This window comes from Cryptomeria japonica, chromosome 2 (genome assembly GCF_030272615.1).
Source record: "Cryptomeria japonica chromosome 2, Sugi_1.0, whole genome shotgun sequence".
NCBI classification, from domain to species: Eukaryota; Viridiplantae; Streptophyta; class Pinopsida; order Cupressales; family Cupressaceae; genus Cryptomeria; species Cryptomeria japonica.
Window position 1 is genome coordinate 520,210,523 of NC_081406.1, and position 72,089 is coordinate 520,282,611.

The following is a 72,089-nucleotide window of genomic DNA, read 5'->3' on the forward strand; positions in this document are numbered from 1 at the left end:
GTCAAAAAAAAAAACTAGATATGTTCCAATATTAAAAAATCATCTCTAAGTTTTAATATGGTCCAAAAATATATATATATATATATATATATATATATATCCGGTCCTAGTTGAAATTAAACATGAGTTCAAACTCTAGTTCAAATATAAAAGTATTCAAGCTACAAAAACAAGTTAGATAGCCTAAGTTAGCTCATGATACATATAGTCTGGATCCTCTCTATCTTTTATTATCTCCAAAAAAAAATTATGTTCTTCAAAAGGTAACCTCCACTTTTGGTTGCCATGTCCTTTTTTTGGCAATGTCTCAAATTGCAGCTTTGTCGCTATAACCAAGTAACTGTAATGTAGAACTATTTTTACAGGCATGTATTCAATAAATTGAACACCATTTTTGTCTATCTTAGTTTGCTGATAATATGTGCCTTCTATAACAACTGAACCAGTTGGATATGACTGTCCATCATCATCTACAGTTACTTCTAACAATTTGAATTTTTCTTTTGTGCATCTTAGTAGATAATAATCTACACCTTCTATATTGTCAAGGTCTGTAACCACAACAAAAATACCACCTACAAGTATGTACATCCAAATGACACCATATAAATTTAAAACAAAAGTAAGATGTATCTATAAAATTTGAACATGTCACTACCTGATCTAAATTAAAACTAAATAAAAGAACATGTATGCACACACACACCTGAAACGACTAAATCAGAAAAACGTTCATAATCAATTGAATATATATGATCATGAATGTCTATGTCATTTTCATTATCTTAATAAGAAGGGATTATGATTAACTCTTTCATATCCCATTGTGAGACATATCCATATGCAATATTCTTGCGTTGACTCATTGGATTGTCCTCAACACAGTTAGCACAAAAGTATGATTTTCCTCTTACTTTAATCAATCGAGGCTTGTGGTGTCCTGTAGTCATCACTTGATGTAAACTTCTAATACCAACAATTGTTTGACAATTGTAAGGATTAGATTGATCAATACATGTTACAAATATGAAATAAAATTTGCACATTTTAAGATCAACTACTTTAGGATAAAAGTGAAATGCAGAGCTGATGAAATTTTTTAAGAATTATTGAGAACAAAAATATTTTACCTTTCACTTCCCCAAAATAACGTTTGTTGTATGGTGTGTCCCGACTAGCAAAATGACTTTGACACCATTCAACAATTTTGTTTGCATTCTCTATGCTATTACCTACATAAAAGAACTTAGAGATGTTGCTATGTGCACTTCTTTTTAAATGAAGTTATATTAAGATATAAATACAAACAAATTGAAAACAAAATTAACAGTACTTGCAAGTTCATGTTGGCGAAGTGCACACTTCACATATTTTCCTGCTCCATCGTGCTCTCCTTTTCCATGTCCACTTTCAAAGAAGTTCCATAGAAACTTAACATTGTGTCTAGCATGTTGCATGGATATCCAAATAAAGGCTTTTGCAGATTTAAATTGTCCTGCTCCATAAAGTTGTATGTCATGTACATGTACAATTGAATATTTAAAATAAAATTTATTAAATTGAAATCAAATAAAAATTTACATATAAACGAAAATGAATTGAAACTTATGTACTCACCTGCACAACCATCCGACCAAATCTAGTGTTGTGAAACATTTATCCCGCGATTTACAAGATCTTTAGAAAGCATTGCAAAACAATGAGCTACATAGCTTCTATCATGAACCTTATCATCACTAATATAGAAATGAACCTCCTTGATGATAATGCATTCATTTGGATCAGTACATTTTTCTACCCCATCCACATCAAATTGTGCATGTCTATAGGTCACTTGTATAAATATTGCAACTTGATCAGAATGATAATACTGAGCTTGAATCTCTGATTAAGGGGCAAACGCATAGTTCTCGGAGAAATCTACAATTGAAAGAATACAACCAGGTGGAAAACAATTTTTGGAATCACAAAATTGTTTAGCTTGCCATCGTGCACCATGAAAATGTTGGATATGTGGATAAATCATAGTACAAAATTTGCTCATAAATGCAAGGTAGGGCAATTCACTCTCTTTCAATGCATTTTTTTGGATTCATCTCATGACTTAGTTTGATATGTCTCATATTGAAATCTCTTCCACAAAACTGGCATTGAAACATCAATATTGTTAATTTGAAATGGAAATTTCTGTAAATCTCCACAATCAATGCATGTACTTTTTATACACTGTACATTGAAGTCATCTAAATCTTCTGATTTATCACATAAAATTGATTTCATAAATTGTGTCGTACTTCCAAGGATGTCCATATCTAGATTAAGTACTTCCATAGCTTTTTTATATGACTCTAAGTATAGATGAAACTCAACATGATTTCGACAACAACAAGTTTCACGTACCTTATTTATGCGTACAAAGCAAGGGCACAACCTCTCAAACATTCTATGACATATTTTCACATCTGAAAATTCTTCCTTGAATGCTTCAAATAGTTCACTTTGTGTTGTATCTACAAAATGTTTAGGATGTGAAATCTTCATACTAGTCTCTTCATCTTTCATTTGTAGAGTGTCCCTTCTATTGGAAGAAACACAGGAGTGGCTGGTCCAATATTCGATGACCAGTCTTCTTACATCTTGAACAAAAAAATTGTCTTTTCGAGGAAGTCTACAAATATTTACCCAATTCATTTTAATTTTTTCATCTAACATATTTCTCCTCCTAATATATCTTTGAACATTTTTTCTAGATATATGCAGTTATTCAGAAATTGATGTAACTTGTCTTTTATGTGACAACCTCTTACTAGAAATCATAGTCATCAACGCTCTACGTGCAACATGTGAATCAACTCCTCAACTTGTGGTATCAATAAGGTTCAATGCATCTTGAAAATTTTCAACTATTGTTTCTTTACATGACCTCTTGAGCTTTTTCTATTATCAATACCCAACAACTCCAAAACAGGAGTCATTTCTCTTTTCCTGAATAACTTTACAATTAATTGTGCTCTCCGGACCATAGATTTATTTTTAAAATATTCCTCCCACATGTTTTTTCAATGCAATTTAATTGTGCTCTCAGGTACCATGTGTTCAGATAAAATTTGACTATAAAGAGAATCTTCATTCATCTCCATCAAATTTCTCATGATAGAAGAAAAATTCTTACCTTGACTAGTACTAATTTATTCCACTACTTCAGTTGCATCATCTTCAACATCAATAGGATCTTCCTCAACATCAAAAAGTTGCTCTTGATTATGTTTTGTATGACCTTTCTTTGAATCATCCCTTATACGATCATATTTTTTTGCTCTATTTCTTTTATTCCCCATTACACAAAGTATTGAAATTTGCTTTCCTAAAATCGCAAGTGAATACTCCTTAAGAAAAAAATCAACTACTTTGCAAAAAATCACCTCCTTGATAAAAAATAACCTCCTTCAAAAAATTGTCTCCTTCCTTGAAAAAAATCAACTTCCTAGAAATAAATTTGAAGATTTTATGAATTGTTTTTTGTTTTTAAAAAATTAAAAAATCACCTCAATAATATATGAGGGAAAGAGTGGGGAAGCAAGCGGTTGCTTCCCCATGCGATCGCTTGCGAAGGGTCCCACCGCTTGGGGGACTCGGTCGAGCCCTACTCGGTCGAGGCCCACTCAGCTGAGGCTGCCTATGTGGCATCCCACATGGTAGCCTACTCAACAAAACCCCCCCAATTTGTAGAACTTTCAAGTTCTGCTAAGAATTTGACCATCAAATTTTATTTAAAAAAAACAACTAAAAATACCCTTTTCAAGAGCTCGAAGTAAGGAACGTTGACATATAATTTTATATATTTCAATTAGAATTAGTATATTAAAATTACAAAATACTACAGGTAGGTATATTAACATTTGAGAAGACTCTGATTTGGAAAAACAAAAAAAATAGTAAATCATATCAGAAAAAATTTTAAATTATATATAACACTAGAGGAGAGAGTCCTCTTCAAGAATATATATAAGTTTTTTGGGGATTGCTATAGTTTTGATAGGGGAAATTTGGTGGGAGATGAAAACTGTCGATTTTGGGAAACTTCGACTTTGAATTGTTATAACGGTGAAAATATACATCGAAATTAGATTTTATTTTTTTTGTATTGGCTATGGATGTCATCTAAAACATATTTCAAAATCAGAGGAAAACAAGATTATTTACATATAATTTTGTGGTGGGAGGTGAAACCCTTGATTTGCAAGATTTTTCAATAATTGAAAAATGACTTTAATAATTAAAAAAAATATCAATTCTTGTTCCAAATTTTTTTAAAAAATAATAGGCATAAACTTCATCCAATTTTAAACATTTCATCAGTTTACATCATCTTCAAATACCAAATAGAAATATCACTTTTGTGCCATTGAAGTTGAACTGTTTTGTTGTTGTTAGCCTTTTCCTTTATAAAAGTGAGACACAAGTTTGTACTCTTACCCATAAGTTGTGCGTGGAATTTTCTAACAATATGGAGAAATAATTTGAGATGTCTATGATTGGGGAAATGAAATTTTTCTTAGGTTTGCAGATTACTCAAATTGATAAAGGTATTTTCATTTGTCAAACTAAGTATGCTAGGGAGATGTTGAAGAAATTTGGTATGGAAAATTCTAAACCGGTTAGTAATCCTATGGTTGCAAGTGAGAAATTGACAAGGAAAGATAAATCTGCACCGGTAAATCCTACAAGATACAAGTCTATGATTGGAGGTCTGCTATATTCGACTCAAACTAAACCGGATATAATGAATGTTGTTTGCATTGCATCAAGATATCAAAGTGATCCTAGAGAAAATCATGAGCGTGAGGTGAAAAGGATTTTTAGATACTTACAAGGAACATCTAAATATGGTTTGTGGTACCCTAAAGATGATGACTTTACTTTATGTGCATATATAGATGTAGATTGGGCAAGTGATGTTGATGACCAAAAAAGTACTTTCGGTGGAGCTTTCTTTCTTGGAAAGAAACTTATTTCATGGAGCAGTACGAAACAATCATGTACTTCTCTATCTACTACTGAAGCTGAGTATGTTGTTGCTGCTACTAACTATACACAAGTTCTATGGATGAAGCAAATGTTGAAGGACATAAAAGTGCATTGCAATGGACCGGTAGTTATTCACTGTGATAACTTTGTTGCTATAGACATATCAAAGAATCCGATATCTCAATCTAAGACAAAACACATATATATCAAGTATAACTTTTTGAAGGAGAAGGTGGAAGAAAATGAAGTTAGATTGGTTTATGTGAACACTAAAGAGCAAATTGCAGAAATCTTCACTAAACCTTTGCCTAAAGAATCATTTGAGTACCTCAAAGACAAATTAGGGGTTTCTGCCCCTCCAGAACAAAACTAATTGATGCTATTTGGCATCAGTCTGGTATGCATTATCAGAGATATTATTCATTCTGGATTTTTGTGGTGATGCTACTACTCAGGGGGAGTAGTTAGTCTTGTGATTCATTGGTTTATGATTTTGATTTGATATTTATGTCAAATTTATGGCATTGATGTCAAAGGGGGAGAGATATTCATTTGAAAAACTTAAGAAAATATATACATTAGGAGGAGAAATTTGTAGAACTTAACTGTGATATCATCTATAGGGAGAGTATGGATCAGAACTTTATTTCTATATTCTCGTGTGGGAGATTTGTTTGGCATTTCTTGGCACTTGGATGTTTTTCACTTCTAGTGTTGCCATCAATGCCAAAGGGGGAGATTGTTGGCCATTTGGAGGAATTGATTATGTGTTGCATTGATTTTTTGTCATTGATGTCAACAATAGCTATTTTGGTTGTTTACTAGTATCCTTTTGGTCCTGGTAGATTGTTTAGTTTCTGGTTGGATTAGATCATGATGATCTGGTATACTCCGGTATGCTTTGGCTTTTTGGAATTGGCTTAGATCTGCTATTCATGCTACTCAAATTCATGTTCAGTCAGTTGGTTTTGATTTGGTGATCAAATGCTATCTTATATGCTGGTAAGCCCAGTTTGTTGATCTGGTGAGGGTTTCACCGATAGAGCTTTGTTGAAGATATTTTGATGTTATGCATAAGTGGTGTTGGTGTGGCTTCTAGTAGAAATTCAAGATGCTGATGGTGATCATGTTCGAGACTTGGCTGATTGGGATCATTGCTTTAGCATGTGTGGACCTAAATTGGGTCTGGTTCTATATAGGTTATTGGGTATTATTTATTTGGTCTCAGGCCGACATGTTTTGTAATTATATAATTACTTTATTGTCTGGTGGTCGACCTTATTGTTTATGGTTGAGGGTTTGTATATATATGATGTAATATCTCACTATAGGTCATGCAAGGGATAATGTAAGGATGTATCAGAGCGAATAATGTAATAATCATTCATGCAGAGGATTTGGTCGATCATTAGTGATCGAGTTGGGTTTATGCAAGAGGATTAAGTCCTCCGGTATTGAGCTTAACCAGAACTGTATTTAGGCATAGGAGATGCTATCATTGCAGTTCATTCTTCCTTCCAGATTGTAGTCTGAATTTTTATGTAGTCAATGAGACTCCTTTTGTAATGAGCAATGTGCTCTAGGCTGTTGACCTTCCTGCAAGTGCAAACCCCTCAATTTGTAATCACATACTTACTGCAGAAGTATTATCTGACTGTGGGTAGGCTTCCCACCGTGGTATTTCCTTTTATCGGATTTTCCATGTACAAATTTTGGTGTCATGTGGATGGTATCTATTCTCTAATTGTTGTTTGTGCTTAATTGGTATATTTTCTATTTCGGTAATTGGTTTATGCATTCCGATATTGATCTTATGTGTTTCGGTATTAAAGTTTTAATTGCTTAAGGTTCCAGTGATTTGGTGACAACTGATTCACCCCCCCTCTCAGTTGTCTTTCAGTTATTTGAACTGTCTAACAATACTAAGTTCTCCTAAGTGTCTTAAGAGGTCCTAGTATGTGCTAAGGGGTCATAAGATAACATTTTATCATCTAATTGTATATGTGTACAACATTTATAAATATTTAAGCATTAAAAGATTTTAACCATTAAATAATTTTAAAACTAATATATTATTAAGCATTAAATTTTTTTAAAATCAATGTATTATTGAGCATTAAAAAACTAAAAAAATAATAAACTATACAAAATTATGAAAAAAAACTAAAACATTAATATATTAACACTAATTTCTTTGCCCTCTTCTTCTCCTCGATCGCTAAACTCTAAGCCGATTAGTGCAAAATGAGGCAAAAAGCCTTTTTTGTAGCTTATATAGCAAAGGGGTTCCATCTGGAACACCTTTGCCATGTTGGCGCCACGTGACTGCCACATTGGTCCAGCTGGAACACTTTCGGCCAGATCGCACAGATTAGCTCTAGGTGTGACACAAATCCATACTTTTACCTGTATACCCGACTTATAATCTACAATCTAATTACAACATCCAGCTGTGGTGTTGAGGGAGTGTAGCGTCCTAAAATTGCGACACTTGCAATTTCGACTGCATTTCGGTCTTCACGATGGTGACGCAACACACAACCTGAATGGAGACCCCGAAACCTGATTATGACACCAAAAACTGCATTTTCTTGCACCCTGGCCTGAACCTCCTTTGCACCCTGTTGTCCCGGGAGGTGGGACCAGAGCGCCCAGCGCCCTGGTCCTCCAGGACCATGGCGCCCAGCGCCCTGGTCCCTGGGTCCTATTTTGGGCCCGGTCTCTTTTAGACTTCGGGTCTTTATGTTTGCAAATTGGAAAATTATCTTTCTTGGTCGGCCTAAGGTCGGGAAAATCAGTCTATCAGCCCTAAATGACAAGTATATAAACTACATTTTCCTCTCTCATTTAGAGAGAGATACATACATGAGGGAAAAAGCATGGAAACTATATTCAAGCATTCAAGCATTCAAGCATTCAAGCATTCTTTCAAGCAATTGATCATTCTAAGTCTCCATTCAAGGCTAAGTGTTGCATTCAAGACAAGGATTCAACCATTGAAGAGGAGATCACATACTACATGCTACATACAACATACAACAATACAACAAACAACAACATCTATACCTTCGCACATAAGGATACAAACATCCTTACAACAAGGTATTAGTACTTGTTTTACATTACATTTACAGCAATTTCTCATTTCTTGGTTAATTCCAAAACTGGGGTTTGACCTAAAGGCAAACCCCTAATCCCTAACCCCCCAATCGTCTTCGCTTTTCTGTGTGTAGGTTGCAGGTACGCGGCTGAAATTGAAGATCTGGAATCCTTGTGCAGAGACGAACAGATCCCCCTTCGTTTCGCGGATTTTTCGGAGGACCGTGTGCACGCCGGGCGCCATCGTCCTGACAAATTTTGCTCAAATTTGCAGGACAGCACCGTATAGACATTTTACTACTAATTCCAGGTCCGCAGCTTCATCCTATATCCCTATCTCAGTTTATAAGCGAATCTTCGTCACTTTCTATGCATTCCTAGCTTAATTCTTCTATCAACATTCTTTACAAAAGAGGGTAGCCTTTCTTTCTTAACCCTTGAAACACATTTAGCATCCAATCTTGCATTGTGTGGGATTGGATCTTGTGGGTTTCAACCCCTCTTTTGAATGTAAAGTCTCTCCCCTAAGTGAAAACCATCAACCCTAGTGAACCTCCCTTCTCTCTCCTTGGAGTTGGAAGAGGGGAGAGCAACTAGGGTTCGATCGCGATTTTCCACTTTACATTTTGGTGAACCCGACGTGAACATCCTTTCTGATTATTCATAGTTAGATCTGAAAATTTGATTCCTTGATTACATTTCCATGTTTGATCTTTTGCAAAATTTTAGAGGTTAATTGCATAAAAACCCTAAATTTTCTTTTTAGTAATTAAGCTTGCGAAATGTTTAATTGTTGATGCTTGTTTCAGATCTGCCCTTCTATTACAAATTATCAATTCATATTTGTGCTTTAATTCTGAAAATTAAGTGGTTAAGTGTCAAAACCCTAATTTTTGAAACCCTCTTGATTCAACCTCTGTCTGACAATTTCACTGATCAAAACATCTCCAAATCGGCTGTAACTTTGGATTCCGCAATAAAATCACAATATCTTTCATCCCTGAAAATTTGGAAAAAAGTTGCGAGGACCGTGTGCACTCCGAGCGCCATCGTCCTCGACATTTTTTTCGAAATTTCGGGAGCTAGATCTTACTGTATTTTTCTGCTAAAATCCAGAATTTTGGCTGATTTTATCAATTTTAACACCTTCAAAATTACAGTCAAAGTTGGTCTAGTGATTGCTTGGATTGAGGCTTCTAATCATTCAAAAATTGTTGAAATTGAAATTTGTGTCAAAATTGTGTTTCTTACAGTCCTAAATCTGAAAAGTGTGTTATCATTCATTCGAAATTTCAGTAATTTATTCAAATTTTTGCAATTTGTAACTTTTGAAGTTAAGTGCTTAATTACAACAACTTTGATTTCCGCTTTCAAAATTGAATTTTGCGTGAAATTGAGTCAACTTTCAAATTTCAAAACTTACATTGCTTTTGGTATTCCCTCTAAAATCATAAAATTCAAAATCTCAGTTTCCCTCTCTTTTTTCAAAATTCAAATTTTGCATTTTTCGACAATCTGGGTAGGGTTCAATTTCGAGATTGCAACTTTAATTTGGCCTATCTACAGATCGTAAAATCACTCAATTTTTTCAGGTTAGCTGTAAAATCATCATAACTTTCATCCCTGCAAATTTGGAAAAAAGTTGCGAGGACTGTGTGCACTCCGAGCGCCATGGTCCCGGACATTTTTTTCGAAATTTCGGGAGATTGTCCTGATTGCATTTAACAGCTTAAATCTGGAAGATTGGCTGGTTTTACTGAAATTTGCTACCTCTAAAATTCAAAATCTTCTCTCTTTCTTCAGTGCATGAGTTTTACAACAATAAGTCCTACTTACACTATTCCCGTTAGGCGAAGCCTTAGAATTAAGTTTTTCCAAGGTTTAATTACTGAGGAGATGGAACCTAATTTGAATGGCCTTTTTAACGAGGACATGGGTAATTCCTCTAATCCTCTTAATGATGAAGAAGCTCTCCATGAGGTTTCTGTAGAACAACTTTCAAAATTGGATAACCAATTTGACGATTTTCGACAATGGATGTCTCAAGAATACCCTGATAGTCAAGCTCTTCCTTTAATTGAGGGTCTAAAACGTATGCTTCAAAGTGATAAGAATGGAATTGATATTTTGCATGGTATTGCATACATTGTGGATTCAAATGTGATGCCTATGAAAAGTTGTGCCGAAACCTTAGGTTATACACAACCTCCTACTCAAGACAATCATTCTATTCCTTTGACGACTTCTATTGCTAGCATACCTACCTTTACATCAAACATAATGACTACTTCTATACAAGACATTCCTCCTATGATCACCAGTCATGGGGGCAATCCCTCTTCTTCAATTAACCCTCTTCCTTCATTCAATCCGACTTCTTCATTCATTCCTACAGTGAGTGTTCCTTTTATATCTCCACAAATGAACATGACGCAAGGGGGCAACTCGTTTAATCATTCCATTCCTCCTTGTAGTATTCCTCCTTTCCAATAATCTCCTATGACTAACTATCATAGTGTCCCACCACCTTACTCTCTACCTTCTTTCAATAACATAACACCTCCATCACAATCTAACACGTCTAATATGAACTCTTCGACTGAAGCGACCATTAACAATCTTGCACAAACTGTCTCTTCTTTACAGCAACAAATTGCCTCTATGAATCAATCTAAGTTTAGTGTGCCCACATTTGATGTTGCGAGCCCACTTTCTCTTGATATTGTTCGAGCTATTCCCCCTAAACATGTTGAAATTCCACATTTGGAGCTTTATAATGGTAAGGGTGATCCTCTAACACATGTTAAGACCTTTCAAACAATATGTACCGATTTTGCTTATGACCAAAGGTTGCTTGCAAAACTGTTTACTAGAACATTAAGAGACAAAGCCCTACAATGGTATTGCTCGTTGCCTTCTTATTCTATTACTTCTTTCGAACAACTTGCAAATGCTTTCATTCAACAATTTCAAAACAATATAAGTCCTAAAGTTACTTTGATTGATTTAATGCATTGTAAACGAGGTGTTAAAGAAAAAGTGACTGATTTCATTGGTAGATATAAGCATTTGTATGCTCAAATTTCTTTTCTAGTGCCTAACAATGATATTCAAAGAATCTTCATTTCTAATTTACAAAAAGATATTCGAGACAAACTCCTGTTTTCTGAGTTTACTTCTTTCCAACAGTTGTGCGCAACTCTTCACAATTATCAACTGACTGTGAGTCAAATGGAACAATCACATCCTATGGCTCCGAGTGATAAGGGTGATAGTAGTCAACAACCATTTGGGAAGTTTAAACCGAACAGAGAGTCCATTAAATTCAATGAAAACATCATCAACAACAATGTGAATGCAGCATCAGGTGTGTCTCCTATTTCTAAGTTTTTCAAGAGAGAAAGAAAGTTTACTCCTTTGAATGAATCATTGCATAGTATTATGAATAAGTTATTGGAACAAAATGTGCTTACTCTTCCTCCTATAAGGCAAATTGATCCTGCAAAGATTAATTCACCTTATTTTGATAACAAATCTTTTTGTCAATTTCATCGTCAACTTGGGCATGATACTGAAAAATGTTTTTCTTTAAAGGGTAAAATTCAAGATTTGATTGATAATAATACTATCTCTGTTTCTGGTGTGAATGATAAAGGCAACAAATCTGTAGCTCCTCCTAACCAAAATCTTCAGATTTTCACTGATCCATTACCTTCTCATACCTCTAATGTGATTGATACTACTGATTCCTCTGTCTCACCTGATGATCTCGTGTCTATGACTCCGAATGTGATTAATTTTGTGGAACAACAGAAAATCCCTAAAGAACCTTCCATCACATTTGATTCCAGTGAAACTATCAGAGCACCTGATGGTCCTTTATATATAGTTGCAAAAGTCAAGAATACACCTTGCCTTGGAGTGCTTATTGACCCTTCTTGTATGGTTAATGTCATTACTGAAGAATTTCTTTTTACTTTGCAATTGAATCAAGTGATCTATGATGAAACAAATGTGGTTGTGAAATTATTTGATGCATTTTCTTCTCCTGCAATTGGTTCTATTACATTACCTATTGAGGTCCATAACAGGTCCCTTGATGTGAACTTTGCTATTATTCCTTCATCCAAACAATTTCGTGTGAAGCTTGGATATCCTTGGCTGTCTTCCATGAAAGCTATTGCTTCTCCTATTCACAAGTGTTTGAAATTTCCCCATAATGGTGAATTTGTTACTATCAATCATAGTCTCTTTAAACCAGCTGAAAGAACTTCTAGCGTTCCTATTGATTACTTTTGGCCTAAACAGTTTCAATCTCTTCCTCCGCGAAGTGATCATCTTTTCAAATCTTATCAAAAGTGGAAAAAAGATATGATCCTTTCTCTAAGTGAACCTAGAACACCCAAACTTGATATTCCTATCATTCTTGAGAAGGAGGTTCTTCCTTTGAAAGATAAAACTAATGTCTTTCCTCAAGAAGATTCCCAACCCATTCCTATGGATGTGACTATGTCTATGCCTAATAAACCTTCTAAAAGTAGACCTATACCTCCTCGTCATGATGGACTTGGTCTTCTTCCTAAACCAAAAATTCCTCCTTTATATGGAGCAGTTCCTCCTCCTTCCTTCTATAGAGAGAAGAGACCTTCTTCTTCTCCTATTATCCAGCCTAAGAGACCACAACCTAAACACCCAAGTGATAAGGATGAGAAAATTCCTCCTCCTCAATCTTCTCCACTTCCTACTAAGACTAGACGAAATCATTCTGCACGTGAACGCCGATGAAAGCGTCGTCTTAGAGCTCAGGCAGCTGCTTCTCAAACTTCGCAATCCCCAAAAACACCTTCAACAAGCATTATTCCATTTTCTCCTCAGCCGACGATTGAGCCGAAATCTCCTAAACATAAGATGCATGATGGTCTTGATCCTGTGCGAGTTAAAGACCCTATTTTTATAAATCTTGATGATGATATGGATGAAAATGTTATTCATGATGCAAATGTTACTTCTCTTGCTTCTGATAGTGAATATGAACTTGTTGATATTGATAACCATTTATCTAACAAATTTTCTAAAGCACTTATCCTAGCTCCTAGACAAGAACACCGTGGCTTGGGGTATGAACATAGCCCTTGTTTGGATCTTGTGATAGCTCCATCTGCTGTGTTGGATGTTCCTCCTCTAGCGTGTTCCCTGCCTTCCCGAAACATTGATCAGCAAGATCGGGGGGTAGATGACATGCTAGACTAGTTTAATTAGCATAGCAGATTCTCTCCCCCTCTCTTTTGTTACTTCCTCTATGTGTTATTCTCATTCTTCTATTTGTTGTCCTTAGTGTTGTCTACTTGAGGATGATGCAAAGCATTGAGATCTCTCGATCTCTCTCATGTTGACTCAAAAGACACATGTGTTCCCTTCTTCTAGGTGACCTTCCTTGATTGGGGAATGAAGAACAATTATGCATACATACATATGATATACATGAATTATCATACAGCATACTGACCCCGAGGAAAGCGAAGTCACCTTGTGCTTTGTGTTTTGTGTCTATTATCCTTGGGCTTATCTCACACTTGGGGGCTAAATCCTTGAGATAACATGCTCCTTTCTCATTTCTTATATGTATCACTACCTTAAAGCAATCACCCCCGGTGAGGCGTGTGCGATCGCTTTAACATAGGGGGGCATACATCCCGTTCATATCTTTTCAAGATACTTGAAAATTTCTTGGCAAATTTAACCTTGCCTTGAAAATTTTTGATATCTTTCTTGCATGACTCATAGTGAGGGAACCTTACTACTAACAGTCATGGTTCTCCCTCGTGATCTTCCCTTTTACTTTGTCAATCGAAGTCGTAAGATCCTTATTCCACTGGGGGCTTGGTGTATCTTGCCTCCTTGACGTGGTGAAAGTCTTTCAATGTTGTTTCCTTGTACTTTACCAGAAGTATGAGCGTACGCCTATACTCCCGCTAAAGTGGGGGCTAAATGTAGCGTCCTAAAATTGTGACACTTGCAATTTCGACTGCATTTCGATCTTCACGATGGCAACGCAACACGCAACCTGAATGGAGACCTCGAAACCTGATTATGACACCAAAAACTGCATTTTCTTGCACCCTGGCCTGAACCTCCTTTGCACCCTGCTGTCCCGGGAGGTGGGACCAGAGCGCCCAGCGCCCTGGTCCCTGGGTCCTATTTTGGGCCCGGTCTCTTTTGGACTTCGGGTCTTTATGTTTGCAAATTGGAAAATTATCTTTCCTGGTCGGCCTAAGGTCGGGAAAATCAGTCTATCAGCCCTAAATGACAAGTATATAAACTACATTTTCCTCTCTCATTTAGAGAGAGATACATACATGAGGGAAAAAGCGTGGAAACTATATTCAAGCATTCAAGCATTCAAGCATTCTTTCAAGCAATTGATCATTCGAAGTCTCCATTCAAGGCTAAGTGTTGCATTCAAGACAAGGATTCAACCATTGAAGAGGAGATCACATGCTACATGCTACATACAACATACAACAATACAACAAACAACAACATCTATACCTTCGCACATAAGGATACAAACATCCTTACAACAAGGTATTAGTACTTGTTTTACATTACATTTACAGCAATTTCTCATTTCTTGGTTAATTCCAAAATCGGGGTTTGACCTAAAGGCAAACCCCTAATCCCTAACCCCCCAATCGTCTTCGCTTTTCTGTGTGTAGGTTGTAGGTACGCGGCTGAAATTGAAGATCTGGAATCCTTGTGCAGAGACGAACAGATCCCCCTTTGTTTTGCGGATTTTTCGGAGGACCGTGTGCACGCTGGGCACCATCGTCTCGACAACTTTTGCTCAAATTTGCAGGACAGCGCCGTATCGACATTTTACTGCTAATTCCAGGTCCGCAGCTTCATCCTATATCCCTATCTCAGTTTATAAGTGAATCTTCGTCACTTTCTATGCATTCCTAGCTTAATTCTTCTATCAACATTCTTTACAAAAGAGGGTAGCCTTGCTTTCTTAACCCTTGAAACACATTTAGCATCCAATCTTGCATTGTGTGGGATTGGATCTTGTGGGTTTCAACCCCTCTTTTGAATGTAAAGTCTCTCCCCTAAGTGAAAACCATCAACCCTAGTGAACCTCCCTTCTCTCTCCTTGGAGTTGGAAGAGGGGAGAGCAACTAGGGTTCGATCGCGATTTTCCGCTTTACAGGGAGATATTTTCCAGAAGATATTTGGTTATTTTTATCTCTACCAGAATGTGAGCATATGTGGTATGCAAAATATTTAAAGAACCCTCATAACTCCCCAAAAATGTCCCCAAAGATTTTCTAATATCTTCAAAACACATTTCGAAATAAAACTAGAGTGTAAGATTTGGGAATCTTACCTATATTAGAATTACAAAGAAAGATTCGATAGTTTGGATAAAAGAGAGGTGCCAAGGTTTTAGCATAAGTAAATATTTCTTGCAACTTCACATGGAGTTGCTGAGAACAGTGTGGTAGTCCTGATGTCATCAAAGACCACCACAACAAACCTTTAGGCATAGGGATAAATTTGTAAATTTCTCTCCAAAATGGGGTGCCATGTATATGTAATCTAGTGCTGAAGTTTAGAGAGACTTAGCCAATAACCTCTAAAGTTGCCAATCAAAAATTGCTTCACAAAGAAAGCTTCATTTTTGTATACCTCATGCATGATATCCTCTCCAAACTCAACTTTGATAGGGGAATTGACAAACTAAAAAGGTTGTGTCACTAGAGGGGGCTCAAAACCTTATGAAGGGGGGTCATTATTCCATGCCCAATCTATCTTTGAATCCTTCCCAAATGGCTCAAAGCAAGCAAGAAAAACCCATTCCACATTCCTCTGCTTTGAATGAAGACAATCACACAACACCTTGATCCCCCAAAACCCCACTCCCACCATAATCACAATAAACCTTAGCCACATGGAATGCATACAGGGATTGTGCGGGTGAAGCACACAAAGCCTCAACATACAATTTCGTGTATTGTCTAGGGGAATATCAATCACCATTGAAAGGCACAACTAATTCTCTCCTTTTCTCCGAAGGAACTCACCCTTCACGTTGCCCAAAACTGAAGTTGTAGGAAGCCTTGAATCACGAAATCTCTAGCAAAGACAATATTGTTATGTATATGTATATGTATGTACACACATATGTATGTATATTTATGTATCTATGTGTACGAGTATTCTAATACCACTCTATTAACTATAATTTTATCCATTTATTAATTTAATTATAATTAAGCTTTGAACTTTATAATCTATAATGTTAAAAAGTAAGTTTATATGAAAATATTTTTAATATATTATTAATTTTTTATTAGTAACTTTTAGTTGATAATTTTAAGATTACGAAATCATATGCAATTTCACTTTATTTACTATATTTATATTTATGAAACATTTTTTTTTTATTGCTAATTACTAAACATTTATTAACTAGTATACTTATCTTTAGAAAAATCTATTAAACATTTATTTACTAGTATATTTTTGTTTAGAGAAATCTATGTAAAACAATATATTGTGGAGGAGTTATATTAATTGTATTTTTCTTTATTTACATTTCTTTTCTTTCTTTATTTTTTATTTTAAAGTTATTTTTATAATTACTTATTATGTAATTTGATAAATAAAATAGCAAATAATTATATAATTAAATAAATAAAAAACATAAATTAGTAAGTACAACATTTTTGAAATAATTATCATTTTAAATTTAAATAAATTTTTTTGTCACATTTATTTTATATTTTATTAAAGAGTTATTTATTTTCCAATAATAAAACAATAAATATAAAAAATATTGTATAAACAATAAAAACATTTTAATTTTTTTTTTGCTCGATAAAAGGCCTAAGCCATATTTTATTAATAAATAGTATTACAATCTCCGCTTAGTGCGGACGCCGGTAGGAAAGAGCGGAGAGGAGAAAACCTTCGGCCTTGCTCGGGACCATAGGTCCAATCAGTATCTAATATCATTTATTGAGTTACATATAAACTTTCACAAATTCTTCATTCCGGCTGGTCAAAAATCCCTTCATAGGTAGCATCTATAATTTCCATTAGATAATATGCTTCTGCTAGACTTCATAGTTCATTGTTGCCATTTTTGCCATCTTTTGATTTTCCTGCAAAATAGATTCTCAAAACAATCCTTCTGCAAACCACTTTATTAAGTGTTAGTGCCAAAAAGAAGAAGAAGAGCTAATATTATCTCTGCATACTTATCCCTGTTGTTATTATAGCCTAGGTTTCTTTCATATTAAGTGAAGCATAAAAAATTGTTAGCTATACTATGAAAGAATACCCAGTCTACAATAATATTAGGGGTATAAACATTGGTCAGCAAATGACTGATAATAACACAACCTATCTAGCCTGTAATTCATGCTCTTATCATGATATTAGAGACTTGTATATGTTTAAATATAAATGTTGAAGTAAACCAATATGCAAGAGTTACTAGAGTAATCCTTGTTACTGTATTTTAGTATATGCCTGATTTAAGAAACATCTACATTCTATACTTCACTTATTTAGTATATCTATATGTTTTAAAAATGTCATCAAGTGAGTATCTTACCCTTTGCTATTTATGCTATATCAAAGTATTTTGTAAATAGCTCAATATGAGCCTTGTACTAACTGTAGATCCTACATCCATGTGTATAAGATTAGTTATATTAGTAACTGCAAACAAAACTATGTTATGAAAACTTATTATTCCTCTTTATCATCTACGACTTCCATGCCAAAGGCCTGTGTTTCTTCAGCCTCCATATCACTAGGATTGTCAGCCTGGAACGAGGTCCACCCCTCCTCTACCATGTAACTTACCTACCATTCCCTTTTTGGCTCTTTTACCACTCCAAGCCATTGTTTGAGGAGTGCAATGCTCCTTGCTATCTCTGTTCGTCTTTGGTGGCATAGATTCTGGTCCTTGCTACTGAGAATAGGCCTCGTGAACTCTATATTGAGCACCTCTTCCTTATCTATGGCTTCCACAACTTTGGTGTAATCTTCTAGGTAAGGTATATGAAGCTTATCATTCACACATTTAATAGCCATTTCCAGGTTAACCAAGTACTCTTCTTTGAATATTAGCCTGCATAGTGTGATTATGACTACTTTTTCTCCTCCCATTGGGAGTAGTATTGCTGCAAACCCTACTGGGATGCTACTATTAACTCATTTTTTGTGTTCTGAGTGTATAATCTCATCACCCAGAATCCTTTTGGTCACATGTATGACCAGATCATCTTCTGATCTCAAAATAACGACCAACGTTTGTTAGAGATCTCTTTGAGGAAGGACATTTCACGCTTCTCAGGTCAAAGACAAATAGCGGAGTCCATTTTTTAACCGAGAAAAATGGTGGGTGCTTCTACTTAGATATACTGGTTATGTTAACCGGTATTATCAGTAATACAAGTTGTAACCCCGGTTATGCCAGGCTAATCTCATGATGGTTTCTTATCTGCCTCTTAGTATATATTAGGATTGTTTTCTGATAACTCTGACATATTTCCATCCCCATAATGCCCTGTTGTAACAATTGTGGGAGTGTTGATTACTTTTTCATGATTGTCGGTTCACCTTACTCCCTAGCCTTTCCAATACATGATTGCTCAAGCAGTTGAGCAATGTCTTCATGATTATTTCTAGCATATGATGTTTAATCATATTTATATACTATATAAATGTATATATATGTCTATATATATGTGTGTGTGTGTGTGTGTGGGCATATATATCTATATCTCTATGTAAGTATATATATGCTTAATTATATTTATGTCCATGTACGTGTGTGTATATATATGTGTGTGTGTGTGTGTGTGTGTGTGTGTGTGTGTGTGTGTGTGCCTATATGCATATATATCTATATACATATTTATACATCTATATATATATGCATGTATACGTATGTATATATAAATTTGAGACATTTATGTATATACATATATACATATATGTATATACCTATATGCATATATATATATATGTATATACATATATATGTATATATGTATGTACATACATATATACATATATACATATATTTGTATATACATATATATCTATATCCATATTTGTATATCTATATGCATATATATGTATGTATATATAGATTTGAGAATATATAATCCTGTTATATGTATACAGATGAGCATATGTTGAGCATATGTATCTCTGTCACATCTGTGAGAGTTCCATCCCTATTTTGTCCTGTCATATCGACTATAGGGTTGTTGATTGTTTTTTTCCTTTATTCTCTGTTTGTCTTACACCCTAGCATCTCCAGCTTGCTAAGGGTTTGAACCATGCCTAAATGATAATGTCTTGTGTGTGTGTGTGTGTGTGTGTGTGTGTGTTCGTGTGTGTGTGTGTGTGCATATATGTCTATATGTATATATACATATCTCTCTCTCTCTCTCTCTCTCTCTCTCTCTCTCTCTCTCTCTCTCTCTCTCTCTCTCTATATATATATATATATATATATATATATATATATCTAAAAAACATTTTAATTTTTACTTTATCAATTATTTTTAATTTTTAGATGAATATCATTTTTAATATTGATTTTTAATGTTTAAAAAAATCATTTTATTTATTTAAGAGTTATTTATAGTTAATATATCACTTTAAATTTATTTTTATTTAATTCACTCAATAACTATTTTATGATTTTAGTTTGAATTTTGAATTTTTTTAGTTTTATATGTGAACTATATAAAAAAAATAAAAATTATTAAGTTGTTTTATTTAATTTTATCCACTTAATAATTATTTTATGATTTTGGTTTTAATTTTTATTATTTCTGTTGACTTGTTGACCCATATTTTATGAGTAGCAATTTGGACACATCCATTTCCACTCACCATCCATTGCATGCAGATGACGTTAAGAGAATGAAACACATGGTAGTAAATAGATGTCATATGAAATATGAAATACTATAAATAAGTTTTCTAATGAGTTGAAACATAAATTATCAAAGTACTTTTTAGAAGCTCTATCAATTGAAGATTATTCACTGTTAACCCTAAACATGTGGTAAATAAATTAATATTGCCTTTATATGAAACATGGAATACTAGATATATAAGTTTTCTAATGAGTTAAAACAAAAATTATAGAAATACTTTTTGGAAGCTCTATCAATTGAAGATTCTTCATTGTTAACCCTAATGATGTTAAGAGAATGAAACAAGTGGTAGTAAATAAATGTAATAATATCTTTATATGAAACATGAAATACTATATATATAAGTTTTCTAATGAGTTAAAACATAAATTATCAATTACTTTTTAGAAGCTCTATCAATTGAAGATTCTTCAATATTAACCCTAAATACATGGTAAATAAATGTAATAATGTCTTTACATGAAACATAAAATACTATATGTATAAGTTTTCTAATGAGTCAAAACAAAAATTATGGAAGTACTTTTTAGAAGTTCTATCAATTGAAGATTCTTAATGTTAACCCTAAACACATGGTAGTAAATAAATGTAATACTGTCTTTATATGAAACATGAAACACTATATATCTATGTTTTCTAACGAGTTAAAACAAAAAAATATCGAATTATTTTTTAGAAGCTCTATCAATTGAAGGTTCTTCACTGTTAACCCTATTTACAAAAAAGTTCTGAAGGTATGTCTGATGTGGTTTTTTTACCTATTCTTTTTCATTTCACTTTAAAATAGTCGAAATTCAAAGAAATTCCTTTACCAAAATAATTAGGTCTTTTAGGGTTAAAATCTTCTTTCATAAAGATAAGTGAAAAACTAGGTTTATGGTATTAGGAAAATTAGATGTTGAACGGACTTCTGAAGCATCACTAATACTAGTGAACCCATTGTGATAACATCTGAAAAGAAATAGTTCAATCATTAGGTTATATGTTGGATGTGATAAGGTTAAAACTTTTTCATAAAGATAAGGGAAAAATATTAGATTTAGAAAAATTAAGAAAAGATTAAAATCTTTTTTTATACAGATAAGTGAAAAAATTAGATTTATGATATTAAAAGAGAAAAAAAAAAGCAGGTTTTTGACATTAAAAAAATTAGGGTTGAAAGGTCGTATTCTGAAAAGTCACAAATATTAGGATGCCAGGTCCAATAACAATTATATATAGACACTCTTGTTTTGCTTTCTATATAGACACTTTCAAACACCTGACAAGAAATAGTTCATATTGGATGTGACAAGGTTAGTCTTCATTCACCCAAATCAGCTAGTCTGCGTTAACTCTGCAGGACTGACCGATTAATTTAAGGAAAAACTTTCCTTTCTCTGACTATGTTTTATGTATATTTAATGCGCGCTTAAGAAACCTTTTGCTATTTGTTGTTGCATTTTTTGAAATTTTTTACCCGGAGGCGCGATTTTTTTCAGTGCGGTGATGCACTTAGACTATATTTGAAAAACCCACTTGTGATTTTTTTCAGTGGATAATTTTATCAGGGAAAAGCAAGAAACAAGTTTAATCTGCGCATAAAATAGGTGATAGCAGTTTCTCCTGCAACTGTTTTCATGATGGCACCACAACCTCTATTTGTGTATTCATGTAGCAAGCTTTTTAACTTGGAGGCTCTGAAAAGTTTTAAGCTGCCGGATTTTGAAGATTTTAATGTCAATGAGAACAGACCAGATGAGAACAATGAAAGACAAGGTGGTGCCAATGTGCCCACTGACAGACAACCATCAAAATTACCAATCATTGGAGATGCAAAGGAGTATTTTAGAGTAGATCAGTCTACTTACAGTTCATCTAATCCAACAGATACAGGAAATGATGATACTGACTCGGAGAAAACTATGTCAGATACTGACTCTGAGATCAAGATCATACCAGATACTGGTATAGATAACACTGACTCTGAGAGGATTGTAACAGATACTGAAAGTGATGACAGTGATTCTGAGAGGAGCATAACAGATGATGAATACCGAGTATCAGAAGAAGATTACCAACTTATGCTCATACAGCATATGAAGAAAAGACAGAAAATGGCTGCTGCTTCTGCTAGAAACACAAGAAGAATTGAACCGTGTACTGTTTCTCAAGTTGGATCTTCAACCCAATTATTAGAGATGGGAAATGGCATTGTTTTTAAAATCCCACCAACTTATGATATTTTGGCACAATCTATGAATTTGCCCACTTTATCAGATGTTCGAATAGATGGTGGTTTGGATTTCAGATGTTTAAATGCCATGTTGGCTGCTGAAAGGAGGGCTACAAATCGAAATGCAGGATGTTCAATAATGTATCCATCTCTTCAAGACAGTTTAAATCGAGCACTACGAGCTTCTAATTCAGCTCCCTTCAATCTAAAAGTTGTTGATTCTGATAATGTGGAGGCAACAATGATGCAAGCTTTTGAGTCTGATCATGTTGAGGCCCCAGCAATGCCAGTGACACAAAGCCCAGTAGTCCCAGAGAGGCCTGCAATGTATCCATCTCTTCAGGACAGTTTAAATCGAGCACTAAGAGCTTCTAATTCAGCTCCCTTCAATCTAAAAGTTGTTGATTCTGATAATGTGGAGGCAGCAATGATGCAAGCTTTTGAGTCTGATCATGTTGAGGCCCCAGCAATGCCAGTGACACAAAGCCCAGTAGTCCCAGAGAGGCCTGCAATGTATCCATCTCTTCAGGACAGTTTAAATCGAGCACTACGAGCTTCTAATTCAGCTCCCTTAAATCTAAAAGTTGTTGATTCTGATAATGTGGAGGCAACAATGATGCAAGCTTTTGAGTCTGATCATGTTGAGGCCCCAACAATGCCAGTGACACAAAGCCCAATAGTCCCAGAGAGGCCTGCAATTCCTGAAACAGATCAATTGCAACATCTTAGTAGTGGCATGAAAGCTTTGAATCAGGTAAATTTCCCTATTCGTAGTATTGAACACCAGCCACCTAAGAGGCAGCAGCTCATGTTACAAAAAGTCTCACCTATAGAAAATGCTGATATGGAAATTAGAAGTTTCTGGCGAAAAGTTGTGAGAAAGGACATCTCCAAGCACCACAGACATTACATGTGGTTGCATCGTAAAAATCAGTCAACTGCTAAGAGACTTGCAGAAGGTTGTCAAAAAGAGGTTAAGAATAGATCCACAAGGTCTCTCAGACTGATGAAGAGTGCAGCCACGAGAACCAAAAAGTTAGCTAAAGATATGTTGATATTCTATAAAAGGTTTGACAAAGAACAGGTTGAAAACAGGAAAAAGCAGGAGAAAGAAGAAGCAGAAGCCTTGAAGCGTGAGGAAGCTGCAATGGAAGAGAAAAGACAGCAACGGGGACTTAATTTCTTACTAGCCAAATCAAAGATGTATGCTCATTTTATGCAGCCAAATCAGGGAGATGAAGCTTCTACTTCTAATGCAAATTTAACAGAGGGAGAAGACAGAGAAGATGCTGCTATGAAGGAAAAGGCCTTGAAAACTGCCTTGGATGCTGCCAGTAGACAAAAGGAAATCATAAACCAATTTGATGATGAATGTGAGAGGCTTCGTGAGTCTAGGGGCTCTAGTAGTAACATGGACCTGGTTAACCCATCTTCAATGCCTTGTACCTCATCAGTGCAAACACCCAATATGCTCCATGCCACATTGACCGGATACCAATTGAAGGGTCTTCAATGGCTTGTAAACTGTTATGAAATGTCAGTGAATGGTATACTGGCAGATGAGATGGGTTTGGGTAAAACAGTCCAAGCAATATCTTTCTTGGCTCATTTGGCTGAGGAGAAGAACAAATGGGGACCCTTTCTGGTTGTTGCACCTGCTTCTGTTGCCCCTAATTGGGCTGATGAAATGGCCAAGTTCTGCCCTGATTTGATAACATTTCCTTACTGGGGTTCAGAAAGGACAGTTTTAAAGAAAAGAATAAATCCAAAAAAGCTTTATAGAAAGGATTCAAATTTCCATGTACTTATCACAAATTACCAGATCGTTGTCAAAGATGAACAGTACTTGAAGCGAGTTAAGTGGCAGTATATGATTTTAGATGAAGCTCAAGCAATTAAAAGCTCAAACAGTGAAAGGTGGAAAACTCTAATGAGTTTTGAATGTAGAAATAGAGTTTTGCTTACAGGAACTCCTATTCAAAATAACATGGCAGAACTGTGGGCACTGTTGCATTTTATCATGCCTACCCTGTTTAATTGTCAGGAGCAGTTCAAGGAATGGTTCTCAAAAGACATTGAGAGCCATGCTGAGCATGGAAGTCTACTCAATGAACACAACCTTAAGAAACTGCATGATGTCCTCAAGCCTTTTATGTTGAGGAGACTTAAGAAAGATGTGATTGGAGAAATGCCTGGCAAAACAGAATTAACAATCAACTGTAAACTGAGTTCTAGACAGCAGACTTTTTATCACGCTATCAGGAATAAGGTCTCAATAGCTGAATTACTTGATAGCAATCGTCTAATGAACATTGTTATGCAGCTAAGGAAAGTATGCAATCATCCTGACCTCTTTGAAAGAATTGAAGCACACACAACAATGTACTTTGGGCATATTCAAAGCTCTCTTTTGCCACCCCCTTGTGGTAAATTAGCTGATATATACTATGCTGGAAGGCACAGTCCTATATCCTACAAGATCCCCAAACTGGTTTACAGAGAGTGTACTGAAAACCTGCCAGTGTCCAGCTCAGGATCGCCTCAGTGTTTTCAGCAGAAATGGTTAAACAACCTGTTGAATGTCTTTTCTACAGAGAATGTTCACAGATCACTGTTCCCTGTGAGCGAGAATGAAACAGAATCTGTTGTTAGAAGTGGCACATTTGGGTTTTCTCGCATGGTTGATCTCTCTCCAACTGAGGTTGCATTTCTAGCCAAAAGCTCACAAGTAGAGAAGTGGCTATTTTCTCTAACTATCGATCAGTATCCAAATGAGATGGAAGAAGGCAAAGTAAGAGCTGTAACAAAAATGTTGATGATGCCACCCCGGCCTGCTGATTTTTCCTTCTTAAGAAGCAGTCCTCTTGGCCTCTCAAAGGCATTGATTGTTTCACTAGCATACCGTTTTCTCAGGTAAAACATTATTTGAAATTCAGGATGATTGTTTCCATGTTTATTTCTTTTCTTATATGTTGTGAGTGAAATTCTGGTTTTAACAGCACATTCAAGCTTTAATTTATTTGGATGGTTCATCTGAAATCACACATTGGAGAAGTCTTAAAGCAGTTCTTTATCTTAACAATTTTCTACTAATTTTTCCTTAAAGTCCTCAGATGAACACACATGGGAGAAGCCTCAGGGCAATTCTTATCTAAACTGACTACAAGTATTGATCCGATGTTTGTTTTCATTTTCAGGAAAGCTAGGAAGTATAGACCTTTTCACTCTTTTGTTCCTGCAGTTAGTGCTCCTCCTGTGGATGTTGTATGCTCTGACAGAAGATTTGCATATCAGAGAATGGAAGAACTCCATCATCCATGGATGAAAAGGTTATTGGTGGGCTTTGCTCGGACATCTGAATTCAATGGTCCTGCAAAACCAGATAAACCTCATTATCTGATTCAAGAAATAAATTCACAATTGGCTGCCCAACAGCCACTGCTTGAGCTGACCCAAAGAACACTTGGAACTTCTCCTCCTCTGCAAAGCTTTGGTTTTGCAAAGATGCTTACATACTCTGGAAAAATGCAGATTTTAGATGCTTTGCTAAAAAGGCTACGTGCTGAAAATCATCGTGTGCTACTTTTTGCACAGATGACAAAAATGCTTGATATCATTGAGGACTACATGAAGTACAGAAAGTACAAATATCTTAGGCTAGATGGGTCTTCAACAGTGACAAACCGCCATGAAATGGTCAAGGAATTCCAAACAAATACAGACATATTTGTGTTTTTGTTGAGCACACGAGCTGGGGGTGTGGGTATCAATCTAACAGCTGCAGATACTGTCATATTTTATGAGAGTGATTGGAATCCAACACAAGATAAGCAGGCCATGGACAGGTCACACAGACTTGGACAGACTAAGGAGGTCACTGTGTATAGACTGATTTGTAAGGGGACTATTGAAGAAAAAATCTTGCAGAGAGCTAGCAAAAAGAATACAGTTCAGCAGCTTGTTATGACTGGTCGTCAAGCAAAGGTTGATGAAATTGCTGCAGCTGATGTGATTTCATTGTTTACGGATGATGATACTGATTCTCAGCTGGAGCAGAAGATTAAAGACATGGGCAAGGATAAGCTAAAGAAGAAAACCGTAAGGTTTGTTGAAGATGATGTTCACATTGAAGAGATGGAAGGAGATAAAGGTGGTGAGGTTGGGAAAGTAAAGACACAACGTAAGAAAAGAAAAGATGATGTGTAAAACCATGGACCTTCAAAACCTCCAAATATGAGAAAAACATGTCCAATAATTCAGCAGTTCAGCAGCATCTGCCATGAAAATTGGTGAGAAATCATTCTTCTTGACATTCAAAGCCTCCAAAGATAAGAAAAAATGCCTAGAAGTTCAGAAGCATCTGCTATGATTTTTTTTGAATATTTTATAAGCTGAAAGATAAGAGATGGGAAGACAATCAGCAAGCCTTTACAAAGATGAGGTGTTGTTCAAGATCCTTTGAATGTTAAATCCAGAGAAGCCTGAAGCCTAGAGATGGGAATGTGTTTAGCCTATTGGCATTACCACAGAACCTAAAGGTTGTTTTGTTGGTTATACATATTGCTGTATTGCAGATTTTGGGTGCTTATAATCATTGAAGATGAAATAAATGTGCTCCCCAATGATTTTCGGTGCTTCTAATCATTGAAGATGAAATAAATGTGCTCCCCAATCAATTTTCAACTATTTGTATGGATATGATGAAATTTAGATATATATGCATTGTGATAATTTGATTTTAATTTTTATTTTGAAAAATGGTAAGATATATTATAATATTATATATTTTTAAGAATTTTGAAAGAAAAGATTAAATTAAAATTTTAAATTTATTTAATAAATTATTATAATTAAATTTACAATTCATTTAGAGATAAGATTAGGGTTAAGTTAGGATTATGTTTAAAATTGATGTTAGGTAAGTGTTAGGTTAATTTTTTAGTTAATTATATTATATCATTAAATATTATTCTAATGAAAAATTGCAAAAAAGCCAAAAAAAAAGAAGTAATCTACCAAAAATAAATATTGGAATTATGACTCATTCAATTAATCCTAAAAATGTGAATAAAGATTTCTCAATTTTCGAAACAAATTTATATAAATAATATATTGTTATTATTGTCTTTTAATCAAATCATATTATTAATATACATGATATAAACATTAGAATTTTTTTTATAATATTGTATTTTAATTATTATATTATTAATATTATAATTATATTATAATATTATTGTAAAAAAACTATATATTGTATACTATATTTTTATTTATATTGCATCAATAACTAAAATAATATTTTCAATCTATATATATATTTATATTATATATATGTTTATTTGTTTATATAAAGCTTTAAAAGATTTAAATGCAAAGTCTAAATAATTTGTATGTTTATTTGTTTATATAAAGCTTTAAAAGATTTAAATGCAGAGTCTAAATAATTTGTTAAATAGTTTTTTACATTATTTGTTAAATATTTGTTTGGTGGATGTGCAAAATAAATTTGAAACATAATCTCATTATTTAGAATCTTAAAAATCATTCATAACTTTATAAAAATAAGTACTAGCCTAACAACAAGTACTAACAAGTACTAATAAATAAATACCACCATTTAAAACACTATTTATATGATAAGGTCCTAATGGGGCAATAAGCTTGGTCTATGATATACTGTACAACATTGATTACTAATTATGAGGATAAAGTTAATTTTAGCAATTCAAATTTAAGGTCAGTCTTTCTCTTATTCCGATCGCACTCTATTATAAATGATGAATTTTCTACATTTTATATGAGGTTAAATTATATTTGATATATGAAACTTTATAAAATGTTATTGAAAATACCAATTCTTGTTTATATTACATCAACTAATCATTTGTTTAATCTATTGCTCCATAGTAAAATAAGGTTTAAATGAGGCAACCTTTAATTATTATAAGAAATGTAGCATTTTTAAATATTTATAATTATAATTTTATCAAAGACATTTATTTTGTGTTAATTATTAAATAAATACATATAAAATTAGTTTATTTTAATTGGCTAATAAAAAAGTTATATGGTTAGTTTATTAGAGTTCAAGATATGATTTTCTTTTTCTAGAAAAAAAAAATTATAAATCGGATGTTATTAAGAAATTGACTAATTTTGAACCTTGAATGGTTATTATTGGTCTATACTAAAAATAGGATGAATTGAATATTGACCAGCATTAGCCCTTTGACAATACAAAAGGGCTTCTACATCAACCTTGATTGTAAACTCTTTATTATTATAAATAAACTTAATAGAATGATGTAAGATGGATGGGATGACACCTATGGAATGAATCCATGGTCTACCTAGAAGAATATCATATCGTAAAGTACTTGACATAACATATATCAGGGTGGATATCGTAAGGGGTCATAGTTACATAAGCAATATAATTGTACCAAGACCTTGTCAACTAGTCTTGTCAAACCTATGAATAATAAAAGATGTAGCAACAAGAGAAGAAAAGTCTAAATGAATTTGAGGTAATAGCTCAAAACTGCAAACATTGAGTTCCAATCCAAGATCAATAAGAGTGTGCATAATACCTACATTATTTACAGTAACAATTATAATTAACGGATCATATTGATTTTTTGCTTCAAGAAGTGGAAGTTCATGTTGATAGAATATAATGTTTAGTGTATTAGAATGCATATATTATATCAAAAAATTTACATAATTTGATCTAGCAAAAAAAGTTATGAGGATCTTGTTTAGAGACTCCTAAAGCATACCATGATAAAATGGAGAAGTTTGAAGAAGATCTTGGAGGGAGATCTTAGTAGGAGTAACATGAAGTTTCTTGATAAGATTAATACTCACTTAGGGATTCCAAAATAGTTTTAGGAGCAAATGGAAGAATTGGTGTAGGAGAAGGAAGAGCTTGTTGAAATATTAACATTTTGTTTGTTGAAATAGTATTAAAAAAATACATTTATAAATATGTAGATAATAACCTAGAGGTCATGATGTACTAAGATCACCAAAAATAGTTATTATTGGCTTTTGTATAGGCTTTTCTCTATCAAAATAGATTATTAGTTTCTCAAGTGAATTAGGGACACCAAAAACAACTATCATTTTAATAGATTCATTATGATTTTTAGAAGAATTATTTACAGGAGAGTTTAATTTTTTTGAAAGATCGAGAGAATAGAGTTAGAAGAAGAAGTGTTTCAAGAAGTGGAAAGTTTAAAACTAGATGTTTCTTGAAAATCATTAAGTTCTCCATCTAACATATCAAAATCTTCATTAAAAAACACATTATCAAATGCAAAAAATTTTTAGAGCAAGAGATCTAAAATCAAATGATAACATGCATTCACCAAACGTTATAAAATATAATAGAGTGAAGTGAAGAAAATAAAGAAAGTGAAAGTAAAGAGTACATGTTTTATGGAAGTGGGTATGTGCACCAAGATGGTGAACAATTTAGTGGCCACTAGCAAAAAAAATGCCTAAAATAGACAAAACATGTACATGTTTTTGATAAATTCAAAAATCACATACATGTTAAAGCTTAGAAAATCCAGGCCAAAACATGTATGTGTTATTTGAATTAAGAACACGTATGTGCTATTTAAAATAAAAAATAATATGTGCTTTTATGAGAGAAAAACATGCATGTGTTTTGTTGAATAAGCATAACACGTATGCTTTATTTCTCTTTGTCTTTTATCTTTTTTATATTTTAAGTTATCTTCTATGTATATATTGGCAAGATGTTTGAGAATGGTTCTAAATCTCTAAGAATCATAACGGGTGTTATTTCTCGGTCAACAAGGTAAACTCAATCAATTGGCTACAGCTTTCAAACTGAAAGGGATGCTATGGGCCCGCACGCAATAATGGCTCAATCCACATAACCTAATAGGCAAACCATAGATCGATCTATCTTTCGATGTAACCCCACCCCAACCACCTCCCCATAGAATTGTAGGCAGCCGAAGTTTCAAACTATAGTTTTCGAATGTGAGGTTGCAACTAGGGCCTAGCATTCATAATCGCCTAGTCAGCGGGTCCATATTTCCTTCTCCGTCTCTTCGCATATGCATATTTGAGGCACTGGTAGCCAATACATCAGACTTTTATAAATTGGAACAACATATGTTGGAACAAGAAGGGATCTTGTTCATCGAGGTGGAGATTTTGGATTTGCTACTGGTCTCGGATCAATTGATTCAGGGTCAACAACAGCTAGTTTGACATTTATAAGCTTGTAGATTCTAGATTTTAGGAGATCTTATAATTTTTTAGACTTAGCCAAATTTTAGTAATCAGTAGGCTCTTATCATCATTCTCTTTCTATCTCTCTATCTCATGCTCTTTATCTCCCCCAAGTTCTAGACCTATATATTTTCCTATCTCTTTCCTTCTCCTCCCTCTGTATCTCTCTTTATCTCACCCTCTCCTCTCTCCCCAAGCTCTAGATCTTATAATTTCTCAAATTTAGTCAAATTTCAATAATCACTAAGCTAATATCATTATTCTCTCTCAATCAAATTTCAACAATCACTAAGCTCGTATCATCATTCTCTCTATATCTCTATTTCACTCTTTGTCTCCATCAATCTCTAGACCTATCTCTATTCCTGATACTCTCCTTCCCCCCTCTCTCCCCCATCTCTCCATCTTACTCTCTTTACTCTCTCCAAGCTCTAAACCTATATCTATCACCCTTATATATACCCCCCTTCTCTTATTTACATACTTCACACACATCATCCTCTCTATCTCACCTCTCTCTCCCTCTCCCCACCTCTCTCTCTCCTTCCCTCTCTCTACTTATCTCTATCTCTTCTCTACCTATCTCTACATACATCCACTCACTCTCTCCCTACCTCTACTTATCTACATACCCCCTCTCTCTCTTTGTCCCACCCTTCCATGCTCCCTCTACACTTATCTTACTCTCAACCTTTCTCTCTCTACTTTCCTCTATCTCCCGTCTCCCTCTCTCCACATACCTCTAAATCCCTTCCTCCCTACCTCTATTTATCTACATAAATATCTCTCTCACTCACTCACTCACTCTCTCTCTCCCCCTCCCTCCTTCCATCTCTATTTGTCTTTATATCACTCTCTTTGTCTCCCCGAGATCTCTACATATCTCTCTCCCCATCATTTTCTCTCTCCCCTCTCTCTACCTCTCTCTATATCACTATGTCCTCTTCACCCCAATATCTAGACCTATCTTTATACCTCTCTCTCTCACCCTTCAATCTAAATCTATCTTTCTCTCTCTCTACTTCTCTCTACATACCTCATTCCCACCCCTTCCTACCACTATTTTTTTACATAAATCTCCTTCCCTCCTCTCTCTCTCTATACATACCTCTCCCTCCTTACCTACCTACATATATTTCTCTACATAAATCTCCCTCCCACCCTCTCTCTTTATATCTACATCTCTTTGTCATTCCCTCTCTCTACCTCTCTACTTATCTATTTCTACTCTCTATATCCCCTCCCCCTTTCTCTATTTATCTCCTCTATCTCTATCTATTCATCTATCTTCCCTCTTAGTCTCTTTATATCCTCTCTCCCTCTCTCTACCTACCTCTCCTTCCATCCCTCTCTATTTTTATCTCCTTAACTCTCCACCTCCTTCCCTCCATACTACTATTTATCTCACCTCACTCTTTATCTCTCCCTACCTCTCCAAGTACTTTTCTCTTAGGGTATGTGCACAAAGATGGTGGTCAGAAAAGTGGACACCACCCAAAAAAAACATGGAAAAACAAGCAGCACGTACATGGTTCTAAAATTTGAAATGACCGCGTACACGCTTAGGTTTATTGTTCCCAAGCCTAGAGAAGGTAGCTCGTATGCACTGATTTTAGCAAAAGTAGTGGGTACGCACTACCTCTAGGAAAATGAGCGTGTATGTGCTAATAATCCCAAAAGAACCGCATACGCGATACTTGTCAAAAAAAGTTTTTAAAAAAAATCTGGGTCTTATTTTCTTGTGAAAAATGCTTTTTTAGTTTGTTTTTTCTTTATTTTCTCTCCTAAACCACGAACGGGGTGCTAGATCTCTCCTCCAGACACTATGGATCAAGGTTACTTTTTGTTACTTTTTGTCTTTCTTTCTCATTTGTTCAATTTATTTTACATTTTGAATTTAATTTCATTAATTTTGATTAGGTTTTTTAATTTTTTGTTTCAAAAACCAGATTCTTCTAATCCACAACAAGAACAACTAAATGCACCTCCTGAAAACCCACAAGATACACCCCCAATTCCTCTATTTGACTGCACACCTGAAACACAGGAGCAATTAATTAATCAGTTAGGACAAAATACATCTAAAATCAATAGACTGATTGTTAAATTGAAAACATCTAAACTTGAGCATCATCAATCCCTCACCACTAGCCTAGAAACATTAGCTAGTGGTGCCATAGTTGTTTCCACACAAATTACCAAATGGGGAAACTTTAGCGATAGGTGTCATCAATTCTATGCCAATGGGCTATCATACGAGGGAGTAAAAAACAAAAATATTAGTAAACAAGAAATATGTGCCCTTTTTGTTGATCCCAAAATTGGTCAGTCATTACCTCTTAATGCAAAGAGGTATCCCATACATTGGTGTACCAATGTGCAGATGAAGAATCTTTTTTGGCAGAGGTGGTGGATGGTCTTTGATGATCCACCTTGTAATAATTATGAGGTGCCATTATATTTTCTGAGAAAAGTATATTGTGAGTTTGTGCTCAATGTGTGCCCAAACTATTTTGACATGAGAGAGTTCCATGGTAGAGGTGGTGGCTCTACCCAAGATAGACTTGGAGCCCATAGGCGATTACCTACGGAGAGTCACCGCCCCTTAGCACCCAAACCCAAGGTGCATCATGTTGTCCCAGTAGAGTTGAAAGAGTCAATGGAGCTACAGACTCTTCAGGTGGCCACAACATTGACTGGTGCCATCATCCAGCATGGGACATCATTAGCACACCCTATTGTATTGGATGATGAGCCATTAGTTGCTCTAGGTGGCAACAAAGAGCCCATCCAGCATATGCATGTCAGTTGCTCAGGGATATTCTCGGGGATAGATGATATAGCTGGTGTAGATGGATCCACATCTCATCTATGCACAATTTGTAGGAGTAGATGTCAGGCCTGCATGGCTAAGGATTTTGCATTGATAGATGAGTTGATGGACATGGTGTTTGCCCATGAGCGATAGACACGTGTGTGTTGATTTGAATTCATAGCTTTTTATTTATCAGTCACTTTAAATTTATAATTACATAAATGAATTTTTATTTATACATCAATTTAAATTGAGACAAATAATATGCATTTCAGGATGCAGCAGTAGTATCCCATACTCCTCCCCCAGTTACTACAGCTGCAACTTTGATGCATGAGGTATAAATTTTGTAACATGTTAAAATAGAATAGTACAATTTGAATTCAAAAAAATACAAGATATACTAACTATCTTTAATGATTGGTCCAATTTTTTGTTTGTAGATGTTGATAGGGGACCAAATGTCCTAGATTGATGACATCACACTCTCACCGATCGATTTTGGCCTACAAGGCTATACGGTATCATATTTTGTACAACCCTTTTTATGTATTGTTTTGATGGAATATGCAAGTCATTTCATTTTAGATTTTTTAAATTATGTTTAATATATTATCTTTACTAATATCTCATGTTAATTTGGTTTTTTTAGGGTACCCCCTTTGCGTCTAGGGCTCGTCCTAAGAAAAAGAATTTTTCAAAGATGCCAAAACGTGGGAAGAAGGTAATTGAACATATTTTTAGTTGTACAATTGTTTGAAAATGTTCAAATCAAGTATTAGTTGGGGTTTGTAGATTGATTAGTGTTTTTTTGTCTATTTTACATGTACAGCAGCCATTGAGCTATGTGGACTTGTTGAATGCACCTGATTCACTCGTGGATCAAGAGAGGGTGGAGGTATGTATCTCTACTTCATTTTCTTGATTTAATGATTATATGCATGCGTACATGTGAACTTGTGATATATTATTTTCTTATATTTTTTTCATACAAGAAATATCCATACCTATTTCATCAATGGCGAACCCTCCTTCGTGCATTGGAAAAGCATCTCAGGATCCGGTACACTTTTGTTTGATATATTACATTAATTGCTTTTAACCTACAATGCTTATCTTTATATTAATTGTATTTAATCTTTGAATATTTTTTGTATAGATAATAGCGACAGTTTCTCCATCAATGGTGATCCATCCTTAATCCATTGGAGAAGCATCTCAGGCACAGGTACATCATTGTGTTGGCATTATAACAAACAATAAGAGATTGTTGGCATTTCAATTAGGATATTGAGAAGGTTGTTGATGATTATGGATATAACTGATTAAGGATGTTTATTGTCTTAATATTATTATTTTGTCATTGATGTCAAGAAATTGATTTTCTAATTCAGTATGATGTTGCCATATCTTAAGAAGTATGATTTGATGAGTATAAAGATGTCGGTAAAAGACACAAAAAAAATGTGATGAATAAGGGGAGAAATAAGTTATTCAATGGGCAACTATTACCGAGTTAGACAATGATGAGATCATGATGTTTAGATTGTTTTGATATCCTACATATGTTGTTGATTGTAAGGTTAATACTATACTATGTTACCGAGCAAAGAACCTAGTCGGTAAACCCTAAGGAACCTAGTCGGTAAACCCTAAGGTTATCGCTATCGGTTAATGAAGGCGGAATGTCTTCCGAGTGAAGTTTAGTATTTACCGAGTTGCAACCGAGCTATAATAGAATGCATTAAATGATTAAAAACATTATTTAATGAAGGAAGCTGATGAGCTGGAATTGATTAGATGATTGGTATGTCATGCATGAAGTTTGTTAATGAATCTATGGCAAAGGAAAATTGACAGGAAGATCTACAGCGCAGATTGAACCGCAATACCTTAGCACAAGTTCCAAGAAATGTATGCAAGTTCCAAGGCGAGGTAAAACATTTTCAAATCGAAGGATACATTGAACCTGGTCAAGTTTGAAGATCTGATGGCTATGATTGATCATGGGATATGTGATCAAGGAGATTAAGTAGTTAGCAAATTGTTTATAAATAAGGAACTGTTGATAAACAATGCATGCGGGAAAGTGTAAGCACAGGGATGCTACATAGTGATTACCGAGCACAGAAGCTTGAAGACCTATTTGAATAACAGAGTAGAAAGCCTAGCTGAGTGACAAGATAAGTCCTATGGCTAGATTGTATTGAGCAAATAAGAATCTTCTTTAGCATTTTAGATGTGAAGTTGCAGATAGATTTTTATTATTGTTATTTTGTAAAGTGACAGAAAATCTCTTAACCGAGTGGACTTAACAGTCTTATTTGTAAGACCCTCTAGCAAGGTGACATTCTAATTGAGTGTTTGAAATCCTTTAACAAGGTCACTTCTAACAAGGTGAAGATCCTAACAGATATGAGGGAAATCCCTTAACCGGGTCACATCTAGCAATGTGTTTGTAATCTTTAACAAGATTTGCTTTTAACCGAGCATACTCTAGAAGAGTATATTTCTTAGTGGGTCTGAAATCCCACAATGGTTTTTCCCTATTTGGGTTTCCACGTTAAATCTAGTGTTATGAGTGTTATGATGTTTATATGCTTATGAGTTTGCATGTTTAGCAGTTTTGGTTATATTGCTGAAGTATATGTTATCGAGGTTGAATCTATTGTTTTTATGGAAGATTAAGTTTGTATGATTCACCCCCCCCTCTCATCTTGTTAGCTTGGCATCTGTACTTACATTAAGTATCAGAACTATCAATTGGTATCAAAGCTTTGGACTCTGGAAGAAAAAGTTTAAAGGTACTTGAGGCAAAGATCCAAAGATGTACAAGAGGGATGCATCGAAGCTGAACAAGTCAAGTTTCTCTACATGACAGAAAAGGATGAAGCTGCACCTATCAAGAGTTGGATAATATGTTGTATATTATCTGGAGAATGATTTCATTACACCTAGCACCTATCCATTGACAATGGAAGAGATAAAGGAAAAGAAATAATATATTCAAGCAATGATTGAAATAACATCTGCATTGATCGACTCAGAGTTTAATGATCTAGAAGGCTGCAATTATGCCAAGGCAATGTGGGACAAGCTCATATTTGTGTATGGCGGTGATGAACATGTTCAAAGAGAAAAAGTGGATAGTCTAAGAGGACAACTTGAATCTATGAGGGTGAATGAAGGTGAGAACATAACCCAGTACAACACAAGACTAAAGGAGATTGTCAATCAAATCAAAGGAGCAGGAGGAACCATTGAAGAAAAGGATGTCACAAGTAAGTTATTGAGAACCCTTCTACCTGCTTATGCAATCCGAGTCTCTGCAATCGAAGATTTGAGGTCTGTACCCAATATGCTAGTTTCTTTGGATGCTACTATTGGTAAGCTACATGCATTTGAGTTAAGTAATTTTGATAACAGTGGGTCTTCGGTAAATAAAGCTGAATCTGCATTTAGTTCTTTTCATCTTGATGAATCTGATGATTACAATGATAGAAAGTATAAGTATTCTGAAGGGACTCACAGTGGAGCAAGTGAAAGATTTCATAAAAATATGGAATAAGTACACAAACTGTATGAGGAAATCAGAAAGCAAGAAGAGTTGGAAGCACTATTAGCTAGAAGGTTACCGAGAGGCAAAGGTAAGTATAAAGGAAAACTGCTTTTGAAATGTTTCAATTGTGATAAGATAGGACATATGGCTTCTAACTATCCTAAAAAGAGAGATTACCGAGATGACAGATAGAAAAATAATCATTACAGAGGACACCGAGACTTTAGAAGAAGAGATAGAAAGTCATGCCTAATAGCTGATGAAGAATCCAATGATGATAAATTAGATGAAACTGATACAGAGGAAGTAGTTTATGTGGCTATCAAAGATGGATCAAATGAAGAAAGGTATGAAGAAAAATCCCTAATATCTCACATAAATACTAATGATTCGTGGATGCTCACATCACATGACAGGTGATAAACACAAGTTTGTTATGTTAGAAGATTATGATGGAGGTTATGTAAGAATTGGTAATGATGCACCATGTCCGGTAAAAGGTAAAGGATCCATAACACTTCTTGAAAATGCTAAATGTAATGATGTTTATTGGGTTGAAGGATTGAAATACAATATGTTGAGTGTAGCACAGCTAAACAACACAGGTTACCGAATAGAATTTCAGAAAGAAATTGTCAAAGTTCATGACAAGCATGGAAAGTTAGCTACTATCGAGACACAAACAAAAGGTAACACATTTCACCTTGACTCAGCTCAGAACAAGTATCTGTATGCAAAGATAGATGATACCTAGTTATGGCATAAAAGGTTTTGTCATGTAAATTTTGATAATCTGATCAAAATAACTAAGAAGCACCTAGTAAGAGGTCTACCGAGTTTGGAAAAACTTGAGAATGCTATGTGTCGAGGATGCCAGATGGGTAAAATGACAAGATCAAGCTTTACAAGTAAGTCCTACACTTCTAAGGGAATTTTAGATCTTGTGCACACTGATCTTTGTGGTCCTATGAAAGTTCAAAGTTATTATGGTGATAAATATTTCATATTATTTGTGGATGATTATTCAAGGATGATGTCAGTTATGTTTTTAAAAGAAAAATCAGAAGCTTTTCAAATGTTTAAATGGTACAAGGCAAGAGTTGAAAATGAAACAGGAAGACAACTGAAATGTCTTAGATCAAATAAAGGAGGAGAGTTTACCTCTGATGAATTTAACTTATTCTACAATGATCATGGTAGAAAAAGACAAGTCTTTGCATTGAGAACTCCACAACAAAATGGGATAACTGAGAGAAGAAACAGATCTATTGTGGATTGTGCCAGAACCCTGATGATTGAAAAGAAAGTGCCACAAACATTTTAGAGAGAAGCAATAAGAATAGCAGTTTACACCCTAAATCGAGTGCAACTGAAGAAAGGAACTTTGAAGACACCATATGAAATCTAGTATGACAAGAAACCTAATGTAAGTTACTTCAAAATCTTTGGAAGTAGATGCTATGTACACAAAGATGATAGAAATGGAAAGTTTGATCAGAAAAGTGAAGAAGGAACATTTCTTGATTATTCTTCTAGAAGTAAAGCATTTAAATGTCTGATCAAATCATCTAACAAAATAGTAGAAAGTGCAAATGTGAAAATTGAGGAATTTACAGAAAGAAATGATGAAGGAAACTCTATGGATCCAGAAGATTATGAAGAATTTGTCTATGTTCAACCGACAAGTCCTACCGAGAGAGTTACTGAAGAAAATGAAGATAATGTCCAGTTACCAAGTGATGAAGAAGATCATACAGAGCTTACCCAGCCTGTATTAGCCAAGTATGTCAGAAGGAATCATGCATCAAGTCAAATTATAGGAGATAAATATGATCTAGTGATAACAAGGAACAAATTGAGATAGAACACATGTCTGATATCTGAATTTGAACCGAGAATAGTGAAAGAGGCATTTAACAGTGAAGATTGGATAAATACTATGACAGAAGAGATTGGTCAAATCAAGAAGAATGACACATGGACACTGGTCCCAAGACCGAAGGACAAAAATGTAATTGGTACAAAGTGGATTTTCAGAAACAAGTTGAATGAAAAAGGTGAGGTCATTCGAAATAAAGCAAGACTAGTTTGCAAAGGATATGCTCAAGAAGAGGGAATTGATTATGGTGAGACTTTTGCACCTGTGGAAAGACTTGAAGGAGTAAGAACATTGTTGGCATACACCGCTTTCAAAAATTTCAAGGTATATCAAATGGATGTCAAATCTGCATTTCTGAATGGTATATTAGAAGAAGAAGTTTTTATTGAACAACCTGAAGGATTTGTTGAAGACAAGAATAAAGATCAAGTATGTAAATTGAACAAAGCTTTATATGGTCTGAAACAAGCACCTAGAGCATGGTATGCAAGATTGCACTCTTATTTAATCAAGATTGGTTTTATAAGGACAAGTGAAAACAACAATATGTACATGAAGAATGATGAAAATGGAATACTGATCTCAGCCATATTTGTCGATGATATTATATTTTGTGGAAATGACTCTTTATGCAAGAACTTTGGAAATGAAATGAGCAAAGAATTTGAGATGTCATTAATCAGTGAGATAAAGTATTTTATAGGTTTACAAATACTACAAATGAAAGATGAGATTTTCATTACTCAATCCAAGTACATAAAGGAAATCTTGAAGAAATTTGGAATGGAGGATTCAAAACCAGTAAGTACTCCTATGACTATCAACTATAAATTATCAAAGAATGATGAATCTGCATCTATTGATGAGACACTTTACCGATCCATGATTGGAAAGCTACAATATGTTGTTCACAGCAGACCAGACATAGCACATGCAATAGGTATAGTTGCAAGATTTTCTGCAGATCCCAAGGAAACACACATGACAGCAATCAAGAGAATTTTCAAATACTTGAAAGGCACTGAAGATTATGGCTTAGTATATAACAAGAGAAATGACTTTGATTTAAAAGTTTATACTGATGCTAATTGAGCAAGCAACATTGATGACAGAAAAAACACAAGTGGAGGAGCTTTCTTTTTAGGAGAAAGACTAGTGAGTTGGCTTAGCAAGAAACAAGGATGTGTTTCACAGTCAACAACAGAAGCTGAATATGTTGCTGTAGCATTGAATTGTACCAATATAGCATGGATCAAACAACTATTGGAAGGTATAAATGAGAAAGTTACCGAGCCAATAACTATATTTTGTGACAATACTAGTGCCATTAACATTTCAAAGAATCCTGTTATGCACTCTAAGACAAAGCACATCTCTATCAAATATCATTATCTTAGAGAAGAAGCTCAAGAGAAGAAAGTGGTGTTGGAGTATGTTAGCACAAAGGAACAAATAGCAGATATCTTCACCAAGCCACTACCAAGGGACACTTTTGAGTATCTCAGAAGCAAGTTAGGGGTCCTACCCCTATCTTCTACTCACTGACAGAGTTCGGTGAAAGCATCAATTCGATGAATCTATAGAATATTATGTGTGGATTGATGCTTATTTACACACTTTAGGATGTTTTCTAAAGGTGTGCAGGAAACAAATACAGGGAATAAGAATTGAAGACGTAATGCTCTAACTGAGACTAAGTTGACACATAATAGCAAGGAATTCACTTCTTAGCAGAAGAAATCATGTCTTAGTTCTTTACTTTTTGGCATTGTTGTCAAAGGGGGAGAAGACTATTGTATGGGGGAGAAGTTTGATGATAGGGGGAGAGTATTTCAGAATCTCACAACAATCAGAATCAATTGGTTTTTCCATCAATGCCAAAGGGGGAGATTGTTGGCATTTCAATTAGGATATTGAGAAGGTTGTTGATGATTATGGATATAACTGATTAATGATGTTTACTGTCTTAATATTATTATTTTGTCATTGATGTCAAGAAATTGATTTTCTAATTCAGTATGATGTTGCCATATCTTAAGAAGTATGATTTGATGAGTATAAAGATGTCAGTAAAAGACACAAAAAGAATGTGATGAATAAGGGGAGAAATAAGTTATTCAATGGGCAACTATTACCGAGTTAGACAATGATGAGATCATGATGTTTAGATTGTTTTGATATCCTACATATGTTGTTGATTGTAAGGTTAATACTATACTATGTTACCAAGCAAAGAACCTAGTCGGTAAACCCTAAGGTTATCGCTATCGGTTAATGAAGGCAGAATGTCTACTGAGTGAAGTTTAGTATTTACCGAGTTGTAACCGAGTTGTAACAGAATGCATTAAATGATTAAAAGCATTATTTAATGAAGGAAGCTGATGAGTTGGAACTGATTAAATGATTGGTATGTCGTGCATGAAGTTTGTTAAAGAATCTATGGCAAAGGAAAATCGGCAGGAAGATCTACAACACAGATTGAACCGCAATACCTTAGCACAAGTTCCAAGAAATGTATGCAAGTTCCAAGGTGAGGTAAAACATTTTCAGATCGAAGGATACATTGAACTTGGTCAAGTTTGAAGATTTGATGGCTATGATTGATCATGGGATATGTGATCAAGGAGATTAAGCGATTAGCAAATTGTTTATAAATAAGGAACTGTTGATAAACAATGCATGTGGGCAAGTGTAAGCACAGGGATGCTACATAGTGATTACTGAGCACAGAAGCTTGAAGACCTATTTGAATAACATAGTAGAAAGCCCAGCTGAGAGACAAGATAAGTTCTATGACTAGATTGTATTGAGCAAATAAGAATCTGCTTTAGCATGTTAGATGTGAAGTTGCAGATAGATTTTATTACTGTTATTTTGTAAAGTGACAGAAAATCTCTTAACCAAGTGGACTTAACAGTCTTATTTGTAAAACCCTCTAGCAAGGTGACATTTTGATTGAGTGTTTGAAATCCTTTAACAAGGTCACTTCTAACAAGGTGAAGATCCTAACAGATCTGAGGGAAATCCCTTAACCGGGTCACATCTAGCAATGTGTTTGTAATCTTTAACAGGATTTGCTTTTAACCAAGCATACTCTAGAAGAGTATATTTCTTAGTGGATCTGAAATCCCACAGTGGTTTTTCCCTATTTGGGTTTCCATGTTAAATCTGGTGTTATGAGTGATATGATGTTTATATGCTTATGAGTTTGCATGTTTAGCAGTTGTGGTTATATTGTTGAAGTATATGTTACCGAGGTTGAATCTGTTGTTTTTATGGAAGATTAAGTTTGTATGCTTCACCCCCCCCTTTCATCTTGTTAGCTTGGCATCTGTACTTACATTAAGTATTAGAACTATCACATTGTTCTCTATATTATATCTTTTAAGTGTTTTTGATATATTTATGTTAGTACATTGTATTAATTGTACATTTAATCTACAATAGATCCCTTTGTGGTATGGCCATAATGTGGATCCATTTAAGTATGTCTTCAAGAAAATGCTTAAGAGTGACAAGGAGAGGAGAGCGAAGACATTAGCTCCTAGATCAGCTGATGAGGTAATCTACATTTCAATTGCAAAGAAATTATAGTTAAATGCATAGTTATGTTGTTAATTGTGAACTATTTTCTACAAAAGAATTCTAACTTGGCTTTTAAATTGTGGTTTGCAGCCATCTACAAAGCCATGTACTGCATCGAAGAGGCTTGATTTTGATGATCCACTAAAAGTTTAGGATCATATAGTGTTAGTTTTGGTCATAGAATGACCAATACATGTAGATATATTCTACATTTCTATTGTATATCGATTTGGACATGGCATATGCACATTTTTTGTAATACTTGTATTGACTTGGCAGACATGCCTTATATATATATATATATGTCGATATTTGATCTAATAAATGTGTACTGAGTTCATTATTTTGTATTCATTGTATTTTGTGGTTGTCCTTTTATAAATTAAATTGATCATTTTCCTATATAATCAACAATATGAATATAAACAATAAAAATATGTGATATAAAACATTGCAATCGTGGAATATGATTTGATAAAATTTCTAAAATGTTGAATTAACCCTACAAACTCCTTGTTTTCAGTTCATTATTGTGTATTCGTTGTATTTGGTGGCTGCCCTTTTATAAATTTAAATGAATATTTGCATATGTAATCAACAATATGAATATAAACAATAAAAATCGACAATATGAATATAAACAACAACATGTGTTTGGTGCGAGAGCATCCTCACGCTTGCAATGGTCAAGTTTTGTTCATCGTGTGCATAAACCAACGTCACGAGCGTGTTCAGGTGGGAATTTTTATGCTAGGCATGCCCCTATCATGCATCCCAAAGCACTGGAACGCCGAGAGTCATACCATACTAGTGCAATCTCTCAAGTGCCTTGAGTCCAAAAAATTATCAAAATTTGACAGAGTGTTTCTTCAAATCTAGGACACATATGGTTGATTCATTTGAACCTATTGGGTAGCATGAGGCTCCTCTACAATGTCCTATCTTGGTTTTTGATGACTCGGAGCCATTTTCAATTGGTAGCATTTTTTCGCCTGCTACAAAATAGTCAATTGCATGCAATGCAAAGTTGCAGGATGTTCTATAATTGATTTGGTTCATCGTGTGCACAAACCAACATCACGAGCACATCCGGGTGGGCGGGTTTACACTAGGCATGCCCCTATCGTGCATCAAAAAGTACCGTAATGTCGAGAGTCATACTGTACCAGGGTGATCTCTCAAGTGCCCTGAGTCCAAAAAATTGTCAAAATTTGATGGACCATTTCTTCAAATCCAGGACACATATGGTTAATCCGTTTGAACCCGTGGGGTCGTGTGAGGCTCCTCTACAAGGCCTATCTCATTTTTTAATGACTCAGAGCTATTTTCAATTGGTAGCATTTTTTCACCTGCTACAAAAACCAGTAGTTGAATGCAATGCAAAGTTGCAAGATTGGCTAGAATTGATTCAGTTCATCGTGTGCACAAACCAACATCATGAGCATGTTTGAGTGGGTATTTTTATGCTAACCATGCCCTTGTCATGCATCCCAAAGTGTTGAAACATCGAGAGTCATACCCTACCAACATGATCTCTCAAGTGCCATGAGTCCAAAAAATTATCAAAATTTGACGGACTGTTTCTTCCAATCCAGGATACATATGGTCAATTTGTTTGAACCTATGGGGTCATGTAAGGCTCCTCTACAATGGCCTATCTTGGTTTTTGACGAATTAGAGTCATTTTCAATTGGTAGCATTTTTTCGCCTGCTGCAAAAACTGTCAGTTGCATGCAATGCAAAGTTGCAGGATTGGCTAGAATTGATTCATTTCATTGTGTGAACAAACTGACATCATGAGCATGTCTAGGTGCGTAGGTTTACACTAGGCATGCCCCTATCATGCATCCCAAAGTTTTGGAACATTGAGAGTCATACCCTACCGGTGCGATCTCTCAAGTGTCATGAGTCCAAAAAATTATCAAAATTTGACAGACTGTTTCTTCCAATCTAGGACACATATGGTTGATCTGTTTGAACCTGTGGGATCGTGTGAGGCTCCTCTACAATATACTATCTTGTTTTTTTGACAAATCAGAGCTATTTTCAATTGGTATCATTTTTTCCCCTGCTGCAAAAACCGTTAATTACTTGCAATGCAAAGTTGTAGGATTGGCTAGAATTGATTTGGCTCATCGTGTACACAAACCGACGTCACGAGCATGTCTGGGTGGGAAAGTTTACACTAGGAATGCCCCTTTCATTCATCCCAAAGCACCAGAATGTTGAGAGTCATACCCTATTGATGCGATCTCTCAAGTGTCATGAGTCCAAAAAATTGTCAAAATTTGACGGGCTATTTCTTCCAATCCAAGACACATATGGTCGATCTGTTTGAACCTATGGGGTTGCATGAGGCTCCTCTATAATGGCCTATCTCTATTTTTTATGACTCATAGCTATTTTTAATTGGTAGAATTTTTTCACCTGCTACAAAAACCATCAGTTACATGCAATGCAAAGTTGCAGGATTGGCTAGAATTGATTCAGCTCATTGTGTGCACAAACCGACGTCATGAGCACGTTCGGGTAGGTAGGTTTACACTAGGCATGCCAATGTCATGCATCCAAAAGTGTCAGAACATTGAGAGTCATACCCTACCGGCACAATGTACAAGTTGCTTGACAACTTTTTTGATAATTTTTTGACAATAATGACAATTTTTGCTCAAATTGTATCTAGTCTCAATCTATAATCCCTATGACCCGATAATGACTCAAATAATTCTCCATGATTATACAAGAATCAAGAATGCTCATGATTGACCTTATCACATCACATATACTCAAAACATAGTCACAAAACATTGACACACAAAATAGTCACATATTATTAAAAAATCTGCCTCTAAATATGGTCAAATCAGCTCTTAGCTATTTGATTATACAAAAAAATGTCTTACAAATCATCTCATGGGCTTTTATACAAAATTTGGCATTACAATATGTGCGATTTAGCTTATCGCCATTTTAATATACAAAATTTGGCATGTACATATGTACAAATCATCTCATTGCCATTTAAATATACAAAATTATGCCCCTAAACATGTAAAAATCAGCTCATGGGCATTTATATATACAAAAAACGAATATAGAACAATTCGTCGACGATGCATACAAAATTCTCAAAATTATTCTACTCTGAACTGTAGAATCAATCAAGTGAGCCTTCAAGATTGGCTCTAACCCGTATTGTGTCAAGTATTGCCTCGTGGTCAAATTCATGAACTTTCCATAAAATCTTGTTATAAGGTCTACCACGATACTTCATCAAATGAATATTTGTTGCAACAACAAGGTTAGAGAAATGAAGAATACATCTATTTGTTTCAAAGTCCTCGAACAACCAAACATCAAAATTCTTGATAGGGTATCTCCAAAGCCATGTTCCTGTCATGACAACAGACCCTATTAGGAACTCAATACCCTCTCCGTCAATGATTGTGGTTGTCAATTTTCTTTTTGGCTCAACACAATGACACAAATAGTAATTTGTTCCTTCTTCACTGTTATCTTCTGCAACAACTCCATACACATGACCTGCATTTTGTAAAGTGTTAATTAATACCAAAAATAAAGTATGATGTACAACAAAATGAACCAAAAAGTAATTGCAAAAAAATTAACTCAAAAAATCACCTGAATCCACTAGGTTGGATACATGGTCAAAATCCACTGATGTCTCTATCTGGCTCAATTGGAGTGCTCTGTGAATTTGATATGTATCAATGGGAACCAATGGTCTACAATACCATTTGTCAACCCACTCTTGTGATTCACATTCTTCCCACAAACAATACATGCATGAAGAGAAAAAACATACCATCTGTCTCGTATAAATTACCAGTGAACTTGAATTTGAACTCATAAATGAGTGCATGTCACTCGATCCTGCAACTATACAACAATCTAGAAAAATTTTAATGTTAGATTCAGTGATCAACCAAAAATATCTATGAACCATTGACGTACCTGGATTACCTGGACCCATCGTAGACTTACACCATCGCACAATTGTTTCTGCATCTATCAACTCAGCACCACCTTCATACTGCAATTCTTCTCTAGCTAGGGCTCTTTTCACACATGCTCATGCACCATCATGCTCTCCCTTACCATGTCCAGCCTCAGTGAAATTCCAAAAATGTTGTACACCATTTGTCATATACATCCTTGTCAACCAATAAAACATCCTTGCATTCTTGAATTGTGTGGTGCAATTATCTGACCATATTAACTGTCGATTGTATCCTATGTTCCTTTCCCTTAAAATATCATAGAAAACTTTAAAGCATCCTTGTACAAACTCTGATGAATGAGTATGATCATCACTTATGTAGAAGTGATACTCTCTTACAACCTTTCTATCCTCCTTTGTGCTATCATCTGCATGCATGAATTCTATGTGTATAGAAACTTGTGTAGAGTGATAATACATAGATTGCACTTCATTTTGAGGTTGCCGTGTATAATTTTTAGTGAAATCAATGATAGAGACAATGGTGCCAAGAGGAAATGTGTCCGTACATAACTTGAATTGCTCATCTAACCATCAAGCTCTATGTGTATGCATTATGTACTCATAAACTAGTTTCTCTTGAAACATTTTCATAAATTCAACTACACATATATCATTTTTCACTAGCTCACATCTCTTCAAATATTTTCCATCTTTGACTCCATATGTGACTTTCTTGTATTTTTCGAAAGAAACTAGTTTCATACCAATTTCATGTATGCTCTCCAAATGTATGCATCTTGGTAAACATTGCAAACCACCACATATAGCACAAGAACCTTCCAAACAAGGCATCTTATAATAAATGCAACCATCATGTCTATTACATAGCACACTTGAAATAAATTCTCTTACCAACTTAGGAGGTGCTTGTATATTGTATTTCTACAAAACATCATTAGTGTGCAAAGTAGAACAAATATGATGAAAACTATCATAATGAATGGAAAATTCAATATGCATCCTACAACAACACGTGGTGCGTACATGATTAATCTTAATATAAAAAGGTTTTGCCATTTCAAAAAATCTTTGATAAATTCTTATTTGAGGAAACTTTTGAAGGAATCTTTCATAAAATTTAGTTTGAGTCATATCCAAATAGTGTTTGGCATGTGGCTCGTGATTTGTATACCTAATTCACCTTCTAACAATATCTCTTTGGTTGGGCAAAACTCTTGTGTTGTCATGCCAAAAATTTTCAATTAATGTTCTTAGTGCATCAACAACAACCTTGTCTTTGTGTGGTAGTCTACCTGAGAATGCCCAAAGAGAATTATTGTTAGGTTCCTCTATTTTTTCCCACCTCTTTAATTCTTTACTTAATGTTGTTCTACTAACTATTAATGTCTTACTTGTTTTGCTTATCAAACGATCTTTTTTTATTTTCTTGCTCATTATGGTTGATGTAATGACGCGTTGAGTAGCATTAGAATCTTTAGTACATGATTTTGAACCAATATCTTGATATGCATCAAATAGATTTCTCACAATAGTTCTTTCACTGTTACTTTTAGATGATCTTAGGCCTATAATTTTCATTGTCTCTCTAAAATTCAAATTTTTTTATTTGACATCTTGTGGTTTGACTTAAGTTTTCAAAATAGTTTTGCCATATTCTTTTAACCATTCTCCTACAAGTTCATTCATTCATTTTATTGGGCATTGGCTTCAATATATTCTCATCAATGTCAATTAGATACTTTGGTTTCCTACGAATGATTCTAGGAGGTGTTAACATCGGTACATTATGTACATTCAATTCATCAAATAGAGAAGGTGTATGTTCATCATTTAATTGATTATTCAATGCGGTATTTTCTTCAATTGCATTAGGTTCATACGGTAAAACAAATGTCTCTTATTCAGTTGCATTAGGTGCATTATGTTCATTTGGTAAATCGAATTGAGATGTTGAGGATGACATACCTTCTTCTCCCATTGTTCTTATGTCATGTAATTTCTTCATACACTGCCTTTGTCTTTCCTTTTCAGCCTCTCGTTGGTCCATAGTTACTCTCTTGTTCTTTCCCATGGTTGATATCGGTTGTCCTAAATAGAATCATATTACATATATATGTAAACAAAAGTTCATAAACAAACAAATAACCATAAATATGCATCTTATCACTATTTTTTGGAATCAAACTATTAAAAAAACATAATACTATTGACAAAACTAATAAGAACAACAATTAAATCATTTAAAATCATGCAAAAAAAAAAAAATTCACTTACTTTTATGTATAAAACAATGATAGAAGTACAGACACAGTTCTAGTGGGGCCTTCAATGACCTCAAAAACTTCTTTTGAGGCTACTGAGGCTCTTGGGCAACTAGAACTATGTCTATGCACCGCGTATGCGCTACATTAATAACCACGTGCATGTTGTTAGTCCATAAAATATTGGCAAGCCCAATGGTATTTTTTTTCCCTTTCCGTACTAATAAGTAGCATGTATGTGCTCCTAAGCCTAAAAAATGTTATCAGAGGGTAGCGAATAATGGGCTCAGTACCCCTTACACACTTACAAGTAATAAGTACCGCATACGTGCTCCTACGCCTTAAAAAACATATGGTAGGACAATGAACTAATAGGTTTAGTACCTCATACGTGATATTGGTAGTAGAAAAAATGTGAATGAAAAGGGAGAGAGGGAGAGAGAGAGAGGAAGAGGGAGAGGGGGGAGAGGAGGGGGATGGAAGGGAGGGAGGGAGAGAGGGAGAGAAGGAGGGGAGGAGGGAGAGGAAGAGAGAGAGAGGGAAGGAGGGAGAGGGAGAGAGGGAGAGAGAGAGATAGGGGAGGGAGGGAGGGAAGGAGAGAGGGAGAGGGGGGAGGGAGAGGAGAGTGGGGAGGGAGGGAGAGAAAAAGGGGTATGGAGGAAGGGAGAGGGAGAGAAGGAGAGGAGGAGGGAGAGGGAGAGAGGGAGAGAGAGAGGGGAGAGGGAGAGAGGTAGAGAGAGAGAGAGAGTAGGGGGGATGGAGAGAGGGAGAGAAGAGGGGGGAGGGACAGATAGAAGAAGGGGTATGGAGGAAGGGAGAGGGAGAGAGAGAGAGAGGGGGAGAGTAGGGGGGAGGGAGAGAGAAGGAGGGAAGGAGGGAGAGGGAGAGAGGGAGACAGAGAGAGAGGAATGAGGGAGGGAGAGGTAGAGGGAGGGAGAGGTAGAGGGAGAGAGGAAGAGAGAGAGAGAGAGAGAGAGGGAAGGAGGGAGAGGGAGAGGGAGAGAGGGAGAGAGGGAGAGAGAGGGGTGAGGGAAGGTAGAGAGAGGTAGAGAAGTAGAGAGGGAGAGGGAGAGAAGGAGGAGTGGCGGGAGAGGAAGAGAGAGAGAGAGATCATAATGCAATATGACCCTTAGAACACAATATGACTCCTAACAACATCTAAGGGGTCATAGGGTGTCCTAAGGGGTCATATGACACTATATTATCCCTTGGCACACTATAGGACCTATAAAAACACCAAATAGTGTCCTAAGGGGTTATAGAACACCATATGACCCTTTAGAACACTATATGGTGTTGTTATGGGTTGTATGGTGTCCTGAGGGGTCATATGGCTTCCTATGACCCCTTAGGACATTGTATGGTGTTATTATGGGTCATATCATGTCTTAAGGGGTCATATGGTGTTCTAAAGGGTCATAGAACACCATATGACCTCTTAGGAAATAATATGACCTCTAATGACACCTAAGGGTTCATATGGTGGGCTAATAAAATGATATATTATTCAAAGTTATGAATAGAACATCATACAATAGAACATCAGTAGTTTACTTTTGATATAGCTAAGTTAGACCATTGTCAGCATAAGAGAGACTCCAAGCTAACAAAAAACAAGGCTTCACTAAAAAGTAAGTGTAAGAGCTTGACCTAACCCTAAGAGTACTACCTAAGTTCTAAAACATATGATGCTATAAAATTTGCAAGGTTATAGGACTGATCTCGATTGTGACTATAGGAATTACACACTTGATTTATTTCATGGGTATGTACCCTTCCAAGTCTTTTGACAAGTGATGTTTATCATATACTACCACTATCATGCATACAACAAACTTCAATTTCTTTAGGTGACAGGTGTTGTGTAACAACATGGGAACTCTCGCATACCCACCACTATCATTCTCTAGGATATCATCTATGTTACTCTCCCTCTTTCTCTTCCTACTGGTTGTTTGCTTTTGAAAAACATATTTCAAGTAATCTGAGTCATCATTTTTCTTTGTTGACACTGTTTTCCACATCTGCTTAGCTCATTAAAAACACATTCGAGAAGAATATTGTTGTAGGTTTCCTTGTTTGTCACGATAATGCATCTGTGGTTCAATTTCAAAACCTATTCCTCCTATTCAATATACACACACAAATCCATCAATCAATTTTATTAGGAGAGCATACATGATAAAAATCAAAGAGGAAGTTGCAGACAAGAAATAAATTCACTTACTTCTATAGAAGTGCAGACACAGTTGCAGTGGGGTATGGAGGGAGGGAGGGAGAGAAGAAGAGAAAGAGGGATGGGCTATGGAGGAAGGGAGAAGGGGAGAGGGAGAGAGAGAGGGATGGTGTATGGAGGAAGGGAGAAGGGGAGAGAGGGAGGGATGGGGTGTGGAGGAAGGGAGAAGGGGAGAGAGAGAGGGATGGGGTATGAAGGAAGGGAGAAGGGGAGAGAGAGAGTGAGAGAGAGAGAGAGTGTGAGAGAGAGAGGCACCTTGTATGCGCTTGAGAGGGGGAGACAATACACTTATATGTGTATATATATACTTAATATATTATATATATATACATACATATATATATATATATATTACATATTATATGTATATACACATATTATATATATAATATCATATTATATAAACACCCAAAATTTAAACAAGCTTAATGCGTACGCACTATTTATAGTAAACATAGCGCATATGCGGTATTTATAGTAAAAATAGTGCGTAGGCACTTCTTACACCATAAGTACCTCGTACGCGCTTTTGACTGTTTAGGCTTGGAAATAGGCCTAGATGACAAAGCTACGGTTTGGAAGTTTGATTTCCCTCCATTTCTCTCATTTTTGATGTGTTTTATTATATCAACTTGGTTTATCGACTTTGTCATCACCAGGTTTACACTTCATCAAGTGGGTATTTCTATAATTGCCACCATATTAATAAAAAAAAATTTGAACAACAATAACATTATTATTGAATTTCTTTTACCAATGTCTCCATAGTTCTCACAGACATAGGTGCACAATTTTTTTAATAACTTTTGATATACTTAGCCAAATTTTAAAAACTTTATATATTATTGTAGTGCAATTTTTTCTTTACAATTAAAAAAAAAATTTGTATTTTTGATTTGTTTAGTTCAACTTATGCTTCGCGCACTAATAGGTACCTAATTTTTAGGATGTGATCGATTGGAAAAATCATTAAAAAAAAAAATACTCAACAAAAAATTACAAAAAAATACACATATTCTAGTGCTTACTCTTAACTATCTTTCTACCAAAGGATTTGTCAAAATACTAAATCTAACTATGACTTTTTTGATGCACACGCCAGACACTATGTTATATTTTACAAAACAAATCAGGGTCTATTTTTCGTGCGTGAAGGATTTGGCCCCCTTAATATTATCCAATTTTGAAAAAGTTTAGTAGTTTGGAAACTAGATTCAGAGTACTAAAATATTTGTTCTTTGATTATCTTCATATCTTGAGTGGATGACTTTCAAAGTTTGCCTCCAAGTTCAGGTTCACCTGATTTCAGAAAAAAAAAGTGTCCACTTATACCCCCCTTTTTGACCACCATCTTTGTGCACTTACCCCTTATTCCCTCCCTCCTTTCCTTTCTATAATATTTCTCTCTCTAACTAAATGTCTTTATATACCTTCCCTCTCTTTGAATACCTCTCCTTCCCTCCATCACTCCAACTCTCCCCTCCACTTTTGTCTATCTCACCTCTCTATATCTCTCTCCTTCCCTCTCCACCTTTCTCTATTTATTCCCCCCCTCTCAACTTATCTATATTTTCCCTCTCCCTCTCTCTTTATCTATATATATCTCCCTTCCTACAATACCTTTATTTCTATCCCTCCTTCTATCTCTGGAACCTTCCCTTTCCACTTCTATCAATTTCATCTCTCTCCCCACTCTCCCTCCCTATTATCTCTTTCTCAACCTACATCTCTCTCCATCCCTACCTATTTATCTACCTCTCTCTATTTCCTTTTCTCTCTACTTATCTATATCTACCTACCTCTTCCTCACCCCCCAATACTCTATTTATCTACATATTTCTCCCTCCAACCTTTCATATTTATTTGTCTCTATCTCTCTCTTTCTATCTCACCTCTCTCTTTTCTCTCTTCTTATTGATAAATAAGTACAAAGGGAGAGAGGTAGACAAGTGAGAGACCTAGTGGGAGAGAGTGAGGTGATATATATAGAGGGGAGTGATAAATGTATGTAATGGGATAGGGAGGGAGAGGTAGAGAGGTAAAGAGGGAGGGAGAGATAAATGGAGAGGGGAGAGATAGAGAAGTGATAGAGAATATAGAATGAGGGGAAAGGGGATGATCAATAGAGAGAGATGGAGGGAGAGAGGTAGAGAGGTGAGAGACTTAGAGAAGGATAATGTGATGTGTGTGTGTGTGTGTGTGTGAGAGAGAGAGAGAGAGAGAGAGAGAGAGAGAGAGAGAGAGAGAGAGAGAGAGAGAGAGAGAGATAGATGTGTGTGTAATGAGAAATGGAGGGATGGAGAAAGAGGGAGATAGAAGTAGATAGAGTGGGACATGTATGGGTATGTGCAAGATCATAGGGAGCCATACTAGGCCCTTAAGTGGAGATGAAAATTCAGAAAAATGAAGTTAGACAAGACAACTTGACATGAAAATTTGAATATGTTATCAACATAATTTAAAAAATATGTAAGAATAGAATTGTATAAAATTGAATGTAATTTCTAAACTAGCAATTGTTAAAAAAAATCTATTTGGTGAAAATTTAAAATTTCGATACAGTAGTACTAATTTTTTAGGAAAAAGATAAAAAGTAGGTGTATGTCTGACCAACCTATGTACAAGGAAAACATAATATTTTTTAGGAAACTTTAAATATAAGTAGAGGACACATGCTCATATGTGCCACATATTTTTTGAATTTTTTTTCTAGATAAATAATAAGTTATAAACTTTTTACTAGAACTATTTAAAAATAAAAAAAACTTATATGTCTAACCATCATAACTTGGTCAAAACTTTATGAAATTTTCTTTTAGTCATATAGTATACAAAGCATAGAATGTGGCGCATCTTTTGGATTCGGTGCATTTTTTTATGCAAGCATGTGTGCATAAATAGGGTTTTCTGTTTATCATTCCATTTCATACAATATTTGTGATCACATTCAAAGAGAAAAGCATCATCTTCAATAATTGCATATCTTAGGTATACTTATTCAGCATTTATTTGACTATTTGCATTATTTCATTGAAGGTCAATCCTTAAACTAGGGTTTGACTTAAGCAAACCCATATTCCCAACAATTTCAACCTTCTTTAGTTCTGCATACAGGAAACATGTATAGAGCTATGTTTAGGAGGGTCAACAAAGTTCACAGAGATGAATATGTTCAGCTTTCAACAATGAGAAATTCAGAGGACCATGACAAATTGATACTACCTAGTAAAGAAAAATTAGGTCAAACTTCTAGGAATATATCTGTGACATCAGAAAATTCTTGGAGGATGGGATGACAATGAAAGAGATCATCACAATTCTCTCCCTCATCCAAATTATTCACCCTCACTGCAAACATCTGTCAATCCTGGCACACATAATGCTTCATCTACATAGTGGAAATCATGTGAAGAGAAATAGGTCATTGCATGCCCACAATCTCCATATTCTTACCACTATCATCAAGACACTGCACCCTCTTACTACAACAATCAATCTTAGCCTGGTGAGCCTCAAGCCAATCCATATGCAACACAACACCATAGGATACCAAAGAAAGAACACAAAGATCCACTGAGGTGGTACATACTCCCAGATCCAACACACAATCATGCACAAAGGAATCTACTACCACCTTGGACCCTGTAGCCAACTCAACCTGCTACCTATTATCTTTCTTTACCATTGCAAGCCCACATCGCTCTACAACAGATGGAGCAATAAAAGAATTTGAAGCACCTAAATCAAATAATATTGAACAAGAGACACTGCCTATCTCACCTACAGTCTCTATAATTGTAGATTGGTTCTCAGCTTGACGATTATCAACTACTACAAATACACAATGAGATCTCTCTGCATATCCTATAGTGGTCTCTTAAGCAAATGGCCTTCGTCCTCACATTTGAGTAGATCTCTGAGGATAATGAACTCCAATATGTCCCCATTGGCCATGAGAGAAACAACTCTCTCTACTGAATCCTCTAATAACTAGGGGTGCACTCGGCTGCTGAACACTACCTTTGTTGGAGTTTTACTGAGAATTCTGTGCTGTATGAGAAGGCAAAGACTGCCTATCTCGCTTCCTACTACGGTTCTTGTTAGATTGGAATCTAGCACCATGAACAAAAATTTGACTCCGAGGATACTTCCTTCGATATTGTTGACCACTCTGATAAGAAGAAGGATAACTCCTAGAAAAACCTAAAGACTGCAGTTGTGCACCTCTCACAACTGATCCTGAAGTTGGAGCACTAACCATTTGCACACCTAGTGTACCTCATAAAGCCAAAGTCACATTCTCGTGAACTAAGCGCACCTTCACCACTGATACCTCCATAGTCTTGGGTTCAATAACCCAAACCCCATCCCTGATATGGTTGTTAAGACCTCTAACAAAATTTTGCAAAAACATAGCTTCATCATCCACTATCCCAATGTAATGCTTAAGCTCAAAGAACTTACGCTTGTACTGCTTAACTATCATATTTTGTTGTCTCAAATCATGAAAGTCATTTTCCTTTCTTTTCCTCTAAAGATATGATAATAATCGAGCATGAAACTTCTCAATGAACAACTCCCATGAAAATGTCGCAATATCCAAATGTAGCTTCTTCTCCTCCATATTCCACCAAGTAGAAGAAAAATTGTGAAGATGCATGATCACACACCTAGCCTTGGTGCTACTACTATATGGGTGCATAGAAAAAAACCTACCCATATCCAAGAGCCAAGTCTCTGCCTCCATACCACTTCTAGAAACATCAAAAGTAGGAGAACAAGACCTCAAAAGATCTCTCATATGACTTGTTGCAATCGCATCCTGATCTGCATCAACTCTCCTTTAAGGCGAATGTGAATGATCTCTCTCTTGATGACCAAAATAATGAGACTCCTCTTGTATTAGCCCTAAATGACCAAGAAACTCATAAAGCACATTAATAAACTACAGATTTGCATCACCCTGGGCTCCTTCCTCTTGATGGCCATGTTGCTACTCCTCATAGCATGACTCTTTAAAAACCTCAGGAAGAGGATTCCATCCAATAGCCATATGACCACCACGTCCACAACCTCTACCTCTACGGGGCATCTTGTCTAATCAAGATGCAAAGGACCTGTGAGATAAAATCTAAGGCAACTAATGCAAGAAAACAACTAGTAGTGATAATCGCATGGTTAACCCAAGCTATAGTACTACTACGCAAAATGGGCTCATTCATGAAACCAGAGTACACAGTGTATGAACATGGGCTCTGATACCAGATGTAATGCTTGCCAAAATACCCTAAAGAAATATAACCATCTAACTAACAAATAGAGATTTTTTTTTTTTAAATATCAGCTAATGCAACACATATAACTTAGATACTCATGTGCTTAATCAAGCATTTGCTAGTGTAAAGCGGAAAATCGAACCCTAGGTGTTCTCCCCACTCCAAGGAGAGAGGAGGTCACTAGGGTTGTTGGTTTTCACTTAGGAGGGACTTTACATTCAAAAGAGGGGTTGAAACTCACAAGATCCAATCCCACACAATGCAAGACTAGATTCTAAATGAGTTTCAAGGGTTGAGACATCAAGGATACCCTCTTTTGTAAAGAATGTAGATAGAAAGATTGAACTAGGAGTACATGTAAAGTAAGAAAGATTTGCTTATAAACGGAGATAGGGATATGGGATGAAGCTACGGACCTAAAATTAGCAGTAAAATGTTGAGATGATGCTGTTCTGCAAATTTGAGCAAAAGTTGACTGGACGATGGCACCCGGCGTGCACACGGTCCTCCGAAAAATCCATGAAACGAAGGGGGATCTATTCGTCTCTGCACAAGGATTCCAGATCTTCAATTATAGCCACGTACCTGCAACCTACACACAGAAAAGAGAGGATGATTGGAGGGTTAGGGATTAGGGGTTTGCCTTTAGGTCAAACCCCGGTTTTGGAATTAACCAAGAAATGAGAATGTTGTAAATGTAAATGTTTGTAATGTAAACAAGTACTGATACCTTGTTGTAAGAATGTTTGTATTCTTACATGCGAAGGTGTAATGAATGTTGTATTTTGTATGTTGTAAGTGATCTCCTCTTCAATGGTTGAATCCTTGTCTTGAATGCAACACTTAGCCTTGAATGGAGACTTAGAATGCTCAATTTCTTGAAAGAATGCTTGAATGCTTGAATGTTTGAATGTTTGAATGTTTGAATGTTTGAATATCGCTTATGCCTCTTGCTTGCATATATTTTTCTCTTTTTTTCTTGCCCCCTCAAATGGGAGGGGAAATGTAGTTTATATACTTGTCAATTAGGGTTGATAGACTGATTTTTCCGACCTTAGGCCGACCTAGAAACATTATTTCCTGAATTGCAAACTTAAAGACCCGATGCCCAAAAGAGACTAGGCCCAAAATAGGGCCAGGGACCAGGGTGCTAGGCGCCATGGTCCTGAGGGACTAGGGCACTAGGCACCATGGTCCTAAAGGACCAGGGTGCTGGGTGCCATGGTCCCACCTCCCAAGATAGCAAGGTGCAAGGAAGGATCAGGCCAAGGTGCAAAAAGATGTAGTTTTTGGTGTCGTAAACACGTTTCGGGGTCTCCATTTAGGTTCAACATTGCACTGCCATCGTGAAGACCCAAATGCAATCGAAATTGCAAGTGTCACAATTTTAGGACACTACATTTAACCCCCACTTTAGCAGGAGTATAAGTGTATGCCCATACTTTCGGTAAAGTACAAGGAAACAACATTGAAAGACTTTCACCACGTCAAGGAGGCAAGATACACCAAGCCCCCAGTGGACTAAGGATCTTACGACTTCAATTAACAAAGTAAAAGGGAAGATCACAAGGGAGAACCATGACTATCAGTAGTAAGGTTCCCTCACTATGAGTCATGCAAAAAATATCAAAAATTTTCAAGGCAAAGCTAAGTTCGCCAAGAAATTTTCAAGTATCTTGAAGAGATATGAACAGGGTGTATGCCCCCCTACGTTAAATCGATCGCACACGCCTCATCGAGGGTGATTGCTTTAAGGTAGTGATACATATAGGAAATGAGAAGGGAAAGGAGCATGTTATCACAAGGATTTAGCCCCCAAGTGTGAGATAAACCCAAGGATAATAGACACAAAACACAAAGCATGAGGTGGCTTCGCTTTCCTTGGGGTTAGTATGCTGTATGATAATTCATGTATGTCATATCTATGTATGCATAAATTTTCTTCATTCCCAAATCAAGGAAGGTCACCTAGAAGAAGGGAACACATGTGTCTTTTGAGTCAACATGAGAGAGACCAAAAGAGATCTCAATGCTTTGCATCGTCCTCAAGTAGACAGCACTAAGGACAACAAATAGAAGAATGAGAATAACACATAGAAGAAGTAACAAAAGAGAGGAGGAGAGAGTCTGCTATGCTAATGAAACTAGTCTAGCACGTCATCTACCCCCCGATCTTGCTAATCAATATTTTGGGAATGTAGGAAACACGCTAGAGGAGGAACATCCAACATAGCAGATGGAGCTATCACAAGATCCAAAAAAGGGCTATGTTCATGTTCCAAGCCACGTTGTTCTTGTCTAGGAGCTAGGATAAGTGCTTTAGAAAATTCGTTAGATAAATGGTTATCAACATTCATATTCACTATTAGAATGAAAAGAAGTAACATTTTCATCATGAATAACATTTTCATCTATATCATCATCAAGATTTATAAAAATAGGATCTTTAACTCACATAGGATCAAGACCATCATGCATCTTATGTTTAGGAGATTTTGGCTCAATTTTCGGCTGAGGAGAAAATGGAATAATGCTAGCTGAAGGTGTTTTTGGGGATTGTAAAGTTTGAGAAGCAGCTGCCTGAGCTCTAAGACGACACTTTTGTCGGCGTTCATGTGCAGAACGATTTCGTCTAGTCTTAGTAGGAAGTTGAGAAGATTGAGGAGGAGGAATGTTCTCATCCTTATCACTTGGGTGTTTAGGTTGTGGTCTCTTAGGTTGAATAATAGGAGAAGAGGAAGGTCTCTTCTCTCCATAAGAGGAAGGAGGAGGAACTGCTCCATATAAGGGAGGAATATTTGGTTTAGGAAGGAGACCAAGTCCATCATGATGAGGAGGTATAGGTCTACCTTTAGAAAGTTTATTAGGCATAGACATAGTCACATCCATAGGGATGGGTTGGGAATCTTCTTGAGGAAAGACATTAGTTTTATCTTTCAAAGGAAGAACTTCCTTCTCAAGAATGATAGGAATATCAAGTTTGGGTGTTCTAGGTTCACTTAGAGATAGGATCATATCTTTTTTCCACTTTTGATAAGATTTGAAAAGATGATGCCTTCGCGGTGGAAGAGATTGGAATTGTTTAGGCCAAAAGTAATCAATAGGAATGCTAGAAGTTCTTTCAGCTGGTTTAAAGAGACTATGATTGACAGTAACAACTTCACCATTATGGGGAAATTTCAAACACTTGTGAATAGGAGAAGCAATAGCTTTCATGGAAGATAGCCAAGGATAGCCTAGCTTCACACGAAATTGTTCGGGCGATGGAATAATAGCAAAGTTCACATCAAGGGATTTGTTATGGACCTCAATAGGTAATGTAATAGAACCAATTGTAGGAGAAGAAAATGCATCAAATAATTTCACAACCGCATTTGTTTTGTCATAGATCACTTGATTCAATTGCAAAGTAAAAAGAAATTCTTTAGTAATGACATTAACCATGCAAGAAGGATCAATAAGCACTCCACGGCAAGGTGTATTCTTGAATTTTGCAACTATATATAAAGGACCATCAGGTGCCCTAATAGTTTCACTAGAATCAAATGTGATGGAAGGTTCTTCAGGGATTTTCTGCTATTCCACAAAGTTAATCACATTCGGAGTCATAGACACAAGACTATCAGGTGAGAAAGAGGAATCATTAGTCTCAATCACATTAGAGGTATGGGAAGGTAATGGATCAGTAAAAATCTTAAGATTTTGGTTAGGAGGAGCTACAAATGTGTTGCCTTTATCATTCACACCTGAAACAGAGATAGTATTATTATCAATCAAATCTTGAATTTTACCCTTTAAAGCAAAACATTTTTCGGTATTATGCCCAGGTTGACGATGAAATTGACAAAAAGATTTGTTATCAAAATAGGGTGAATTAATCTTTGCAGGATCTATTTGCCTTATAGGAGGAAGAGTAAGCACATTTTGTTCCAATAACTTATTCATAATACTATGCAATGATTCATTCAAAGGAGTAAACTTTCTTTCTTTCTTGAAAAACTTAGAAATAGGAGGCACACCTGATGCTGCATACACATTGTTGTTGATGATGTTTTCATTGAATTTAATGGACTCTCTATTCGATTTAAACTTCCCAAATGGTTGTTGACTACTATCACCCTTATCACTCGGAGCCATAGGATTTGCTTGTTCCATTTGACTCATAGTCAGTTGATAATTGTGAAGAGTTGCGCACAACTATTGGAAAGAAGTAAACTCAGAAAATAGAAGTTTTTCTCTAATGTCTTTTTGTAAATTAGAAATAAAGATTCTTTGAATATCATTGTCAGGTACTGGAAAAGAAATTTGAGCATACAAATGCTTATATCTACCAATGAAATCAGTCACTTTTTCTTTAACACCCTGTTTACAATGCATTAAATCAATCAAAGTAACTTTAGGACTTATATTGTTTTGAAATTGTTGAATAAAAGCATTTGCAAGTTGTTGGAAAGAAGTAATAGAATAGGAAGGCAACGAGCAATACCATTGTAGAGCCTTGTCTCTTAATGTTCTAGTAAACAGTTTTGCAAGCAACCTTTGGTCATGAGTAAAATTAGTACATATTGTTTGAAAGGTCTTAACATGTGTTAGAGGATCACCTTTACCATTGTAAAGCTCCAATTGCGGGATCTCAACATGCTTAGAGGGAATAGCTCGAACAATGTCAAGAGAAAGTGGGCTCACAACATCAAATGTGGGCACACTAAACTTAGATTGATTCATAGAGGAAATTTGTTGCTGTAAAGAAGAGACAGTTTGTGCAAGATTGTTAATGGTCGCTTCAGTTGAAGAGTTCATATTAGACGTGTTAGATTGTGATGGAGGTATTATGTTATTAAAAGAAGGTATTGATTGAGAGTAAGGTGGCAGGACACTATGATAGTTAGTCATAGGAGATGATTGGAAAGGAGGAACACTACAAGGAGGAATGGAATGGTTAAATGAATTGCCCCCTTGCGCCAGGTTCATTTGCGGAGATGTAATAGGAACACTTATTCAAGGAATGAATGAAGAAGTCAGATTGAATGAAGGAAGAGGGTTAATTGAAGAAGAAGGATTGCCCCCATGACTAGTGATCATAGGTGGAATGTCTTGTATTGAAGTAGTCATTATGTTTGATGTGAAAGTAGGTATACTAGCAATAGAAGTCGTCAAAGGGATAGAATGATTGACTTGAGTAGGAGGTTGTGTATAACCTAAAGTTTCAGCACAACTCTTCATAAGCATCACATTCGAATCCACAATGTGTGCAATACTATGCAAAATATCAATTCCATTCTTATCATTTTGAACCATACGTTTTAGACCCTCAATTAAGGGAAGAGCTTGACTATCGGGGTATTCTTGAGACATCCATTGTCGAAAATCATCAAATTGGTTATCCAATTTCGAAAGTTGTTCTTCAGAAACCTCATGGAGAGCTTCTTCATCATTAAGAGAATTAGAGGAATTACCTGTGTCCTCGTTAAAAAGGCCATTCAAATTAGGTTCCATCTCCTCAGTAATTAAACCTTGGAAAGACTTAATTCTAAGGCTTCGTCTAACGGGAATAGTGTAAGTAGGGCTTATTGTTGTAAAACTCATGCACTAAAGAGAGAGAGAAGATTTTGAATTTAGAGATAGCAAATTTCAATAAAATCAGCCAATCTCCCAGATTTAAGCTGTTAAATGCGATCAGGACAGTCTCCCAAAATTTCAGAAAAAATGTCAGGGACTGTGGCGAATGAAGTGCACACGGTCCTGGCAACTTTTTTCAAAATTTTCAGGGATGAAAGTTATGATGATTTTAAAGCTAATTTGAAAAAATTGAGTGATTTTAAGATCTGTAGATAGGCCAAATTAAAGTTGCAATCTCAAAATTGAACCCTACCAAGATTGTTGAAAAATGCAAAATTTGAATTTTGAAAAAGAGAGGGAAACTGAAATTTTGAATTTTATGATTTTAGAGGGAATACTAAAAGCAATGCAAGTTTTCAAATTTAAAAATTGACTCAATTTCATGCAAAATTCAATTTTGAAAGTGGAAATCAAGGTTGTTGCAATTAAACACTTAATTTCAAAAGTCACAAATTGCAAGAATTTGAATAAAGCACTGAAATTTCGAATGAATACCAACACACTTTTCAGATTTAGGACAGTAAGAAACACAATTTTGATATGAATTTCAATTTCAACAAATTTTAAATGATTATAAGCCTTAATCCAAGCAATCACTAGACCAACTTTGACTTTAATTTTGGAAGTGTTAGAATTGATGAAATCAGCCAAGATTCTGGATTTTAGCAGAAAAATACAGTAAGATCTAGCTCCCGAAATTTTGGAAAAAATGTCAGGGACAATGGTGCTCGGGGTGCACACGGTCCTCGTAACTTTTTTCAAATTTTTTAGGAATGAAAGATATTATGATTTTGTTGCGAAATCCAAAGTTACAGCCAATTTGGAGGTGTTTTGATCAGTGAAATCATCAGTCAAAGGTTGAATCAAGAGGGTTTTAAAAATTAGGGTTTTGACACTTAACCACTTAATTTTCAGAATTAAAGCACAAATATGAATTGACAATTTGCAATAGAAGGGTAGATCTGAAACAAGAATTAACAATTAAACATTTCACAAGCTCAATTACTAAAAAGAAAATTTAGGGTTTTTATGCAATTAACCTCTAAAATTTGCAAAAGATCAAACATGGAAATGTAATTAAGCAAATTTTTTTTTTTTCAGATCTAACCATGAATAATCAGAATTAGGATGTTCACGTCAGGTTCACCAAAATGTAAAGCGGAAAACCGAACCCTAGGTGTTCTCCCCACTCCAAGGAGAGAGGAGGTCACTAGGGTTGTCGGTTTTCACTTATGAGGGACTTTACATTCAAAAGAGGGGTTGAAACTCACAAGATCCAATCCCACACAATGCAAGACTGGATTCTAAATGAGTTTCAAGGGTTGAGACATCAAGGATACCCTCTTTTGTAAAGAATGTAGATAGAAAGATTGAACTAGGAGTACATGTAAAGTAAGAAAGATTTGCTTATAAACGGAGATAGGGATATGGGATGAAGCTGCGGACCTGAAATTAGCAGTAAAATGTTGAGATGATGCTGTTCTGCAAATTTGAGCAAAAGTTGACAGGATGATGGTGCCCGGCATGCACACGGTCCTCCGAAAAATCCGCGAAACGAAGGGCGATCTGTTCGTCTCTGCACAAGGATTCCAGATCTTCAATTACAGCCGCATACCTGCAACCTACACATAGAAAAGAGAGGATGATTGGGGGGTTAGGGATTAGGGGTTTGCCTTTAGGTCAAACCCCAGTTTTGGAATTAACCAAGAAAAGAGAATGCTGTAAATGTAAATGTTTGTAATGTAAACAAGTACTGATACCTTGTTGTAAGAATGTTTGTATTCTTACATGCGAAGGTGTAATGAATGTTGTATTTTGTATATTGTAAGTGATCTCCTCTTCAATGGTTGAATCCTTGTCTTGAATGCAACACTTAGCCTTGAATGGAGACTTAGAATGCTCAATTGCTTGAAAGAATGCTTGAATGCTTGAATTTTTGAATGTTTGAATGTTTGAATATCGCTTCTGCCTCTTGCTTGCATATATTTTTCTCTTTTTTTCTTGCCCCCTCAAATGGGAGGGGAAATGTAGTTTATATACTTGTCAATTAGGGTTGATAGACTGATTTTTCTGACCTTAGGCTGACCTAGAAACATTATTTCCCGAATTGCAAACTAAAAGACTCGATGCCCAAAAGAGATCGGGCCCAAAATAGGGCCAGGGACCAAGGTACTGGGTGCCATGGTCCCACCTCCCAAGACAGTAGGGTGCAAGGAAGGATCAGGCCAAGGTGCAAAAAGATGCAGTTTTTGGTGTCGTAAACAGGTTTCGGGGTCTCCATTCAGGTTCAACATTGCGCCACCATCGTGAAGACCCAAATGCAGTCGAAATTGCAAGTGTTGCAATTTTAGGACGCTACAACTAGGTATGCACATAATCAACTTAAAGCATAATCATAAGAGCACATACACAAGAAGAAATAAATGCAACTCATCAATAACATTCCCTAGGGTATCTCAATGCCATTACTTAATATACACTAAGAACATAGCATCATGTGTACTACCATAATCTAATACATTCTAACATTCCTTTCATTCATCCTTATCTTACAATGACGTAAGAAATCATCCATTCATTTAACTATCATGAATGTATCCAATTATACTGTGAATTTTAATTCATGTTGCATCTGTATAATTTCTCCTTTTTCTTTTTAGGTTTAAGTATGGTTTCCTCCTTACTCATGGATGTTTTGAGTTGCAACTTGTGCATGCTCACCATGTGTTGGCATGATGTACCTTTTTTATGCTTTCTTTTTTCCTCAGCTACAAAGCCCCGCTCGAGTATTGTGTGGTGTCATCTATTTTCTCCCATGAAGATTCACCCACTTTCAAGCAAGACACATATTGAAAGACATGTGGAATTCTCATGGGACCTTTTGGGTCACAATTTCATTGAAATGTGAGACTCCCCATCCGGCTACCACGTATCCATCCAGAGCAGTCTTCAGAAAATATCCATGCATCATAGTTTCATTGAAACATGAGACTCCCCATCCTACTGCCACATATCCATCCAGAGCAGTCTCCAAAAAATCTCCATGCATTCATCTTTCAAAAGAAAGGTGTTTATCATGAGGTGGATGATAAAATGATTAGCAGCAAACCAATTTTGGGGCTTCATTTCAAATAACTCTAGGGAGCTTGTTGCAAGGGAACGATGAGGATACTTTTTCTAATCCGATTAACAGAAAGGTGTGCCTGTGTGTGCAAAAGGCCAAAGTGGGCATTGCTTTCATGGTATTTGGTGAATGCACAAGATGAGGATAGAGCACCAACTGATCTATTTTCATGATGTTTTCTTATTTTCGATAGCAGGCAATTAAGGCTATCCTCTTTAAATAGAGGATTTTTTTGTATAAGCATAGTCCTGAAGTTTGTTTTCTAGGAGAGATAGAGATAAGATTTCTAGGCAGGAATTTATCCTAAAAGTTGTTGCTCTATTTCTGAATTAAGATAATCAAACTATGCCTTAGGCCTTTGGGACTATTTTGTTTAGCATGCATTGCTAAGTTTTTTGTGTAATCTGGAATTCAGGCTTGACTCTCGTAATGTATGCTTAAGCTCTACTAATTAAATAATGTTATATACTCTTTTAACTAGTATATGTTCTTATGTGTGTGTTGCTTCATGTTTTAAGAGATATTTAATATATCTTGATTAGCATTCAGGACATGTAGATTGTTGAATAGGCCTTAGAATTACATGTATATGAAGTGCTTTGTGCCATTTATTTGAGAATTATTCTTTTAGGGTTTTGCCTTATATTAGATTTGTTTTTATCTTCTTTCTTCCCCTTTTTTCTCCCAATGAATGAAGAGACTACTTCTAAAATCCTAGAGGTTACTCAGTGAAAACATGCAGGTTCCCCATCATTGAGTTTCTCATAAGGCTGTATTTCTAGAAGTAATTTTAGAGATCAACAATTTTTTTTTGGCACGCCCGATGGGACCAAAATTCTCTTAACTTAGGTGGGTGTATGAGCCATAGACCTGTTACTAGATCCCAAATTTCTCTAAATCCAAAGCTGCTAGTTCCACCTCTGGTAACAGTCTAAGATAGAAGTACTGGAGAGGTGCATAAGCACAAATTCAAGCTCCTGTGCAAATGGCTACAATGCCTCTTAGAAATTTCATCACATGGAATAGTGGGAGTCCCCTTATTCCACCCACTCCTCCTAACTAGTGGGATGTCATTCCAACCTCTGCATTAAAAGTTTTGCCAAAATTTTATTGGAGAGGATTCTAAAAATCATGGAGAGCACCTACAGGATGTAGCTAATGTATGCACCATACACAATATCTAACAACAAAATGTGGCATTGAGACTGCTTGTAGCCTATTTTAAAGGAAAAGCTCAATATTGCTATATATCTCTCATACCAAATTCAATAGGTGACTGGGACTAGTTGGGAGACCATTTTTTTGAATGCTTCACCAGAAAAGGAGACATATCTTCTCTGTTGCAACAACTAATAACTATTAAGAGGGATCCTCAAGAAGCTATAACCGACTTCAACACTAGGTTCCATAAGACTTAGTAAAGAATACCTTTAACATCCCAACCTCCTGCAGATATGGCTTTTATTTTCTACCTAAAAGCTTTCAATTATGATATATATGTTATGATTCAATCCTTAGGTGGTAGCACTCTTCCGGATGCCTATGAGCTTGCATTCCGAGTAGATAATAACCTGATTGATGCAGAAAAACTCCCTCCAAGACCTAAGAAACCATCCCCGAGTACATCTTCTCCACAATCCATGTACATGTTTACCCGAATATCCTGCAAACTAGCACTAGTGCTTCTTCGTCTCTGGCTGCTGAAGTAAGTGATATGAAAAAATTACTAAGGATCTTTTCAAATGAAATAATCAATCTCAAAAATAAACAAGAAACACTAGCTAGGCCCCTTTTCTATAATTATCAGGATGGAAGACCCCCATACCAACAAAATCAATTTCGAGGAGGCATAAAGGCAGCTCATATGCAACCTAACAACCAAATTGTACCTGTGCCTACCCCTCTACAACTTATACTGCCTAACTAAAATAGAGAGCTAGTAGTAGGTCAAAATGACCTAGCAGATGATACTAATTCTTTGTGCTTTCCCTGTAATGATTCTCACATGTATACCTCAAAATTTCCTATGGGGAAACTTACAATAGAAGGTTGTAGAATAGAGAAGTCAAGGAGTGAGCCCTAACACTGGAGTATACACTTCTATGGGGATGCAAGATGTTGTGATTACTACCTAAATGCAGAGTATTTCCTTGGTGAAAGAGATAGAGATAGCCCTAAGCCAATGCCCTTTTCTCATGGATGGAGGGTGAAGAGAGTGTTTACAAATGATGCTTCAATGACATCTTTAAAAGTGCCCAAAATATAGTCCAACTATAATCATTATTCTAAGCAATGATTTATAGGAGAACCTATTACACAACAACCAAAAGTGAGTGCAGATAAGTCCCAAGAACATCCCATCGAAGATCTCATTGTTACAAAACCTATTTAGAATTCGTACCATACAAGTCTAAGGACTCAAAATCTTTTGCTCCTATGGTTCTTAACATGGTGAAGCAACTAAATAAATCCCCAGCAAACATGTCCTTATGGGACATTCTCGCTATTCCTGAGTAGAAGACCCTCTTGAAGGAAGCATTGGGTGAAATGGACAAGCCTTCTATGAAATCTACTACAAGTTCACCAAACATGAAGGGCAAGGATCTTGAACCCGAGAAGCAGACACAACCATCCATGGCACTCACTAATGAAGGAGAATTCCCTAACAATGGCAAGGTAGGTAAACTAAAACCAACTCCTTTCTATTTGACTCTTATCATAGGAGATAATCTTCTTGATAATTCTATGATAGACTCTGGGGCTAGTACCATAGTAATACCTAAACAGATAGCCGGATTTTTAAAATTAGAATATGAGCCCTTAAATAGAGGAGTTATGCAACTTGATGGAAATAAAGTTCAAGATATAGGTTTGATTAAGAACCTCTCGCTGACCTTATTTGTCTACCCAAGCGTCACAGTCCTTCGAGAAGTAGTGGTAATCGGTATTCCCCCTATTTTTGGCCTATGTTTATCTAGAGATTTTACTGCCAAAATAGAATAGGTTTCCCTAGATTGGTCTCACCTAATTCTTAGAACCAAACACAAAGCTAAATTGAAAATACTATCTAAACCCCTACATACAAAGCATGTAGTTGATGAATCTTTGATAAATTTTGAGTCAACTCATACTTCCATTACTAAAAATGAGATGAAATATGTTGAACTACTCAAAGATGAAGTAACTAGTAACCTCACCTCAAACTAGGAGGTTTTTCTTAATGAGTTCATAAATGTTGACCCCTATGGGAATTATCATGCCACTAACCTTGAAACTTATGTAATATTTGATGAAGATCAAATAATTCCCAAAGTGTCAAAGCTTTGGACCTTGCATTTCGACAAAGCAAGATGAAAAATTGGATCCAGAGTAGGTGTTTACTTGACATCTCCTTTCGAAGAAAAAACTCTTAGGTCTTACCATTTTCATTTTTCTTTCTCAAATAATGAAGTAGAGTATGAGGGGCCGATCCATGGGCTAAGCCTGGCAGAATGCTTAAGCGTCAAACAATTAAGAGTCTTGGGAGATTCTAAGTTGGTCATCTAGAAAGTTTGGGTTATATCTACTGTAAAACATGTCTGCATGCACTCCTACCATCACTGAGTCTAGGATTTGATCAAGAGTTTTGAGGCCTTTAATATCCAGAGAGTTACCCAAAAACAAAATGAAGTTGCAGATCGTATGGCTACAATAGGATCTCAGGTCGATCCTGTCTCAGACCTACTAGAAAATAGCACTTGGTCTAGGTAATTGCCAGACTAGCTATACTAGAAAATGATTTACACTAGCAAGAATTTAAAAATGATGAATATATAGCAATGTTCATACAACAATCATGTGAATTTGCTAAGAAATTATGACGTAAAGTTGTTGAAGCATATGGTGACCAAGTGATTCAGGTTTAAATCAACACAAGATTCTGAGAGGCTTAATCACATTAGAAAATATTTTTGATTGTGACAATGCAAGAAATGATAAAAGAAATTTTTTAGCTAATAAGAGAGATTACACTAATCTTCAGGTTGTAGGAGGTAAAAAGATTAAGGTTGGAAAAAATGTTCCTCAATGAGACAAAGATAGACATTCATTTTTGTGAAAAGTATAAGGGAGTAATTGTGTAGTCTTATGATTTTCCTAAAGGCTATAATCCTGACATAATTTGGCACACCATTGAGCTTATTGAAGGAATGAAACTAGTCATGCAAAAGCAACAACCAGTGAATCCTAAGATTGAGTCCCTGATGTCCCAAGAACTCTAGAATTTGATTGATTCTCGGATCATTTATTCGATCAAGAATAACACATAGGTTTCCAACTTGGTACCTATTCACAAAAGGAATGGAGACATTTGCCTTTGTGTGGATTTTTTAGATTTAAACAAAGTATCTTTAAGGGATCATTATCCTCTCCTGTCTATGGAGAAAATTTTGCACATGGTAGCTGATTCTGAAATGTTTTCCATGCTTGATTGCTTTTCAAGATACAATTAGATGTTGGTTAAGCTAGAAGACCAATACAAAACAACGTTCACCACAAAGTGGGGAACATTTGCATATGCTAAAATGCCTTTTGGCTTTTCAAATATTGGAGCCACCTTCCAAAGAGAAATTGATGTTTCTTTTAAAGATCTCATAAATAAAATCATCATTATCTACTTAGATGATCTAACTGTGTTTTCAAATAATAAGGAGGATCATTTTGATCATTTGGAGCTCATTTTTAAAAAATGCTTAGAGTTCGAAGTGTCCCTCAACTCAAAGAAGTGTATCTTTGGTATTCTGCAAGGAAAACTACTAGGGCATGTAGTGTCCAAATATGGGGTATCCATTGATCCAAACTATATGAAGGCAATTAAAGAGTTTCCCTTGCCTTTAAACAAGAAGAGAGTTTAGTGTTTTCTTGGAAAAATCAATTTTATTAGCAGATTCATATTTAACTTTGTTGGAATGGTTAGACCAATCACTCTAATGCTGAAGAAGGATTTGTACTTTAAGTAGACCCAGAAAGCTAAAGAGGCTTTCAAAAAGATTTAAGAGGCTATTTCATCCACCCCTATTTTTGTTAACCCTGACTTGTCCAAAGATTTCCAAATGTATGCTTATGCCAGTGATTTTAGCATTGATGTAGTGCTGATACAAAAGGATGACGAAGGAAAAGGAGAGCACTCAATTTATTTCCATTCAAAAAACAAAGTCAAATAAAATTTCATGGATAAGAAAGCATTTGAAATTGTTAAAGGACTGAAGAATTTCAGACATATTAGTGCTTGCAATAAAACTATGGTATATGTGGCTCACCTGAGTGTTTGGAAATACATAATGGAAGGGAAAATCACTGAAAAGAGAGATAATTGGATTACAAAGATCCTAGAGTATGAAATTGATGTAAGACCAAAAAAATTAGTCTGAGGAAAAGGCCTCTATGAGTATTTAGATCAATAAGAAAAGTTTCTTGAAGAGGAGAAAATTGAAACAACCCTTTTAAATGAGTCCGCAGATGAAGATAGATAGATAAAAGATAGGGTTGAGTTCATGCAGACTAGGAAATATCCCTCTAGTCTTCCCAACCATAAGTGAAGATTCTATAGATTAAAGAATAGTGGATATCGTCTAATTGAAGGGGTTTTGTTCAAAATAAATTTTGATAGAGTGCTTCTCCATTATGTGAACAAGCAATAGATAGAGAAGATTTTGCATGAATTTCATGATGGATCCATAGGAGTCCATTTTTCAGCCCAAACAACAACCATCAAGATCATCTATGCAGGGTATTATTGGCCCTCCCTTTTTAATGATGCACATGCATTGGCCCGTGTATCCAAGGAATGCCAATTCGATGTTGGTAAGCGCAGAAATGCAGCTATGCTATTAAGACTTATCATGGTAGATGAACCCTTTGCTCTGTGGGGTTTAGATTTCATAGGGATGTTCAATCCATTATCAACTACTAGCCACAAATGGATCCTAGAAGCTACAAATTATTTCACTAGGTGGACAGAGGCGGTCCCTCTAAAGATTGCAACAGAAATAGGGATCCTAAGTTTCTTAGAGGAACTTGGTTCCAGATTTGGCCTGCCAAAGACCATCATTTTAGATAATGCTAGGGCATTCCTAGGCTCTCAATTCATGTAGTTTTCCCTTGATCATGGTATATACCTAAAGACATCTTCTAACTATTATCCACAAAGAAATTGTTTAGCAAAATAAACAAACAAGAACTTGATCCGACTTATCAAAAGAGGATAGGGGCAAAATACAAAGGGAATGGCATAAGAATTTGCAAAGAGCACTCTGGGTAGACTGCATAACCCCCAAGAAAATACTGAAGGCCTCTTCTTATGAGTTGATTTACAGAAAAGAGGCTCAATTTTTTTATTTCCATAGAATTTCTAGTCCTACAATTTCTCAAGTCACTGGAATTGGAAGACAACGAGCCTATAGAGGTCTGTTTGGCAGAGCTCCAAGAATTACAAGAAGAAAGGGAGAAAGCCTTTAATTCTTTAAATAACAAACAACAGATTGTCAAGAAATGGTTTGACAAGAAGATCTTAGACCCCGGTTTCAACTGTGGAGACTTGATTTTAAAGTATAACAAGCTAGGCTAGCATGCCAAAATTGATAGCCTGTGGGAGGGACCCTTTTGAATCTATGAGTGTAAGGAATTTAATGCTTTCAAGCTAGAAAATATACAAGTTGAGGCATTGAGGATTCATGTCAATTAAATCCATCTCAAACACTTCAATTAATTTTCTTTTGTGATTAGACATGTAAATATTGTAAATAGTGTACTTTTTTTGCTTTCCTTGAGGTTGTGTGTTTTGTTCTATCCTAGAATCCAAAATTTTGAAATCCTTAAGCCTTTTAAAATATTTGAATGATAAAAAAAAGGTAGAAATAAAAGCCATACATTCCAAAAAAAGAGAGCCATGTGACACAAATTGTAGTAGAATTATTATATTGTATTATGTACTGATGTTTTTCTTTGCATATTACATAGCAAAATTGGTTCTTAGGACTTGTAGATTATGAGAAAAAGGAGTAAAAGTAATGGCTAAGAGGGAGCATAGTCTTCTTCATCTTCATCATCATCATCATATCCATCATTTTCTTCCTCCACATGGTCGAAATTGGAGTTAGAGAAGAGAATGATCACCCAGAGAACTGGA

At 35.6% G+C, this 72,089-nt stretch overlaps 1 protein-coding gene across 1 annotated transcript; it reads left to right on the forward strand.

Annotated features, from left to right (window-relative positions):
- Window positions 1-21,718: 21,718 nt before the first annotated feature.
- On the forward strand, window positions 21,719-26,517 carry LOC131035256 (chromatin-remodeling ATPase INO80-like). Its single transcript, XM_057966922.2, has 2 exons — window positions 21,719-25,224; window positions 25,509-26,517. Exons 1-2 carry the CDS (start codon window positions 21,719-21,721, stop codon window positions 26,515-26,517), a joined length of 4,515 nt encoding a protein of 1,504 aa, XP_057822905.2.
- Window positions 26,518-72,089: the final 45,572 nt, after the last annotated feature.

Coding starts and splice junctions, on each gene's coding strand:
- LOC131035256 (XM_057966922.2), top strand. CDS start 21,719: ATGGCACCACAACCTCTATTTGTGTATTCATGTAGCAAGCTTTTTAAC. Junction 25,225..25,508: donor CTAGCATACCGTTTTCTCAG/GTAAAACATTAT, acceptor TTTCATTTTCAG/GAAAGCTAGGAAGTATAGAC.